At 37.3% G+C, this 69,793-nt stretch overlaps 2 protein-coding genes across 2 annotated transcripts; both read right to left on the bottom strand.

Annotated features, from left to right (window-relative positions):
- Nucleotides 1-18,082: 18,082 nt before the first annotated feature.
- On the bottom strand, nucleotides 18,083-58,705 carry crppa (CDP-L-ribitol pyrophosphorylase A). The gene is made up of 10 exons (XM_032557591.1): nucleotides 58,305-58,705; nucleotides 55,230-55,503; nucleotides 51,729-51,878; nucleotides 47,358-47,462; nucleotides 46,571-46,616; nucleotides 43,188-43,285; nucleotides 37,730-37,807; nucleotides 37,542-37,634; nucleotides 34,447-34,578; nucleotides 18,083-18,526 (listed from the first exon to the last, which is right to left on the bottom strand). Exons 1-10 carry the CDS (start codon nucleotides 58,553-58,555, stop codon nucleotides 18,422-18,424), a joined length of 1,332 nt encoding a protein of 443 aa, XP_032413482.1. The 5' UTR covers nucleotides 58,556-58,705; the 3' UTR covers nucleotides 18,083-18,421.
- Nucleotides 58,706-60,088: 1,383 nt separating this feature from the next.
- sostdc1a (sclerostin domain containing 1a) lies at nucleotides 60,089-63,513 on the bottom strand. The gene is made up of 2 exons (XM_032557594.1): nucleotides 63,203-63,513; nucleotides 60,089-61,561 (listed from the first exon to the last, which is right to left on the bottom strand). The coding sequence occupies exons 1-2, from the start codon at nucleotides 63,408-63,410 to the stop codon at nucleotides 61,116-61,118; spliced, it is 654 nt and encodes a 217-aa protein (XP_032413485.1). The 5' UTR covers nucleotides 63,411-63,513; the 3' UTR covers nucleotides 60,089-61,115.
- Nucleotides 63,514-69,793: the final 6,280 nt, after the last annotated feature.

The raw sequence follows: 69,793 nt of genomic DNA, 5'->3' as shown, positions 1-69,793 counted from the left end.
TTATAAAAGGCCTTGGAGACATAAAACAAAGCGATTGGTTTTGACGTTTGGGAACAATTTAGCTCATTTGGGGTTTCTGAAAAAGGGAACCAGTTCTGAACCGATCCTGTGCTTTATGGCCTCCTTCCCTCTCTGCTCTAGGTCGCTGGATTTATTTCTGCGTCCGCGCAGCAGGACATAAATCATCCTTGGACTCTTTCTTCTCTGCCCTCTCTTTTCTTTTCTTTCTCCCTCTGAAGCGAGGGATGTGGCTGTCTGCAGCCCAGAGTCCAGCTCTCTCCCCTCCGGAAGAATTAGGCCCGCAGACATTACCACATTGTATTTTGCGGCGCATAGTTTTTCAAATTGGGGGAACCAGTCCTGGCTCCACCACAGTCCCAGTCCTGCGGGCCCCTGGGGCCTCTTTCCCTCACTCTCTAATTAGATTAGCCGGGTCCCCAATCTGGCAACGAAGGGCTCCAATCTGGCTATACAGCTACCTTTGCGGCAAAGCAATATCTGGTCTTAAGAGGAGGAAATGACCTAAATGTCGGTCAGTATGGTATTCTGTTACACCCAATGGTGTGCTGACAAAACAGCTTGAGTAATGAAGACGTTAGAAGAGCAACGAGGGAGAAAGGAGAAGAAAAAGGATTTACAGCTGAGCTCTTTGAAATGTGCTGGGCCAACTGAAGGCTTGTGGTCAGGGCAGCCATTTTGGGAGGAGAGCTGGCAGCTGAAGGGGCCATCACGAGTCGGGTCAGTTCCAAAACAGCCAATTAGGCACTCATGCCCTGTGGCAAATCAATAAATTTCATCCGTGCATGTCGCTACTTGGATGTGGACGGTTCATGTGCCGCAAAATAAGACAAAGAAGATCATTTGGTCATTAAAAACACCCCAAAACAATTATACCTGACATCCCGTTGTGTCTGCTGTTACGCAAGTGTTTCAGCATCTTCAAGTGCCTGAGCAGAGGCCCGTTAAACATCACAGCAGCGTCCAGAAGGAAGTCGCGAGGCCAACAGATGACGCCGACTTTAAAGCCAGGCGTTTGAGAAATTTAGGAGCCTGAGAGTCTTGCACGACACAGTATATCTGTCAGTACCAATGCTTAAGCCACTGCCAAAAAGATGATTAAGATGTGTAAAGAAAACACAAAGTGAGTCTATGCGTAAAAGAAGTGTATTAAAAAAAAAGTTGCTAAAAGATTATGAGGACAGTCAAATGGTACGGTGCTTCCTGCAGAGAAACACATGTGCGGACAAGGCGAGCGCAGCCATGCACTAAATTCCACAAGCAGCCATCTTGATGGGACGTGACAGTATAAAACACGGGAGGACGTCTGGAGATTTCACTGACAGGAAGTGAGCGCTGTGAATGATTTGGCCTCATAAATCATTTCTCGGGGAGCGATGCGGGACGCTTCCAAAAACCCGCAGTCCCTTCTTCGTTTTTTCTTTTTTTTTTGATGGAGTTGATTCCTCAAAGGGTGCTGCTGAGAGCGCATCGCAGCTCCCACGCTATGACACAAATCAAGATGTTATGGCAGCCTGCGATGACTAATTTGCTGTTGTTATGTTTGAGGGTTATTTTTTTTTGTTTTTTGCAGAAAATAGTTGCAATCCTTCACTTGGGTCCAGAGGGAGCAAAAGATCAGAACTCAGGACTGAAGGGTGGAGGTAGTGGGAGTCTAAGGGATGTGTTCATGGGAAAGATCGATTGGGAATTCGTCTCTGTGGAATATTTTGTGAATGTTTGTGTGAGACAGGCAGAGCATCTGACTTTAGGAGAATATTTAGTTTTGAGATGAGTTCTCTTGAGTTACAGAAACTGACCAAGCAAGAACAAAATCACAGAAGGTGTATAAAGAAAATCTGTTAGTGAATAGATGAAACAACATTTATGAATATAATATAGATGACTGGATGGATGAAGATGAATAGAGTGCAACAGTGAGAGCTTCAACTGGTAATCAACTAGTTTATCAATGTTTTTCCAGATAACTATGATTGTTTTTATCTTCTCTGCCATCTTTTTTTTGCCTTTGCAAAATTTTAACTCTGCAGTTCTTCTGCAAATTGAAATAATTTCTGAATTAGGAATTCAGAGGTCCTGTGCTTTCTTTTTTAATCAGGTCTAATTATCAAACTTAAAATACTGAAGTAAAACCTAAAATTGATTATTGCTTCTTGATTATAGTCTTTTGACTTGAGACAATCTACATCCATCCATCATCTTCCACCATGAAATGATTTAAATAATAAAACTTCTATGATTATTTATCTCTTATGATTAATTAAAATATTTTAATTAGGTACATATTTAGATGCATGTATGTGCAGGAAGTGAAAATGGTTAAAATGATAAAAGATTTATATGAGGAATTTGATTTCAAAGCTTTTGTTTACTTTGTACTTTTTGTTATTGAATACTACTGCCACTTTGTTACTGTATTTAGTGGAAAGGTGTTATATAAATAAACTTCACATTCCTAATTACTGAATGCTAATGTATGAGCATAAAATCAGCATATAACTTATGAAAAGTACTTGAAGTTGTATGAAAGTGTAAAAGGAATCATGTCTCATTACATATGTCGTTTTATGCAGAGACACACACATAAATTTTGATGTTCATAAACAAATTGTATTCATGAACGTGTCAAACTCCATCCCTATGAGGCCCGTGTAACGCAACATTTAGATATTCCTCTGCTTCAACACATCGAAATCAAATAACTAGCTTGGTGATTTTATTTTTTTCCCCTTTTTTGTTGTTTTCCATAGATAAACTCACATACTTCTCCTCCGCTACTGCAGTGAGTGAGGCGGAAAACAGGCACAAGGGGAGCACAAGTGCAGCAGCAACATCCATACAAAGTGTCCATTCTGGAAGAAACAAAATTAATGCTTTTATTTGGAGTAATCATTTGAATGATCTGCAAGCTTCTTATTACTGAGCATCTGTAAATTTATTATATTAATGCAGTATATAAATAATTAGAACCACCCTAGCTCAGTTTGTTCAAAAACTGAATAGACATACTATTATTCAATTCTCTCCATCGCACCCAAACTCCTTTAACCCTAAAATAGATGGTACATGTATGAAAGTAATGCCAGAAGCCTAGAGTGTGTTTATTTATGTGGAAAATATTTAATCATTCTTAACTTTCTATTCCTCCTAAAGAGCAGGCCATGCATCTTTTGGTAATGGAGATGTGGAACCTGCTTCCTCGTACTGCATAAGATGATTGCTATGTAACAAAAATAACCTAACAACAGAAAAATCTTTTTAAAATTATTTTAGTCAAATCTAAATTTAAGAACTGCACTTTTATCAGAAAACATTCACACTTCAAGTTTTAGCTGTTCAAATATGAAAACCTAAATACACATTGCATCAACATGACCTGAAAACAAAAAAAACATCCATGTTGGCTCTGCTTTCTCATTTCTAGTTAATAGTCTATTGTTTTCTTTATACAAATTTTTTTACATTTCCTCTTCAGCTGACATTATTTTTAACCAGAGAATGCTATTTTTTGTAATAACTGCACAGTGTAATTTTTCTTAGGTTATAAATTTGTCCTTACTGCAAACCTTAACTTACTGCTGTGAGATGTGAACTTCCCCCCTGTGAAACAATAAAGCATATTTCTACATTTTATATTCGAAAACTAACCTATGATAAAGCTAGAGCCGCAGTAGGTAACGTCTATAAAAACTGCATTTTTTTTTGTTTATTTGCAGAAACTGTCACCATGTCCTGACAGAAAGAACATTGTGTCAGAGCTCAGCAGTGCTTTTCCTGCTAATGTGACTCTGTGTTTCTTCTAGGAATGCCATGACTAATTCTGCTGAACATCGTGACAAATGTCACGACTAAAACTCAAACTGAAGATGCGTTGTTTTGGTTTTAGGAAATGCAACGGATAATAATTGGTTTGTGTTTTTTCACATTATCCTTTAAAGTTCCAGTAAATCTCTGCACCACAACGTATTTCCAAAAAGACAAAGAAAAACATGGTTTTGTCAATGCTAAGGGGAAATAATGTGACAGCCCCTCCATACATCACACTGTGTCAGCAAAGTGGGTTTTTACATAACTTTCAATATTTGTCAGTAGTCGAGTTTTCATTACAAATGTGCGCAAATCTTTGTTTATATTCTGCTACTGTTGAAAAAATATAATTTTGCAATTGCGGTGTTTCCATTTAATAAGAAATGGCATTAAAATCACATGTGAATAAATGTGTTTACAAGATATGTTGTTAGAAATCGTGGCAGCGACAGATATAAACAGTTGCAAATTTCTGCCATCAGAGACATAGAGCAACAAGCCCCCTATATTTGGGAGCGGCTACATTTGCGGCATTTTGGGAAAATTGTCATTGGCGATTTTACAAAACCGCTTCGGATTCAAGAATGATACACAAAGTTGAATGATACACAAAGTTTGTTAGAGGTCTCGTGGAACCAGCTGCACATTTTGAGACTTTTCTCAAAGTCACATTGTCCAAAGGAAAACAAAAATAAACCATCATCCTCCTGCTACTTCCTGTTGTTGTCTTCGTGGTTTTTCTCAGTAGTAACATCCAGCTGTTGATCATGTAACTCATATGATGCGAAAGAAGTGTTTCAATTGTGTTTCCATTAAGCAAATTTATTTTCATAATTCCAATTTGTGGAAATCTGTGTGGAAGTTTGGAGCAACACCTATAAAACTTCACTTCAGCCATTGTGAACATTGCAGTAAAGAGCCATCCGAATAGTTCACAAGGTTGATTTTTATTGCCATACCAACAATTTATTAATAGTCAAACTCCCGGACCTGTATAACGCTTGTAACAAACTATTAACTAAAAATATTTAAAAATTGTTTACCGACAGAGTGGGGGGGATATGACCTCAACGTCAGAACTTTAAGTGTTCAAACAACCATGAAAAAACTGTGCATCTCAGTCAGTGGTATGAAGATTTGGAATAAACTCAGCAAGGAGTTTAAGCAAAATCCAAGTATGAGTTTTTAAAAAAAAAAAAAAAAGTCTCAAAATGTTTGTTGTTAAAAGGTCCAGGGATGAAAAGAGGTGATAAATATTGCCGGGAATTAAAGTACTTTGGATGGCTTGGGCATTTGTGTGTAGGCGTGTTGGCGTGTGTGTGTTTATGTGTTTATGTACATGTATGGGTGAGTATGTATTATTTACATTTGGTTCAGGAACTATTTTTTGATTTAGAAGGGATATGAAAAATTGGAAGATTATTCATGAACAAACTTCCAGAAAACTACAAAACAGCCGAAACACTAAGTTCCTTTAAATCTGGACTAAAAACACACCTGTTTAGAGTTGCCTGTGAAACATTAATCAACAATCAGATGTGTAACGACAAAATGTAATGCTTCAGTTGTTGACTGTGTGTTCTGACTTTGTATTTCTATGTTTTTATGATGTAAAACACTTTGAAATTCCTTGTTGCTGAAATGTGCTATACAAATAAAATTTGATTTGATGTTGTAAAATGTAGGACAGGAAATGGGTATGACTACATAAGCCAAACTTTCATCATACTCCTTTATCAAACTCACAGTCATCAAACTACTGGTTTATTTGCATGCATTTGAGTAAGAATATGTGGTAATAGGATATTGTATTTACACTTAAAAATACAATACTACAAAATAGGAAAGTTCCACTTTTCTTATGTTTTGTTGATGAAATGTGTGAAATGAGAAAAACATTGATCATCATCATCATCATCAATTTGTGTAATTTTATGGTTAATGGAAATGCAGCTAGTGTGGAGCTTTTTTGTTTGCTTAAAATGCAATTAAATTTTAGTTGTTTTATTTGGCATATCTGTCTGTTTTGATGCATTTCTGTTAACTTCTTCCTGTTTATTTAAACTTGGAGAAAAATCCCTCTAAATTAGAATTAAGCAAACAAATCTAGATGAAATGAGTTGTGGAAGCTTGAAGATGATCCCTGAATAAAAGCTCTTGTCGGACGTCTCTACAGCAGCGTGTACTGCTCTTCTGTGGGAGTAATCTCTGGATGAACGTCCTGTCTCGCTCCCTGGAGGTGGGCCTGATTGAACGGCGTCTGAGGAGTTGGGGGGAGGAAAGAGCGTGCAGGTGATGGAGACCGAGAGGAGACGCTGAACCCTGCTGGTGTCTGTGGGTCTGAGTGGCGAAGAAAGCAGAAACATGGCTGTCAGCATGATGGAGACTCTGCAGACGCGGGGGCGTAACGAGTCAAACTCACAGCTGCTTCTAACTAACTCGCCTCTCACTCAGCTTCAAACTCAATTCACTGAACTTTTACTGGCACTGAAGCAAAAAGAAATGTTTTGTAATTCAACGCAGAACATCTTGTGCTAAATCTTATTTAAGTCTTCTATCAGCAAGTGTTTCAGTAGCCGATCCATCGAGCATCTGTTGCTTTCTGTTTCATTGTTCTTCCTTTTATTTGTCTTTTGTTGTCTCTTTTCCCATGTTTTATGTAAGGCCTGTTGTTTCTCTTTCAGTCTGAGTATTGTTTTTTCTGCTTCTTTTTTTTATCTCAATCTTTTTTTCTTTTGTCCTCCTTCCATTATTATTTCAGTTTTTACCCCAACTGTACCCTTTTTTTGTTTTCCCATGTCTGCTTATATTTTACTCATTGCACTACTTAAGCATATTTTACACAACTAAGGCAAAGTATTGATCCAAGAAATTACTCAAGTGAGAATAAAAGCTGTTTTTTAAATGGTACTCAGGTATTGACTAATTTATCGCATCATGTAATCTCAGACAGAAATATAGTTATGTGTGAATTCTAGTTTTTTAAAATAAAGGAGGTAAAGCAAATACATAATTAAAAAATAACAATAAGATCACTACTTATTGTAGTTTCCATTACAATCTATGATGTTACTGTACTTTAACACAAAAGGCTAATCAAATTTAAAATAAGTTTTAAACAATGATGCTTGAGTACAAACAAGTAAGGCTGATGCATTTTTTAATTAAATGCATCTGCATTTGTTTATCTTTTAGGAAAATTACTCACATAGAGTAGAGAAGCCCAAAAAAAATTATAAAAAATAAAAGCAGCCATACTTTGTGAAAATATTACTCTATTAAATGGGAAAAAGTACAATGCAGTAGAATTACTCTTTAAAGTACTTCCCCCCCCAAAAAAGTTACTACAATACAGTAAATGTAACTAGCTGTCCTGCATTATAATTTCTTTGTTATTCTTATACGCTCCTGTTTTGTCTTCTTCCCTTCAAATGTTTTCTCTTATTTTTCAGTGTTTTCTCCTTATATGATTTTTCCTTTAATTTATTAAAACGCTCCACTTTGATACTTCTTTCCTTGCTTATTCCCTCACCCTATCATTTTTGAGCTCATTATTTTCCATCTTTGTGATTTTCTACTTTTCTTAAATTCTGTTTTTTTCTTCTCCTTTGACTTCCCGGGATTTTGTCTTTTCTTCTAGAATTTTATTATTTCTCTTTGCTGAGATCTTCTGTGTTTACTTTTACTGCTATTTCAGCATTTTGCATCCATCTTGTCCTTCCATCTCTTAGCTTAGCCCGCCTCATATCTGCCTCTTATTTCCAGACAAAACCTTGTTTTATGCAGTGAGTGGTTTTCGCGTCATCTCAGTTTTGACATTCCCCATCTTCGCCTTTCTGGAAGTTCTCGTTTATAAAAACAAATCAGGAAGAAAAACCCACAGAAACCCACGCTCTGTCTCATCCAGGGGTGATGAGTCATTGGCTCCTTTCCTCCACTGACCCAGTGGCCACCTTCAAACACAAATAACCAACGCTGATGTGCGATCTTGTCCTCCCACTAAAGTAATTGTAGATAATTGTTGGTCCTAATTTGGACCAATTACTAAACTCTGACACAAAATCAGCCCCGTCGGCATTTAAAAAGTAGACAATGTTTAGATCTGAGTCCTGCTCATACCACGCCTGTAGAGAATATCTAAACACGAGCCTCGGATTACAGATTAAAGGTTTTTACCTTGATGCAAATGTTTCAGTGGACAGTGCATCAACACTGTCTACTTACATTGTCTTTTTACTCCAAATAATTATCTAAATGATTATAGGATACGTTCCCGTGATGCTGGGTTATAATTTTTTTGCTGAACAATTTGTTGAAGCAACAATAGCAGTAATCAGAGTCTGAGGTCTTCTTGTTATGTCTCTACAACCTTGGCACACCTGTGTTGGAGTATTTCCTCCCATTCGTCTCTTCAGATACTCTGAAGCGCACTAGACAAACATTTTAAGTATTTCCAGATATGTTTTATTGGATTTCAGTCAAGGATTTTTTTGTCGAGAATACTTTGCTATTTTGACTGTTTGATGACTTTACGAGTCATTCAGTTCCTAATGCAGAAAACCATCCACAATGTGTAATGCTGCCCTAACAGAAGTAAACAGTAGTAAAGATACAAACTTAAGAACATACAGATTCTCAAATAGACTGTGAACTAACAAAGAAGCAAGAAATTAGGACATAAGATCCAACAAATATAACAAAAACTGCAACTCGGCAGTTTAAAAACACGTTAAATATTCAAGTACAGGAAGTTTTACAGGAATTGTAAAACTAATGAAATTAACTGAATATGAAAAGCAAAGACAGACAAATCCTTCTGACTTTTCTGACTAGCAAGCAAATATGAAAACTAAATAGAATATCGAAATATAAAAAGAAAATAAATATAAAGTATGGATATCGACTCGAGTCGAGCAAATCTCAATCTCGTTGTAATCTGTTGATGACAATGACAAATAAATCTTATCTTATCTCTTATCTTATCTTATATGCAACAGGGTTTTATTTTAACAATATTATAGATGTGAAGTTTGTAAAAATTGGTTTTGTTAATCTTCAAATTAATTTTGTTTAGTCAAAAAGTTATTTTCTTCCTGACATTTATTGCTAAGTAAGTTCTGCTATGCTGCTTTTGACGGTTAGTGGTTACCATAGCAACCAGTAACCGACAGCTCCTGTCTGTAACTGTGCATCAAGTATTACATTTAAACATATATTTTAGACAATTGTAATTATCTACAGTGTTTCATGTGTACTTTTGTCATGTTTTGGATAGATTTCTCCTTTTTTTTACTGTTATCATAATGTTGCGCATTTTAGCTGCTTTCTTTTACAACTGTTAGCTGCTGTCAACTGTCCATTGGGAGCCTTTACTCTAGTTATTTGTTGCATTTTATTTAATGCATACCACTTGCTTTTCTCTCTCATTAGAGTAAATACAATGAACGTGAGTTGGTCTGTTCTGAAGTCAAGCTGCTATTGGACCTGAGATGAACAAAGAAGGGTCGTAACTTAATCATTCAAGCTCGGAAGTGAGAGACAGGAGTATTGAACAGAGCGACTGAAATTGTTTTCCAACGTTGTGTTTACAAGTTTATTCATGGCTTCTACTTGTTCGAGTCAAGTATTTGTCTGTGAACACCTGGTTGGGGCTCATAGACGGCGGTATTTACAACAGTTGGAAATACTTAGCTTAGAAACCGACCCATACTTCCTCCACCGCGAGGTGTTTATAAAATTACCGACTTTACCTGAATTCACACCGCATGATATCAATATGTCATGAACAACGTTTCCCCTTTAACCGGAGCAGCATTAAAAACCTACAAAAGACCAGATGCTAACCAGTTTTTTCCATACATGCTAGGCTACATGACGGTGTCATTGTCTCCATGGTTACTAACGTTAGACGTTCTCCATAATGCAATGTTTGACATCTTTTTAGTTATACTTACTTGCTAACAAAGCATATGAGCGATAATTTTCTTACCTTGTAAAAATTGTTTGTTGCAAATCCACCATTAAATCGAGGGCTGTCAGTCATTATGATTGACGGCTGCTAATCCTTGGTCTTTGCATCTTTCCTCACTAAAAGTTATAAAATAAAATGACAAGTTTGGTTTGCATTCTTGTACTTTTCATCAGACGACCGCGCAGCACCCTAGTTTTACAGAGGTTAGATTTCTGTTTTCTGACAGGCTCTATCAGAGCACGTTGGTTGTTTTGACGTCCATCATGGCGGAGCAGGAAGAGTTCTGAAGAGTGACGTCATGTGCAAAGGGTCAGTATCAGACAGAGAATATAAATAAATAAAAAAGTAATAAAGTGAGGTGATTGCAGCTGGAGTTCAGTAGTCTGACAACTGCAGGTAGGAGCTGTTTCTGAGCCTGGTGGTCTTTAAATAAAGCAAAAAGACCAAAATCCTTTAAACTCTAAATCAACTTTAAACTCTAACTTTAAAACCTGCTGATGTCAAAACACACCTGAGTCCTACTGATCAGAAACATTGCCTCTTTGGCAAGAAAATCCCTAATTCCATCCTGAATTACATTCTTCTGCAAAGAGCTGTGGCAGATTACTACTCAACAACGCACTGTTGAGGCACAACACCGCTGCGGGCCCCGGGGCCTCCCTCAGTTCAGACAGTGCCAACTTCAGACCAAACGAATCTCCACTTCCAGCAGGTTGCTTCAGACGAGGCTGTCAGCGACGGATCTCCAGTCCTGCTGAGCCTCATTTTTTTAAGGCGAGCCTCGTCTGTCCGCACAGCACTGGCGTCTCAGAAGGGGAGAAATGTGGACCTCATTTGGACCCAGGGAGCATCAGCAACAGCTTGGACTGACGGGAGGAATATGCGGGGGTGGGAACGAGGCCGGAAAAGACAACGCAATAAAAAAAACAAGTACAATACAGTACAATGTGCCAATTTCTGCTGTTATGAGGAAATCCAACACCAACAGGCGAGACGGGCTGAAAGATGTTCCCCCGCTGTGTCGATTCCTGTCATCAGTTTTTAATGCTGCAGCTTTGGGTTTCCAGGAGCAGCATCAGAAACACTCACAGTGTGTTTTTCCTTCAAGTGATGTGGTGAAGAACTTATGATGATGATGAAAGCGCTTAAGGGTGTATGTGTAATTTGCTGCTTTAGAAATTAAATAGATGAGAATGAGACTGGTGTGCTAAGCACCAAATTTTAGTTGACCAAAGTGTCATTTTACAAATGATACTATAAACTTAAAGGGAAGCAGTCAGAGAACCTCTTAGAGGCTGCAGAAAATGGGTGGAGGTCCATCTTCCCTAAACATACAGCCAGAGACACAATGGGCTGGTTTAGATCAAAACATGTTCACCAATTAGAACCCAACAAAGTCCAGACCTAAATCCACGATTTAATCCTGGACTTAAATCGTGGATTTAAATGTTTCAATTTGATGAAATTGAACATCAAATTGAAAATGATGTTCAATTTCAATTTGAAATTGATGTTCACAGATACTTTCTATCCAATTTGACTGAGCTTGGGTTATTCAACAGAGGGAAATGTACAAAAATGTCAACATTTAGGCGTGTATGGTTCATGGAGACATATCCAAGAAGACTTCATCTGTAAATATAGTGGTAATATTTATTACTGTGGCCGTAATATGCATTTTTCAGGCACATAGAGACTTTTTATAATGCAATCAAGTTACCATCAGTTGTTATAAAAATGCTGTATACATCAAACATAACTTAAAAGAAATTTGAATTTGCAATTTGAAGCCTTGAAATTAGGGCTCTGTCTCTTTAAGAAGCTCTCCCTTCAGCACTACAATGTTCCTCCACTATGCTGTTTACAACAGTTCTTAGGAGCAGCGGACTGAGAAGTAGTTTGTATGCAGGCGCAAAGTGTTTGCTAATTACTGCTGCCGCTAGTCTGGAGGAGCTGAGTGGGAATTCTCTGAGGCAGAAACTCAAGTTTTACATAATACTCGCTCTTTAAGACAAAAGGATGCCACATGTTTCAGGTTACTTGAAAAGCATTTTGCAATCACCTTATGCACTATAATGTGTTGGTTTATCATAAAATGAGATACAATGTAGAGTGTAGATATATTGTGATAAAATGAGAAAAAGGTTAAGTAACCATAGTTGGTATTGTCCATCCACCTATTGGAGGTTGTATATCACCCCAGCCAACTCAATATGAAATACGCTGCGATTTTTTAGACATTGATATCATCAAAATACAACACCAAACTTTAGAATATTCACAACACATATTAGTGCAGTGAAAGGAAAATACATGATTTACAAACTTTTTTTTTTTACAAATAAATTGATTGTTAATTAAATTGATTGTTAATTTGTATAATTTGTTTCCATATGTGTACAGTCTCCACCTGAGTTGTGTAATTAATGTTATATGCGTAATGTTTTTCTCAAAAATCCCTAGTTTAATTTAATTTAGTCTAATCCATTTATTTAATTTTTGTATTCTCTTACTCTTGTTTGTGCTGCCCTCTACTGGCAAAATTTATGTCTCACCTGTCTTTTTTTTAATTTGCAAAATAATACATCAAAGGCAAACAGAAATCAACAGCTTATAACTGCTCAGGTTTTTTTTTGTTTTTTTTTTTACAGCATTCTGGGATCCAAATAATGAAATATTGGCAACTTCTCTTAACATTTTTGGTTTAAATCGAGATGCACCAGGTGGGGTTGAGTGATGCACTGGCAGCTGAGTCAACAGGATTTGGTTGCAGAGAAGCAGTATTATCTTGAAACGGCAAAAACATTTCAGAAAGCAGAGAAAACAGCTGCAGAGTCTCTCAGTCTGAGTCAAAGGGTGTGCATAGTTAGTAACATGAGCCTTTCAAATGTAGTTTCCTAAAATCCAACATCACATAAGATTTTTCTTCACTAGAGAGCACTATGCTGTAGAGCAGCTAAGTTTTTTGTAAAAGCATTTCAGATTTCTGTAAATATTTCCCTTTTTCTTCCGTTGTACAATTCGACTGGTTGGCAATTTCCACCAGAGAGCGGTGTTGTCAACAAACCTCCTATTCAGGGACAGTCAGCAAAAAAACAACCCTGAAGTCCTGCAAATTTAGAAATAAAATCCAACAGCTGTCCCAGTGAACACTAGTCTAAATAAATGTACTCCTTGCCACAGTGTCTTACAGATGTTTAATTTTAATCCAGGCACATCAGGAGATATTTTGGGGTTGCAGTGACCTAACAAGGCCAAATTTATGAACATTTTCCCTCCTGTATTATTGCCAACATTATTGCACTTGGCATCTTGGCATCACAACTCCTCATTTTTTCAGCCAGCTGCTCCGATTTTCCCCCTCTGTTTGTTTTCTGGTCTCTAGGGAAAAAGTACTTTTTTTTTTCTTGTGGTTTCTCTTTTTGAGCCCCAAGTCTGACAAAAGCAGGCATGAAACTTTGTCTAAGATTCACGTCTGGGATTCTTTCAGCTAAGATTAACCTAAATTTAGGTTCAAGGCATCTCAAAATGTCTTGTGTGGGGGAAAAAACAGTGAGACGGTTTGGGATGAGCTCAACGTTACGGATCGAAGGAAGACCTGCAGAGAATGAAACGGCGAGATCTGGTGTTGGTCTCGGTCTGCATTAAGAACGGCAGCATTGCCAGAAGCACAGCAGCCATAATTTCTCACTTGGGTTAGCAGCTTGGCTACGTCAGAGTCCGTTACAGCAACTATGAAGAGCAGAGTTAAACCATCTGTTGCCAGAGTTACAAATTATACAACAATCTGAAATTATATTCAATTTAATAATAGAGCAGCAGGACACTTATTAAAACATCATAACAGCACCAGATGTTAGTGAGAGGCTCAAGAAAATTCTAGATTTTTATGTTAGAAAAACCTAAGCTTACTATTTCAGATCATTTTTAGGACTTTCTTCTATTTATTTGTGACCAATATTTTAATTTTTACATCTTGCATCTAAGAAAACAACTGTTAGAAGTTAACCAACCTGAGTCCGAAAGGATCAATTAAATTGTAATGTTTAGTCTCATAAATTACAGTTTTTCCTCACATAACCGCAATACATTTTTAAAATGGTTTTCAGCAAGTCTTCTCTTAGCAGAAACTACATCCAAAATGTCCGCCACACCTCAAAGAACTACAAAAAAGCCAAGTTGAGGCGGTACCTACCCAGTCATATCCAGTCTATCCAACAGGTGTCACCAAATACAAAGAAATTAAAAATGTTCACATACGCAGCAGGTCGGTTCAGTTTCAGCTTTCAATGGAGCTGAGGACACAAAATGCCAGAATGGAAAGTCAAATTTCAAATCACAGACACTGTCCAGGCCCGAAATCTGGGTATAGTGATGGACTCAGACCTGAACTTTCAAAGACATAAAGACAGTTATAAAGTCGGCCTTCTGTCGCCTGTAGAACATCTCTCCAATTACACTTGATTGACTGATCCAACAAAATTATTATTTTGTTTAAAAAAGAAAGAATTGGACAACCATGTATAATATTTAATCCACAGTTCTCAATTATGCATTCAGATAAAATAAAGTAAAAAACAAACATAAAATTATGTACGGAAAAGTTCAACTTGTATGAATGTCTTGACGAATCTAGTCAGCGCCTTTAACATGAACCTACTGCCTGCTAAATTCGAAGATCGCTTGTTTTTCATGTTTTTACAACACGCTTTGAGACTGTATTCCCACATGCAGTCATTTTATGTCCATTTGTACCAGTGAAATATCTCTGAATTATACATCATGGCAGTTTCAATAATTTCTAACACTATGCTGGAAGCTGTTGGTCTGTAAAAGTGAAGTACCAGAGGTTCACGGATCAACAGAGGAAAAAGTTGTGTGTGTAAATATGTCATAACCTGGAAGAGAGTTTGAGCTTGAAGATGAGCTGTGGCAAGAAATCAGTCAACAAAATGTTGCAGAGCACACCAGGGTAACACAAAAGTAATAAAAAGTATTATTAATGAGCCCCGTTATGCTAAAAAAGAAGGATGTAGGAACAGTACGAAGCATTCAAAGTGTTGCTTTGGCCTTTGGTCTCCAGATCCCCGTCTGATCAAGCGTCTTTGGTATGTGGTGGAAAAACAGGTCAGAGCCATGAAGGCCCCCATCGCAGAACTTACAGGATTTGCTGACAAAACCCTAGTCTGATGGAGGTCTGCTGGAGTCCAGGGCTCGATGCCTCACAGGTGTTTTGGCTGCAGATCGGGGACCTACATGCTAACTGGCAGCTGGTTTTAATATTTTGGGTGATTACTGTAAACATGCGAGATGTTGGTTTACCCTCATTGGGTTTCAATGGGATTTAGAAGAAAACTAAATTGAGACGAGCTGAAATGTAGCAAAATCCACAAAAACTTCTGGGTCCTCATGGACGCCAAGCCAAAGACCCCGTTTACACAACAACACTTTCTGGTGAAAATGGAAGAGTTTTGTTGTGTTTGTACATTTACATGAAGCCACCGAATGTTTTCTCAGACGCACATAGTGCGAATCGACGTGCTTTCAAGTAGAACTTTTTTTTTTTTTACACACATGCGCACTTAGTTTCAAAGAACCTAGCACCAACTAGTGGCGTGGCGAGAGCATTACACCTTGTCGATGTGTACTCTTACTGCGTAAACAAAGATTGTAATTAGAACGTCTTCATGTAAATGTGTTAACAGGAATGAAACAAAAATAAAATTTTCGTTAGATCATTGTCATGTAAACAGGGCCAAAGTCTCCTATGTGAATATTGCTAACAAGTTAGCATACAAAACCATTGAAAATGAGCAGTTATAGGGCCTCTTGTCACTTTAAATCCAAATAAGTTGTTGCTGGCCTCTCCCCTCCCAGCTTGACGTTTACACATGAAAATGTGAGAAAAGATTTGCAATTATACAACTGTACATCTTTGAAAAGTAGAAATAGGGCCTCCTGCACAACCAACAAGAATGCAGCAAGTGGTTTCTGGATGGTAACTCAATGACTAAACACGTTTCTTTTCCAGCAGTCATTCTAAAGTTCAGGAAAACCAGCTGACCAAATGTCCAGGAGCTCAGCTTAGGTTGCTAGGTGACAAGTGGAAGGCCGCTGGAGTTGCTAGGCAACTGGTAAATTTAGAAGGTTTTTGAAAGGGTTCATTTTCCAAATGCCAAAAAAAAACAACCAATTAACTTATTGCCAAAAAAATAGAGCTGGGTGGTTTTTTGTGTGCGCTTTTTCCCCTGTTTTTAGAAGCAGTAGAAAACCAAATAGAAATACAAAAACATGTAAAATATAAATTTGTACACACATCAACGAAACCTCCAGCAGAACAAGACTCAGTTTTGGGTTTGCCGTGACCGGCCGGGGGTGGAGAGGACAGGAAGGAGACTGAGGCAAAAACAGATGCTGCTGGCAACAAATACCTGCCGAGAGAAAGAAGAAACACAAAGCAGCAATAATGGTAGGCCTATGCATTAACACCAAGAATAAAAGGGAGACGTGATGAAAAGGCGCTCAGTGCATCCGGCCCTGCAGCAGCTACGCCTATAGCAGCTTTTCTAAAGGCATGACTCACACCAGCCGCCCCCAACTTCAAGCTTTATCAAGGAGGAAAGACTTAAACCTCAGCTTTAAAGTAGATAGTGTCAACCTCCCTGACTGACTCCCGAATGAAAAACAAAAACATTTTTTATAATATTTGTGTTTTTCTTCAGAGCTGCTTTTAACTTTTTGTTGTTCCTTTTTGCAGAAGAAAGCCAGTGAGGTCCAGTTCTTTTGTGTTTTATTGGTTTTAGTTTTAACATTATTAAACATTTAGACCCATGTGTACGACGGCGAATTAGAGCCACTCCAAGAAAATAAAAATAAAACAATTATGAGAATAAAGTTATAATATTTCAAGAATATACTCGTGCAAGAATAAAGTCCAGATAATACCAGAATAAAGTCATAATATTGCAATTTTATTCCGGTAATATTATGACTTTATTCTCATAATTTTTTTTATCTTCTCACATGACTCGTGTCACAAAGAGTTTGGACACAATAAAATAAGCACTGAAAGTCAAAATTTAAAAACTGTGTCAGTAATTAATTGTGCTGCTTGCTGGTTCGTCGGATACTGAATTAACAAACTCCCAGAAGCAGAACGAGTCTCAGAAACTAAACACAGAAAATACAATCTGAAATCTGCAGAATTATGTTAATACATCTCATTTTAAGCTGTGTGACAGTCCAGCTTTATCCAATGGAGCTTTTTACATAAACTAGATCAAATTCCTCCAACTTGCATCCATGATTATTTTCCCTGTGAATGAACAATCAGGCTTCAGGTAGGTCCATATAATAGAAGAATAAAACAATGACTTCTCTGCCAGAGCTCGACATATTTGCCATTTGTCAGTACCAAACGGTTCTGTTTCTCTCCAGAACGCATTAAAAACACATCAGAGCCACGTCGCTGCATCGAGTGATAACAAGCGCCTTCATCACAATGAACACCCTGCAGTTGATTTCAACTCTGACTCCATGCACACCAGTCGGTGCTAACACCCAAATCAGCTGCTGGAAATATTAAACTCTATGAAGAAGCAAACTAATGTCTTATTTTATCTCAAAAAGAGTCACGATAAAAATAAAATCATGTTAGTGTCTGATTTGCTCCTGGCTCACATTTTTTAAACAATACTAAAGGTAAAAATTTTTACAGAAGTCTGTTTCAAATCTTTGAGGTGCATCACATTATGTTAACAGATTATTTTAGAGCTTGATTTTTTGCCAGTAATAGAATTAAAAATAGCTAATTACACCAGAATCTTCTCAATGATTATGTGAGAGCAGTAACATAATATTTCTGTATATAAAAACTGAAAATGCAGCACTGTTTCAAGTCTAGTAGTTCTTACATTTATGTATTTTTTAATATTGAAGTCCCTGGTAATTGGTTCACATTCACACAGAACAAGACATATCCTCGGATTCAGCAAAAGCTCATGAATATCTTATTAAGTTTGTAAAAAATTGAGAACCAACAAAACGACAACAATTAAAGTAACAGAAAGAAGAAAAGGTAACTAACAGGAATTTTAAAACTCACAGTCATAATTTCCTTTGTGAGGTCATTAAGGATCTCTCTGGAGCCAAATATGCCTTTAGCTTTAGCAGAAGAGAGACATAACTGCACAACTTTCAAACTTTGATTTCTAAGGAAGTAGAAGATGATGTTCTGATAAATTTTTCAAATCCATTGATTAAGAAAAATAAAGAAATATTTCAGAATTACTGTAAATAATATATTTTTTATGATATTTTCTCTTTGGAGTTGGACCAAAAGCAGGTCCAACTGCATGAAATCACATTTCAGTAAAAACTGCAATGCATCAGTTCAGAGTTATGCAACAGAGAAAGCATCTTAACAACAGCTCAGAGAAGCATTGTGGGAAATGTAGGACTCAGTTTATCACAGTTTGCTGTAAAAGTCAAGATTTATTTCAAAATGCACATTAGAAATACAACTTCCTTTAAGCCTGCTGCAGGATTGGAGACTTTAACAGACAGCAGAAATAATCCATCTTCAGTCTTCATGAGCGATGATTGTTTTGTTGATGTCACCTCTGTTCACGCCTGCAGGAGCTGTCCCACAAAGGCGGGGTTCCTGTCCCGAATCAAGGCTGATGCGATGTCAGCGACCCGTGAAGCCGACCTGTCCCACTGCTCTGAGTCCTGCAGAGACACGAGGAAAGACCAGGACAGAAAGGTCAAGACTCAAAGGCAGCAATCTGCTGTTCCAATCCAGGACTGAAAGATTAAAGCTTTCCTTTTTAGCAGCTGCGTTTCCAAGTGGCAGTTTTTCAAGTATATCGAAATGGATGTACTTTGTAAAACTGCAATGGAAACATTTTTTTTTTTACATCATTTGATCAACAACCGGATGTTACTACTGGCAGAAACAACAAAGAAGACGACAGAAAGCAGTAGTAGGAGTATGGATGATGGTTTGTTTTTGTGTATTGTTTTTTTTTGGACAATGTGCAGCTGGTTCCATCAGAGCTCTCACAGCATCGCGCAGTTCATAAAACATTGTGTGTCATTGCAACGTGTTGAATCCATTGCTCTTTAGTAAAATCACCTACTACAATTTCCCCAAAATGACGCAAACGTAGCCGCTCTCAGATTTAAAGAGGTTTGTCGCTCCAACACCTGAATAAGAAGCCGACGTCTCCTCTGATGGCTAATAGATGATGTGCGCTAGCACCATGGTTGAAATATGAATATAATGTAACTGTTTATGATCGTCACTGCTGTGATTTTAATGACTTGTCGCGTAAACAAGTTTATTCAGGTTTTCATTTAATGTCTTATTCAATGGAAACATTGCAGTTGTAAAATTGTGTTTTTCCAACATCAGTGGCAAAGATTTGCACACATTTTGTAAAAGAAATGCAGCTACTGACAGTTTCCACCAAGTCTGTCCTCCGTCTGAGTCTTTAAAGCAACAGGAAACAACAGACCTGTTACGTAGGAGAGTGTATAGAGCCCAAAAGTCTTCAGAGGAACACAAATTTCTGGGGGGTTTTGTCTTAAAATTTTCTGTATTTGACATGTTACAGTTAATTTTTTTATCAAGTCTGAGCAGAATCGAGAACAACAGGAAGCCTTCCAGTTTCTTAAGAGTTTTCAGTTCAGGATCTCAGTTTGTTAGGTTTAGTTTTTCCACCTACTTTTGGAGATCTGACTACTGCATCTCAGCGAAGTTAGGATCCAACAACCAAAAGTTTAAAATTTACAAAATATTCAGAAAACAGTGCGAAATGACACAAAAGAACTAAAATCAGTACGTAAAGCCCATTTGTCTTCAGCAATGCCACCAGTAGAAGTGATGTTTTATATTCATATCCATATTTCCTGTAAGAGGTCCTAAAATTAGCAGTTAGTTTTTGAAATCTTTATGTTTCTCCTGCCTGCAGAGGTAATCTTCTTTAATTTACACAAGGAAGTAATTTTGCAAAAGAGAGAGGAAAAAAATGCCACATAATTAAAAGAAATTTCACTTTCCTTTTTACCCTGAACTCCTCAGGGGCTTCTGAACCGGTACGACCCACTTTGAAATTTATAGTGCATGATATTAGACAGATCTGCTGCAAACCACACATTAAGACAAACAAGACCTCACATTTGATGTTCTTAGAAGGGCTCCAGTGTTGTGGTTGTTTTGCTTTTGTGATTCCTCTCTTCTGTAACGTTTTTTTCTCTTCACTGTAGACCGGCTGCATGATGCACTTTTAATAGTTTTCACTCTCCTGACTTCATTCCTCCGTCTGCAGCGACTCTGCTTTGATTTAGTGTTTAGATGAGGCCCAGGGGAGATGTCTGTTTTCCTTTTTTTTAAAGAAACCGCAGAAAAGAGTTTGACTTCGTCTTAGCCGTTCTGCACCGAGACATGCTACAAGCTCCGACTGGATTATTCATAAATATCCTCTGGACTTTTAAGCTTTTGATGCAGAAAATAATAAAAATATTTACTGCACTTTGTAAAGATGAGAAACTGTGAAGCTGACTGGAAAACACAGAACAGGCAAACGAGGATATTTTTTTGCTTTGCACTACAGAGGAAACATTTTTACGCATTTTATCTATTAAATCAAACAACACAACATTAGATTTTACAGCAACAGGCCCACAGCATCACAGACCCTCCACCATACCCAACAGTGGCACTTTTCTTTACTTCACATTAGACTCCATTTAGAGTATTTGTTACCAAAAAGTTCAATTTAATCTAATCTGAGCTAAAAGTCCAATGAAATTAAAAAAAATTAATTACATTTTAATCAAGCTGATATTTTCAAGCAGCATATTTCCTGATCTATTTAATTAGATTTGTTTTTTTACAGCACCTTAAACTGTTTAATAATGTCCCAGCCACAAACTTTAATGCTTCACCTGACCTTTTATGTCTTCCTTCTTTCTTTATTGTTAAGTACAAACCAAAACAGAACACTAATAGCTCAGGTCATTTCAATAACCTGAGCTAATTTGAAATGCACGACCCAAAATGGGCCGTTAATAAGATAAAACAATTTAAAATACATTAAAACAACATAGAAACACAAAATGTCAACATAACAATGTGTAAATCTGATAAACCAACACAAAGTACTAAATGATTTAGAATGAGAAAATATATATAGACACGTAGAAATTGTAAAAGTTTGACCGGCATGTGAAACGTCTAAATAAAATCGTCTGCAAGTTTCATTTGCATGTAGGAGAAGTTTGAGTGCAGGAATTGGATTTAAATGGGATGGTGAGGAGTATTTGTGTCAGCAGCAATAATCTGAAAGCAAACATTTAGATTTTATAGGCTCTTAAATGTTTGGAAGAAAAGAAAACCTCCAAGAAATGTCAGTTAATTATCTCCCTGGGTGATACTTTTCTGCACTGAATAAATGCATAAAAATATAAAAAATATATTTATTCAACCATCTTTAAAAGAGGCATTAATGGTACAATACACATTCAGCCTAAAGTTCAAACAAGATTATGCAAAGTTCATGAGTGAAACACTGACATGGGTTTTTACTAAAGACTTTAACACAGTTTGGCTGCTTGGAAGGAAACTATAAAATGGTGCACTATATAATATTTAGCAATTTATCTTAGCACATCAAGCACAACCTCAAAATAACAGAGAAAAATTTCTATCCAGATCTAGAAATAACATTTTCTTTAGTCTTTTATTGACTTCATTACTTACTTTCACAGCAGCAGAGCAAAAAGAAAGCTCAACTTCAGATCACCAAATTCTACTTCATTCATTAGACACAGAAGATGACAAAAAAATAAGTATGTCTTTCACTTTCTCTGAATTTATTTATATTTTCAGAGAATATCTTTGAAGAAGCAGAAGAAATGCACTGGAAAAATTTCGTTTTTTTTGTCTGTGGTTTAATCACTGCTACAAGGAGGACGATGTAAATCTGGTTGCATCTTTTCATCGTTTGTCAGATCAAAGCATTTTTTCAGACGTTATGTAAAAGCAGACACATCTTCTTCACACAGAACGTGTTTAAAATCTCCAGATCATAAGACGGCTGCCACCCAGGCGCATTGACAACGACCATGGGAAAAAAAAGGGATTGTTCTGTTCTCGTCCCGCATATTGAACACAGCTACAGCAATTAAGCTACAGCTAATGTCTACATTGTAGAGCTCTGTGGTCAGATACAAAGGGGCGAAAAAAAGCCCTGAACTTTGCACAAATTTCTTAAAAATAAGCAAATCACAAAGGCTGATCGGAGGATCAAAGTTGAAGGCCTGTCTGGACTCCAGCAGTGAATCATTCCCAGCTTCAGAAATGTGGCTTTTGAAATATGAATCTTTCTTCATAAACATCATATTCAATCAACTAGTTGCTTGCACAGTGGAACAAAAATAAGACTTTAGTTTTTCATTGACTCGTGGCACAGCTTAAAGTAGTCGCGGGTACCGCTCTGGCTTAAAATGTGGTTGAATAAAACAAAAAAACCCCCGAAATGGATAGAGTTACTTTACAGCAAAAGACTTTTGAGCACTCAAAGATGTTTGCGTGTTCATCTGTTCTTTGATTTAAATCTATGTAACTATTTTTTTTTTTTTTTTTACCCCTCCAGGGGGTCTTTTGTGGGCTCTAGTGTCCCTTATATGATAGTAGGCTGAGAGGAAACGGGGAAGGAGAGGGGGGAAGACATGCGGCAAATGTCGTCGGGTCCGGGAGTCGAACCCGCGACAGCCGCGTCGAGGACTCAAGGCCTCCAAATACGGGTCGCGCTAACCCCTACGCCACCACGGCACGCCCAAATCTATGTAACTTTAAAGCAATTACCTACAGTGGAGCAATGGTATTTAGCCACATCGGCTAGAATCTACAAATACCTCCTGTGAAATGCTTCCGACTGTCTATTTTAGTAGTTCAAACACTAAATATACTCTAATCTGCATTAATATGCACAACAGAAACTGTCTTACCACTACTGCTAACACTAGCATCCAATCAACAACAAGGAAAATGAATGGTGCTCTTGGATTGGCTGCTTTGTAAATGCCAACCAATAGTGTGTTAAGCTGTCTTGTTGATACGTTTTTCAGGTTCCCTATCTACATTTTGTTATTTTAGATGTGTTCGACAAAATAATCCACAAACAGGCAAATTTTCCGCAAAATATTTGGAGCTACATTCCACAGAAAAATCCACGAATAAGCAGGGGATTCATCCCAAAACATTTTGGAGGCAAATAGTAACACTGTACCTCTGTTGGCTATAAACTACTTTAAGACGGAGTTCCCAGTTTCTTCAGAGCGAGAGCAAAACAAGATTCAAAATCAGTAAAGTGGATAGGTCTATCTTATATGCGGAGTTTCTGAGAAGGTTTGAGAGAGTTGGGATCATGAGTTTTTGAAGTTTCAGCAACATGAGCAGAATTAAAACAGGAGAAAAGCATGTTTGTGTGAGCAGGACTGCATCTGAAAGCAGAAAAATGAGAGCAAATCAGAACTGCTTTATGTGTGAGTGGAGTGTTTTGAGTGAGAGCAGCACATTGGCGTTTTGTAGTTGAAGGAATCAGTGCCACACTATGGACTAGAACTGGTTTGAGATACCAGTTACTTCCAAAAATCTGTGAGCAGAGAAAAGACGTTTGTGTGAGAAGAGATGAGAGGGAAGCAGAGCATATTTTAGCTCAAGTGTTGATTGTTTAGAGCAAAAAAATTTTAGTTTTCTGTGTTTCTGTCTCTAAGTTAACATCCATGATTGGATGTGTCAGACACCAAACATTTGAAACGAGAACCCACGTACCAACAACGCTAAACATATGTAATCTGACCCTGGAGGATTTGCATGTCTTCATCCTCATGTCCCAGAAGCATGGATAAGAAGGTCAAGACTGAATCTCTGTGTCTGCTGCAGTGTTGTGACAAAAGAGTCCCGGTGTGGGACATCTGGTTTCATGAAATAAAACCTCAAGGAAGCTTTTAGATAAAACCAACAAGCAAATTAATCAGATTGATAGCTCTATTTTACATAATTGGCTGGATTTTGTTACTAACAATGTGGATTTAATTTTCACATGTTCCAAAAAAACTGCTCTTCAGGAGTGTTTTCTCTTTATTTTTAGAGCCTGTTTTTACAAGTTTCACTTTACCATTATTGGACATAAGGGATCCCTACTTTCCACTTCATAATGATTAACAGCCACAAATCCACACTTTGAGCATTACCCTGCCAGACAGATCATAATTTATATGCAATAGTGGAAGAACTATCATTAGCAGTGAGGATCGCATTAAATGGGAGAAAGTGACACACTTTTTTCCCAAAATTTATTGCAGAGCAGCTGTTACTTCCATTGCTGATTTGGCCAATCTCTTGGTGGCCTGGTGGAGTTTATGTATTTTCTTTTGCAGCAGAAAAGTCCTGTCCCATAAATTAACAGATAGCATTGTTAGAACATCTAAACAGTGCTGTATATAATCTGATCAAGCAGCAACTAAAAGCAAAAAAAAAATAAAATAAAATGACTCCCATGTGTTGGAATGCGCAAACACACAAAGGCCATCTCTGCGGTTACAAACGTATGGAAAGGAATTTCAATTATTAGCCTGTAGTTTTGCTAACTGTTGAAAGGGGAAAAAGTCTGACGAGACGTGACGCCACAGCCCTTTGAAATAAAAAGCAGAGGGAGAACGCAGGAGGAGCCCAACGGGGGGACCACACAATAAGCAAAGAAAGTCTCTCACTCTTTACTCCTAAATGCCGCAGTTGCAATCAACCTTCCCATCTAAGACGAGCCTGCAGCAGATCTTCTGCCCCACAAGAAGGGGCCAACTTTGAAGCTGAAAAGTCCTAAATTTAGTACCTTTAATTGTGACAATTTGCACGTCAACTCTTTAATAGCAAAACCTGGCACGACGCCTGATCCAGGCACGCTGGAAAAGGCTGCTAGAGTCACACCAGCTACCATAAGTGACGCAGCCAAGAGCATTAGGAGTTTTTACTGCCTCATTTCATCATCCTAATATTTTACTGTCAAAGAACTAATAGTTTTTTCATCCACTTGAGGGCAGTCTCATTGCCAGGACTGAAGCCAGACGGCGTTCTCCACTCAGGGAGTATTAAAAGAAAGAGCAACCACCTGCCTTGAACCTTTCTGAACATTACTCTTGCATCTGTCCTTTCACAGATGCAGTCGTTTCTCTGAAAAATTCTCCCCACATGACTTGAGAGCTCCTGAAGCCCAGCGATACAATACTGGTAAAAACACCCATTGCATTAGTCTGCGCAAAGATAGTGTTTCAGGGATTGTGACAGCTCATCCTTGAGTGGGTTTTGTGGTCGTTGGGCTCTCTTCCTCTTCTCTGTGTTTACTGACGACAGGCAGTAGCTAGGGGGCTGAACTGAGAACAGAGACCCCAGGTTCAATTACTGGTCAGAGAGAGCCCTGACTTTTACACGGCTGGCGAGGCTCAGATGACATTTTGTAAACACTGATATGTTTGGTTTGGAGGTACTGGAGTCAGCAAGGATCATTTTCATTATGTATGTAATTTAATGAACAGGGGGTTGATTTATTTAGACCTTGATAAACTGATTTCTTGACAGAGAAGTAGTGAATGAACACCTAAACTTTAAATAAGGTTTGAGTAGGAAGGTTTTTATGTAATTATTGTTAATGAGGGAGTGACAATACACCCAACTTAGCAAGACTATTCACAAGACTAAAACAAGACTATTCACATTAGAGCAATAAAAGCAAGGTGAGATTTTGCCAATGCTTTAAGCAAATCAAGACTTTTTGACTAAAAAAAAGAGAAAAAAATGAGTGTTTATTTGTCTACAAAGTTGGTTTTGTTTGAGGAGGTGTGAGTGCACAATCAAACTCTGATGCCGACCAAGAAGCGAACTTTGGTTCGCCTGAATACCTCAGTTCGGTTGAAGTGAACTCTGGTGCAGTTCAAATACATATGTGAATGTCAAGCTTACCAGAGGCTACTCTAAAAGCAGAAAGGAGACTGTAGCGCAGGGCATTCTGGGTAAATACAACCGAAACAAAACATGCGAGCAGGAGAAATGGCTTGTGGACTTTTGCCAAAGACAAAAGAGAAATACTACAACCGCAAAGATCTGATGCTGCGCCATTTTTGTTTACATTGCGTGAAGAAGGAAGTGGCACTCAGTGTCTTCTTCATGTTGATTCCTTCAGTGGTTCTTGGTGCAGCGCCACCACAGGTGAGGAGGGGGAACAGGTTTTTATTAATGAGTTTGGATTGTTTGACAGCGCAGTGTGAAAGCGAATCGCAGCAGCTGAAAATGCAACAAATGTTGCAATTTTGGTCCCCAACCGAACCGGACTGTGAAAACACCTGATAGTCAACAAACTTTGCAAATGGAAATATTCTTGTTTTAATAAAATTTAGTACCTGTATTTATTTCCTCACTCTGGCAGTTAAATACTTTAGCAGCAAATAAAGCTGATTCTGATTTATTTATGCACATTAATATAGCTAATATAGCTTATTAATACTACACACTTAGTGCACATAATGTCTGAAGATTATAGAGCAGGTCTGTAACATAGTTTTACAAAATAAAGAAGTCACACATCTTGTCTATGAGGTTTTTCTTGTCTTCACTTGTAAATTGAAGTTGAAAGCATTTGACTATTTACTCCTCTACTGTCAGAGCACTGAGCTATAAACACAGGAGTTGGACCGAGCCAAGCTGAGAGACAGACAGCTGAAGCTGACATGAGATGACAGAAACATAACCATGAAGTGTCTCAGTGGAATGCGTTTTATTGAATTTTGCCAAAGTATTTGGATCGGCTGCCTCAGAGTCTGCCTCGCTTCATCTGAAAATTACTGTAATGTAGGAAAATGCAGACTACTGTCGTGCAGCATCCTCAGATTTTCCAAAGGTCCAAAGAGCCCAGCAGATTTAGCTTCTGCATTTTTTTACCTGCTTTCCAAATCCCTCGGAGAACAAATGCTGCCACACAGCCCCTTCATGGTACAGTGATTTAGCTCTTTCAGTGCGGGTTTCCAAAATATCCTGTCTGGATCGGACAAACAAAAGTCACGTCTAACAGGTCCTCTCTTTCTGTTTACCCAGGACACTGAGCAGGTCTGTATTTCCACTGGATCCCCTCAGTGAGAAGTTTTTTAAACAAGCTCTGATGAGCGACGACTCTGTTTGAATTCACATCACTGAAAGACGAACCTCAAAACAGAGAGCCGAACAATGGGACCTTACATCCAGAGGTATGAAAGCATGAAGGCACGGGTTGGGTACACAACCACACACAGTCTCAGCGGATGCCTCGTTTACTTATCACACTGTATCCCTTACCCAGGGAAGCCAGGAGCGCTCCACCTCACGGGGCATCGGAGGTCAGCTGCAGGTGCAGGAGTATTTTTACAAAAAACTACATTTGTTAAAGCCTGATTTTTCAGCGGCACACATTCTGGATTAGTGTCCTCAGTTCCACCCCTGATGCAAGCAGGAGATTGTCATCACTGTGAGCTGAACACACAAACAGAGGTGCAACACTGTGTTTTTGTACTGTTGTCAAAATACCAGCATGCCACAGACTAAACAGCAGAGGGGGAACAGATAGCATTTTTTCCCTAGACAATGTGCGCAATCTCAGAAATCCAGGGCTAAGACATTTAAAAAGTTAAATGAAGGGTTAATGCAGATTTTTAACATAAAATGTAGAAATAATTTAGTAATTCATTCAATTGTCAAACTAAAAATAGACCACTTGCTGAAAGAACATAATCAGAGAAGTAATTAAGACAAAACTTTACAAAAAGATACATACATATTTGTATCTGATTTTTTAAAAAATCCTCTTTGTGTCAAATTCAGTGGAGTAATTTTAGATTCACTTGGATCAAAATCTGTACCAAAAAAATCTCCTGTAAACATCTTTTGCAATACAATTATTAAATGAACAAGTAGCAGTATGAAGACCAAATGACACAGCAGACGGGTCGCGGATGAAATTATGAAGAGGCTTAAATCATGATTTCCTTCCTTCTTATAACCCCCTCAAGAAAAAAAAAGAAAATAAAAAAATAGGGCATTGTAGTCCTGTCCTATAAAAAACTGAATTGTGCAAGATCCTTTTTATATTTTGAATCTAAAATGTTCTTTTTCTTCAAAAATCTGATTTTGTTTGTTTTAAGAAAATTTTCCAAGTTCAGTTTGTAACTGAACGGATAAAAAAAGAAAAAAAAAGAAAAAGACATTTAGCCTTCATGGCCTAAATCCATGGTCTACATGCAGAAAATATTCTGAACAAACAATCCCTGCAGCGAAACAGGGTGGTGGAGGTATCATGCTGTGGGGATGTTTTTCTTCAGCAGGGACAGGGAAGATGGATGGAGCTAAAAACAAGTTGTTAATGTTCATTTAGCTCTTTGTTGTTTACTAATTAGGCAAACAGGATTATCTTTAGGTGTAAAAGGAGTCTGAATACATATGCAGGCTATAATCTTTTTATTCTAAAACATTTGAAAACGCATGTATCCTTTTCTGTTACAAAAACCTGCAGTATTCCAACCCTCAAGGACACCGTTGCTCTACAGCATCTCCTCTGATAAGGCAAATTGTGCTTTAATTTGTAACATCTAAACATTTCTCTTAGTTTTTAAGATCATTTTGAGTTGCACAAAAACTGCAGCAGCAGAGCTAAAAGGTAGAAGCAAAGGGATTCACTAACCTAAATGAAACTTGAGGTCGATGATCTGTGGGTGGCCAAAAACATTCAGAGACCAAGTGGCATAACTGATTTACATGCATGCTCACACACAGCCTCCGTGATTGACTGTTTACAAACTGATTGTTAGGAGCGGCGAGCATTAATCTTCCCGGAGCTCACGCCATCTGTTTGACATACAAATCCCCGCTTGGGGAGGCATCTCCTGGTCGTCTGAGTGAAGTCTCCTCAGCCCAAACAGGGAGCGCCTTCTGGTCTTTCTAATCTAAGAAATCAAAGCTGAATAAACACCGCTCTGGTATGTCTAATTCCTCGAAGCCAACTCCAGCGGTCAAGTTTCACACATACCACCCCGCATCTGGAGCCTTCTCAGCAGGGAAGATAAACGTTGATACCAAGCTCGTCACAGCGGTGAAGGTTTCTCCATGATTCTGACTGCAGAGTTCTACAGATGCATGGAGGTGAACGATGCTTGTGTTTCAGTCTGCGTGGAGAAGCAGGTTCCCACAGGAGCTGCGTCTCCATTACTAATATGAGCAAAATTCTGGCATTACAGTCCGCTAATGTTGAAAAAAAAAAGCAATTTAGCAATTCTGTGGTTAATGAATAAGTCATTAAAAATTATGCTGCCTCCTACCACTTCCTGTCGTCTTCTTTGTCTTTTCTGCCAGTAGTAACATCTGGTTGTTGGGTGATACAGATTTCAGAATTATATCATAATATTTTGTGGTAATATTATGATTACGACAAAAACAATGATAAAAAATCTATTACTTAATTTTGAAGTAACTGTCCGGTTGTGACTGCAAAGCACAGCAGACAAATTCTGCTCTGGGCTGTAACGATTCCTCGAATGATTCAAGTTCCTCGATTATCAAAACTCCTCGAGGCAAATTACCTGCCTTGAAGCTTCGTTAAATTATGTTTTATTATTTAGCGCACCGTGTTCCGGCTGGATGATTATTTGTGTTGCGCAACATTCTCACTTCCACCTATGAGTTATTCGATTACTCGAGTAATCGTCAGAATAACCGATATAATACTTGATTACTAAAATAATCGTTTACAACAGCCCTACTCTGAAAAATCATTCCCATTTCAAATAGGATTCTTTAGGATGCCAGTTACTTAAAGAATTTGGATTTATATAATTAAATTGCACATAAAGGCTTCATTTAATCATATTTTTAAATTTACTGATATTTATTGATGCTTTCATTGGAAAAACAATGGTAAAAATAACATTTTAGTCGGATTTTTTTCATTAACAATTATTGAGACAATGATAAATCGTTACAAGAAATGGTAAAAGATATGGTAAATGCCCAGAAATGCAGTAATTCAGTCACCGACATGTGCGGCTCATTCAGTGGAATAGCTGGAGAAAATGTTGGAGTGTGTAAAAACCACAGTCTTCCTCAGTGCGGGTACAACTCTAGGAGTGTCACAGCAGCATCTTCGGCAGGTCGTGTATGGTTTCACTTGTCTCCTTTCAGGCCTCGATCCAAACAGGTAGAGGAGAATAGGCCTTTCTCTCCCTCTCCTTTACCTTCCTCTCCCTTTCTTCGTAATCTCTTCTCAGGTTCAGAAATCCCGGTCCGGGCTCTTTGAGGAGGAGGAAATATGGGGTTGGGAAAACATCAGGGCTCTCTCACTGCAGGGATTACAACACCCATATATCACGGTGACAACTCCCTTTTCAGCAGAAGACAAGTCACCAAGACCCTGTGGAGGAACAGATCTTATGACACTTACTTCCTGTCACAGGCGCAGACACTGATAGTTTTTACCGTCAGCGTTTTCACAACATCACCTCAGAGTACGAGGATCCGGTGTCTTGAGTGTTTCCCTGCCAACGTCTATAGACTTTCACGCATCTGATGTTTGGCTTGTGGGCATTTTCAGAGACGCAACAACAAATGGAGAAAGCTCAAGAGAAGGGCTTTGATCACAGGTAGTTCAAGAGGGACTGCTGTTAGATCCGCATGACGCAATAATCTCTTTCTCCTCTTACAGGCTAACATTGGCAGCTTGCTGTTGGACACAGTGCGTCCATAATCCCATCGATCTAAAGCAAACAAAAATGGCGGAGAAAAAAAGAAAACAATTTCCCCAACTCTTGAGAGAAATGGATTTTACAGAATAGCTCAACTGTTCGAACAAAAAAAAACAAACTAAAATAAACTGTTTTCAAGACAAGCGGGCATTGGCAGTGAAAGACAACGGAGAGGTGAGGAAGTGAGTGAGAACTGTTTATTCATCAATGTGACTACTATTAATTGCACTTCGAATATTGAGAGTAAATACTATTGTTGTTAAAACAAGAAACCCAGGTAAGACAGCTCCAAACGTCATCTCTACAGCTGTAACTCTGCCACGTGTGTGTAAATAAAGTACCTAATACTCGGGCATACTTAAGCTCCCCGTTTCAGTTCCATCAACAAATTCTTCTCTATGTACACGGAGGCCAAGGCTCTACATCACCTTTGTCAAGTTATCTTCCTGGCATACATCTTTTTTCACTTGATGGCAGAGAATGTCCATAAAATTATTGTGGAGGAGGTAGGAATGATGACGATCAGAGGTGGAGACCAATCTGGCTCTACAAATGTTCTGAAAAGAAAGTCCCTCGCCACTGATCGATTTCGTCCGGCTTTTTTTATATCAGACAATCATAAATGGCAAAGCTTGTTGCTCCAAACACCAAGTTAACCTTTGTCAAATCACTTTCGGTATGAAAGCAGCACAACAAGCTATAAAGAAGTACATTTACAGATACAACAGTGTATCAAAAAATTAACTTCCCTTGAGCAGATGTCTGGTACGCAGCATCATTAAGTATTTGCAGCTTGCTCTGAAATCCAAAAGAAAATATGTGTTGACACTTCCAGTAGAAAAACCAGATCGGGCTTTGCCAAGAACAGAAAATGTAATCCAGATTTTGTTGTCAAGTCTAACTCACAACGCATTAATTCTCAAGAGATCGAACAGAAGAATGACTTTCTGAGTCCCTTCAAGGCTCACAGATTGAGGAATTGATTAACTACTAATAACAGATTTCTGGGGTGATTTTAACAGATTTCTAAAAACATTAACCCGGATCTAATAAAGGCATCTGGGAGACGTTATCCTCATTACAACAAAAGGATAGCAGTGATTTATATTAGCCTGTTTTCTGTTCCACTATCTCAGGCTGAAGCATTTTATCATGGTGAAACACACGTCATCTCTTTCCAATCTTGTTTTATCATTTTCTCTGTCCTGTCAGAGAAGGGGAATGGGTTGACAAATTATCAGCATTAGTCTCCATAATTCTGAGGAAAACCACAATGTCCAACATCTGACACCAAAATCAAACTCATATGTGGGACAGCAGCGTTTTGCTCGCCTAACCAGCGAGGAAAAACGTCTCCTTTTAATTAGAACCAATACACCTCACCGTCTCGCCAACCACAAACAAATCCAGGCAGCTTTCAACTCACCATTTAAAGGTCATATATTGTCATATTTCAGAAAACCAAAAATTTTGAAAGCCGGAACATGCATGTATGTAAAAGAAAAAACAATTTAAGTCCAAATTTTAAAACCCACAGTTCTAATATTTCTTTGGTAGATCACAAGGATTTCTGTAGAAACCAACTTTTATTAGTACCAACAGGGATTAAGTATACATAAATCACAATCAGATTTTCCACAGGTTTTTACTAGGGCTGAAACATTTAATCAAATTAATCGAGAATAATTTGACATATCGAATTTGTCATCAATTACATAAGTAATTGATTAATAGTTAATTGGAGCATACAGACTCAAAAACACGCAATCTTCTCAAACAACAACATACTCAGAGCAATAAGCCAAAACTGTAGATATAATGTATTCAAATGTTGTAAAAAAAAAATCATATTAAGCATCTTTTACTGTCCATTTTCCAGTCCAAAAAATAATCAACATTTTAGCAGACAATATATAAATATATATATATTTTACTACAGATACATTCTTTGCTACAAATAATCAAGCATTCATTAATGGAATCCTATGTTGTTGAAATTCAGGCAATACCACTTGTATTTTCTAAAAAGTAATTGAATTATTTCAAATTTTGTGTAAAAAGGCTTAAGTGGTTAAATGAAAAATCTGCCGACTAATCGTCAGAATAATTGATAGAATAATCGATTAATAAAATAATCATTAGTTGAAGCCCTAGTTTTTAAGTATTTTTAAAACATTCTTCCTTGACACAACAAGAATCCTGCAATAAAGGAAGGAACAACGCGACTTTGGAGGATGTAGGCAAGGTTGGTGGAATCAACTAACTAGCGAACTCTTTGGTTACCTAGCAACTCACTCATTCTTTGGTTACCTAGCAACCACTTGTTGAGTAACTCGCGCAGGAGCAGTTATAAGAGTTTGCCACTGTACCTCATAAAAATGATTAAAACCAAAAACCAATCGATGATTATTGATAGACTGATATGAAACGTTTATATTGTGATACGTTTTTCAGCCCTACATTATATTAGCTCTGTTTTTACGTTTTAAGTGTGCACTGTCAGAAAAAAAAACATTACTAATATTTGCGGATTACCAACTGCTTTTTGCAAATGTCCTTTCCTTCAACATTTAGCAATAACTAGCTGCGTCTGAGCCAAAATCAGCGACAGCAGACTTATTGTCTCATAATTGGCCACATGTCTAGCATTAGCTAATGCACATCCAAACAACAAAGCTGGCCAGAATGGGAAAAGAAATTACGCCTATTTGAGAACTGCCTGATTTTCTGCCAGTCTGTTGAGTCTTAAAGCTACAAGCCCCAAAGGCTTCTTCCTCCTCACTATAAACATAATAAATCATCAGATAAATCAAATTTGACTGGAGGAGTTTGTTATCACTACTTTTGTTTTGGATTTGATGCCGGTTATGTTTCGCTTTCCAAACACAACATCGTCCCTCTGCAGCATCTTTCAGCTAACTTCGTAGCTGATTTGTAGCCCTTTTTTTTTTTTCTTGTCCAATGATCTTCACTAAAATAAATCGAAAGTGTTGTAAAAGTTATCATACATAACCTTTAATAGTTTTTTTAAGTAAAGAAGGTTTGAATAAACCCGGCCTGCTAAAACATCTCCTCGCCTGAGGCTTTGACGCTTTAAGCACTGATTTGTAAAGTCATGCAGCTGCCAGGAAAGCCTCATTTGTCATAAGACTGCAATCAGCCATGAACATAAATCTTGATGAATGTCAAATGTAAGGCCAAAGTAGTCATGAATATTCAACATTTGTCTTGGGTTTCCTGCACAAATCTGTCTTAAAAAAGCTAATTTTTTATTTGATAGCTCTGGTAGCCTGAAACCAGACTCTTCTCCCACTGAAAGATGAATATCTCTAAATTTATGTAATCCTGTAATTACTGAGTCGTAACTCATGGATTTTAAGTCAGCCACATCCACTTTAATGATCTCAGTGCAAGTTTGGCTGACTTTGCAGAGGATTCCCATGACACAAGGTTCAAACAAAGTGCCTTGGCCAACATGACGCTTTACACCTAAAGCACCTTTCTGTCCGTTTTATCTCTCTGGCTTTCAGTTCAGACGTACAGCGTCGGAAAGGAAGAACGCTGATATCCTGTTCTTTGATTCACACAGATTGCCCGACATCTTTTCCCACTTGCACACAAAAGGTGGCGAGCAGAACTTTGCTCATACAGACGATAAAGACAGCAACCTTGCCTGAAGCCAAGACATTTGAACAAAACACTTTAAAAGACGTTTCCCATCTTGTTTTGTTTGGCCTCTCCCTAAATGTGCATTCCTCAGGAAGTCTGAGCGCTCCTAATGAAACGAAACAAAAGAAAAAAAGGGAAGTGTGAAAAGACAAAGCCCTTACCTCAGGCTGATGAAGCCGGATGCCGTAGAGAAGAATATTTCGGGGCCTAGCTGTTGAGGCCAGGTCTATCAGAGCAGCAGACTCCGTCGTTCTCCTGCTGGTAGATGGCTCCTCTGTGACACTCAAATGCATCTATTTAAAAAAAAAAGTATTTAAAAAACAGGGGCAGGTTATTTTGCTTTATTTTATTTCCAAAATAATCCCAGAGACACATGTTATCCTTAAGAAGTCTCAGCTAATTAGGAGAAACAATTCAAAGCTGTTAGTTTATTTTCTTTAAAAAAAATAATTATTTCAATCTATTTTAATATCAATCTCACATTTTAAAACAGATTATTGAGCAAATTAGAAGGATTTTATTCACTGAGTCACGCAGGGCCAAAACTCCACACAAATCTGTCCCAATATTAAAAATATAGGGAACAAAAGATACTGAAGACTGAAAAAAAAGCATTTTTCAGACCAGAATAAATGAACAGAGATGCGTCCAAAATCAGGTGAAAACGACGAATTTAAATGACTGATGGGTCTTTTAAGTTTGGATGTAATGATTCATATTAACCATGTGTTTTTCAACTTCAATCATGTTTGATAATAGACTATCATGTTAGCATTGTGCTCTAGCATTAGCAGAACTAATGTTTAACCCTGGTGCTTTAGGGTTAGAACTATTAACTTTTTAGCTAGAAGTACTCAACACTTTTCATTTGTTGATATTTTTGTGAAGGCTACAGTAGAAGCTAACAGAATGTCTTGTTAAAAAAAAATCCCTGGTTTTAATAATCCAGGTATTGTTCTGGTGGAAATGCAAATTTCAGTGTATAATGAATATATATACATTATATATATATATATATTCCTTTATTTAATCAGGTAAACCCCATTGAGATCTAGATCTCATTTTCAAGAGGGACCTGAGCAAAAAATTTGCAATACATAGCAACCTGGTTACAAGATAAAAACAATTAATACATATGCACAAGTATAAAACAATAAAAACAATTTAAAAACAATGACACTGTTTCATAGAATCTTGTTGCCTATCTTTAAGAACTGCTCAAAATAAGTCCAGTGAAATCATTTCCGACATCTTAAGTTCAGACTGCAACTGATTCCACGCTGTGGGGGCCAACACACTGAATGCCTGCTTCCCTTTTTCAGTTCGAAAGCGTGGGACATGCAGAAGAATAATGTTATTGGAGCGAAGAGAACGAGAACTGACAGTTCTATGTAGGAGAGTGAATAAATATGCTGGGGTTAGACAGAGTAAAGATTTATACATCAGGATCATTAAATGATTGTTTCTCCGTACACTTAAAGGAGGCCATTCAGCTTTTGCGTACAAATCACAATGATGTGTCAGACGTCTACTACCGGTTATAAATCTTAAAGCGCAATGATACACAGTATTTAATGATTGAAGACATTTGGTCGAAGCATCATTAAATACTGTGTATCATTGCGCTTTAAGATTTATAACCGGTAGTAGACGTCTGACACATCATTGTGATTTGATAAAGCCAGTAATAAATCCAAACTATTGCATCAAATCACAGGTGATATTCTGCCAAAGTTGTTTGATGTACAAGTTGACCATGCTGAAAAGTAAATATTTTAAAAGCATAATTAAAGAATTAATATTACATTCAAGGCCATAAAAATTTCTCACTGAAAGTGCAGCTCTTCTCACTGTCAGGTAAAAACCATGAATAACCTATTTTCTGTTGGTTAAGTTCTTTAATTGGAAGGTTTCTGGCTTATTCCTCACCTTCCTTTCTCCCTTATTGAGTTATTTTATCAATTTCCATGTGAAAACAAACTTGTCACTGATTTCTATTTTATTTCTGAAGGCCTGAATGTGAAGCAGCTAAATAGCTTCATAGGACTTAATCTGATCTCCCTCCAATAGAAGCAGTTTCATATTCCTGCTTGCATTCATCTACATGCAATAAAAGAGAATTTTTATTAATAAAACTCATGATTGATATCTCAACCTCCCAACCCAATATTTGTCATTGGAACAGAGCGTCCAGCTCGTTTATTTGTGTCCTGACTTTGTTTGCAGCCACATCAGCTCAAGGCCCAGCTGTACTTATAATGACCAAATTCTCAGAATGTCTTATTGTCTCTGCTTTCAACCCAAGACAAACAAGAGCTGTTTATGCAAATAAACTTTTCACATATAAACTAAAGGAAAACAACCTCGAAATGAATAAACAAACCGCAGACGGCTCAGTTTGCCTTTAAGGTTAAGGACAGAATGTATTTGGTCTTGCTGTGACAGACAGCGGTGGATGCCCTACTAATGAAGCCATCAGTGACTAAATCTCCAATAAAAATAACACTCTGTGACATTTACACTCATTTCATTAGAGTGGTTTTATGTAATGTGTTTTTGAGCACATGTTCCAAAGCTGGGAACAAGTTTCCAAGATTTTGGTCATCTGGGGAGAAAAGTTAAAAAGTTTAGACTGCCTTCATTAGATGAAGAGATGAAGTTTTCTCCCCCTGAAACTGCAGAGGCGTTGCTGTGGGTTTTGTTCCTTTGCTGTATCAATGAGTGGTTCAGATGACAAAATGTGAAAAAAGTCATTATTTTAAAATATCTGAATCACTTGGGCTCACTGTTAAACTATATTAATAACATATATTATTAACAACACTCTGTAGCCACAGCAACAGAGCCTGATTGCACTCTGTAGCCTGATTTTACACCCAGACCTGCAGAATAATACAAATAACACTTTTATACAACCTTCCTATCAACAGAAAGTAGGCAGGAAGACCTCAAAAAGCAACATATTCAATCAAGAAAAAATTAGAGAAAAACATACTGACATCAGTCTTGAAAGGATTACCAAGTAATTTCTCGTCAATTTCTCCTAAACTTAAAGGGAACCTATTATTCAAAATTCACTTTTTGTACATAACACTTCCATTTGAGTCTCAGAAGACTGAAGGTTTATAGTCATTGTGTTCTGGAGGATAAAGGTTCAGGTTGGCAAGAAGGAAATGTCTTACCAGATCAGAACAATTAGTTTTAAAACACATATCGAAGCCTCGACATGGCTGTAGAGTCCTGGCTGTTAACTCACCCAGATGATCACTGCTGGGTTGAGAAGAGCTCGATTTTCTGCCTCTAACGCCAAAATTATGGCCTCCACTTCTGAAGGGCAAAATGGATCGACCTGGAGATCGACGAAAGCAATTATTAAAGAAGACGGGTACAGGTAGTTGTTGCTTGGATGTGTTTTAACTTTATTAGATTGAAAGGGAAACTCACAGAAACCTTAATGAAGTTCCAGTCTTCCAGCAGATGCCTGGCGTTGCCTCCCATCAGATCTGGCGTGACGTTCAGCTCCTGCAGGGATATTTCAAACCTTCAAATGACGACTGGTGCATTCGAGGTCAAGACAAAAAAACTGACTTCAGTGCTTTAGGAACCTTCTGGTTCTCGTCCCTTTCACTCCTTTGGTTACAACCACCTGCTTTCCTGCCGTTTATAATTACATGTTCACAGAAATTAAAAGCCAGAATGCTCTATAAGGCTTGTACTCGTTCTTTTAGTCAAGGTGGCAAAAGCAAGAAAAAAATGTTCACCCTGGCAGAACATTTTATACTTCACAAAAATTAAAGTGCAGAACTCTTGGGAAGTTTCATAGGTTCTTCCTGCTGCAGCATTTGTGTTTAATAATTGAAAGACACAATTGATGTGTCCGGAACAAGCTGCAAGAAAAAGACTGATGCCACTTTGTTCTTGTAGACCTCCCAGAGAGAGGAGACGTATCTGTTCTTGTGGAATATATACTGGTCTTTATGGAACATCTGCAGTAATAGAAAAAAAGGTTTTGTAGTTATACAATGCAAATGATGTGTTTTGCAAATTCTCCAGCATTACCGTTTTATGCTAACAGTTCACAATGTGCCCAGTACTTTAACGGATATTCAATGCATAGAAAATTATCAACTTATGACATTTATTTTATTGAAAATAAAAACATTTACAGTGTTTTTTTTCTTGATGATCCAGTAAATACACTATAATCATCAGTCACACGCAGGTGATTTTGTAAATTAAAAAAAAAAGAGCAGTGGGGGACTGTGATTAGAGGGATTAGTGGACTGATTGCAATAAAAGAGAAGCAGATGTGCTTGACATCATTGGATTCCTTTATTTGAAATGATTATTTAGAAAAGAAAGTGTCAACAAGATCTAACAAAAAACCTTTTGCAGTTGAAAAGTATAAAGCCGACTTCTTGAAAACATCTATTAATGTCTGAATGTGGTTGAAAAATTGCTCAGGTTAATAAAATAAGTTACCAGGGCCTAACAGTCTCTTCCCAATTCAAGGACAGGGGACATCGCAACAAATGAAGAATAGTATGAAAGTATTCTGCAAGAGAAACTCCTCCTAACTTTCCAGGGAAACATGATGAGCAACAATGTCTCAGGAAAAGTAATAAAAGCAGAACAAAGATCTGAACATTCAAATTTTGACCCAGAAGCAAACAAACAGATCAACTTCAGAAGACGAAGAAACACATTAAGTATCAACTCTTCTGATAAATTAGCTGTATTTGATAATAAAGGCCTTTAAATCCATTTGTGTCCGCAGAAACATTTCACTATGACTGTAGTTAGTAGTCATTATTGCTCTTTTCGCCTCCTGCTGTGTCAGAAAACATTACTTCTTGGGCAAAATTAAAAAGCAAAACCTACATGCAAGCCAAGTTAAATTACATTACGGTGAAAATTGAGTAAAATCACGATACATCCAAGAACTATAAAAACTTTTATGCCAAAACAGCCCCAACATGGAGGTACTGATGTTTCCAATGAGTTCTGGCCTTGGTGACATAAAGCAACCAGATCACCCAATGAATTCATTTACCAATCATCTCTTCTGTTTTGCATCTAATTACGCTCTAAAACTGAAATGTCATGCTTGCATAAAATAAACACCATAATAGACATCCAGAAGCTGTCTTTGGCACTGAAACACAGTTTGTTCTACCCAAACGAAGTAATGGAAAGCAATTGAAAATCTGTAATGGTTATGGGAAACATGTGTTGGGGGCTAGTGGAGATAGATAACAGCTCACTGTCTATGGAGAAAAATCAGTTCAGTCCAACGTGTAAAAGATTTGCAAGCTTTGAACAGAGAAACTGGCATGATTTAAACCAGGATGGCAGTGAAATCCTTTAGTAGACGTGTTTGTTTAAGATCACGCTTGGAGAGAAACCGCTAAGCTCTCAACACTGCAGGAACTTAGAAGTTGCAGTAAGTTTTAAATTTAAAATGAAACCTGAAACCATAACATATTTCTACTGTAATATTGCTTTGGAAGTACAGGGGGACGGTACTGATCTAAGGAGATGAGAAAAACAACTAGCGTGAGCTTGAAATTGAAATGATGAATGATTTGTTCATCAGTTGAACAAGAACTCATTAAAGCTAGACAAATTAAAGTGCAACGTACCAATACAGATAATTAATAAGCATGAAAATAATTGAACTGGAAGGTGTTGCAATGACAAACAGAGACAGTAAGAGATGTGAGTTGTGGCTTCAAAGAAAGATTTAAGGTATTGCCAGAATTGACTGGAGCACCAAGTAGTCAAAACAGTGAGTGAAGGTTGGATGCCTGTAGAAATGTGATACAGAATTACTAAATTGTAAAATATTTCTTTTATTGTTTCAGTCTTTTTTTAAGAGTAAAATATGATTGATGTCTCTTTATTATGTGACAAAAACAAGGTTGAAAGATTGTTTTAAAGACCTCACCATGTTTACCGTAACAATCCTGTTTGTAGTCCATTACATGTTGCTGATAACACTCCTCTGAATCTAAAGAAATCCCAAATCATTTTATTCCATAGTCTTCCTCTCTCTGCTAGCATGCGCCGCCAATTTCTCCACCTGCACACAAACCCAAACTGCTTATTCCTGTGTTAGATCCACGAAATGGCGCTGGGACAAAAGTAATTTTTCATCTTCCGCCTCCTGTACTTGTCTTTCATCCCCTCCATTATTCTTCCTCCTTTTCCAAACCCAGTGAAAAGGATGGATCTGGTTCCTTACAGGCACACCGGAAAGCCTCGGCCCCACAGGCCACCTGAGCACAGCTGGGAATCTCTCCAGACAGCCGATCCAAAGGAGCCGACAGAGGCTCCAATACATCACCGAGGCTCTGTTCAGCGCCGCACAGTGAGAGGTGCGCGCTCTGGCACCGGATCATGGAGAACTTGGAGCGGGTTTAAAGGAGGATGAACTCTTTAGATCACTGCAGAACATTAAAATTAAAATGTGGAGTGTTCTGCCACCAATCTCTACTGTCAGCGGTTACACCCAGGGAAGATAAATACAGATGTGCAAGATAAAGGAGACATGTCTCCAAATATGAAGACTGGCTTAGGGTGTTGTGAACATGTGGTGAAATACACTAGAAATCTAAGGAGAGTTGTTTGGGAAACCATAACAAAAAGCGGTCAAATGTTCTGTCTTTAGCTTCCAAATCCCGTCACAAAGCAAACAGCTTCAAGAGTTTTGGGATTTTTGACGAAGCTGACGATGATGAACTGCTGTGTCAAGTCTTCTTCAGTGCATTCCACAGATTCTCAATGGAGTTCAGGTCTAGACTCTAAATTTTCACATCCTGACAGACTGGCGACAACCAACCAGACACTGTGACTGAAGATAAAGTACCCAAAACAGACGAGATATAATTAATCATCTCAAATGACTGGAAGATCAACAAAGATTACAAGAAGCTAAAGAATTACCAAGGAAGAAAAGTGGAGCTCAGATTCTAGCTTGGTGCTTCCAGAGTTTAGATCCTTGTATTAGAAAAGAGGTTGGTGCAAATAACAAAAAATATATTTGAATTTTGTTTTAAGTAGCACAGTTTTGATGACATAGCAACTTGATGCCAAACAACTGCGCTGCAAAAACACAAAATCTTACAAAGTATTTTTGTCTAGTTTCTAGTGCAAATATCTTAGCAAACCTGAAATAAGACTAAACCAACTTACAAGTAGCTTTTTAGTTGACTTTTAATTCCTTGATATTCCTCCTGGATTATGGCAGGAAAATCTCACCAAGTGAGCAGAGAGTTTTGAAAGCAAAGATTTGCTCCGAGCAGAGACTAAGTGTGAGCGCAAGGAGAAGTTTTGAGTGCCATCATTCCAAGTTTTGAGAAGAAAGACATGAAGTTCTGCTTTGAGACTGAAAATGTGGGCTCTTGTTCCTCCATACTCAACCAATTAATCAAATTTTGAATAGCAAATTAAACTGTAAAATGCATTTTATTCTTTTCATTTTTTATTTTGTATTCAGTAACCAAAGAGATTTATTTTTTGTAATATTTTGCAAGTTGAATAACATGAGAAAAACAATATTCTGTTTATTCAGGCAGTATTTTATACAGCTAATGTAAAACAATGTTTTTATTTTTATTTTAGCATATTATAAAATAAAATTAGCCCTTAATGTTATTGAAAGATGTTAACCCTCTAGACAACAAGAGAAAACTAATTTTTGTAAGAAAATGTCCGCTTACCCATAAGATCAATCAACTTTAGATTAACTCAGTAATTGATAACTTGCTTCCTTAGGCGATATCTCTTTTATATTGGGAAAATCTACCGGTAGGTATTGATAAAGTCACATTGACCTTTAAATTCTTGAGGTTTTTAACATATTTTCTGCATCACAGCCATCTGAATCTGTCAGCAGCTGTTCATCAGGGATCAGTTTCATGTTCTCATTACGGTTGCAGAACGTGTTACCTTTCATATATTTCACAAGAAGCAGTTTCTATTTTTATACCTGGAGGGCTTTCATCCTTTTACTGTAAAAGTCCTGGTCCAACAGAGCTGAATCAAATGCCTGAGTTACATCCTCCTAATGATCAAAATCTTTGATGTAACTGTGCTGAAAAGATATTCATCTAAAGGTAGCTGGGCTCCAGGCTCTGAGATTGAAGCTTGAGAGCCCTGAGTTGGAGGTTTCTGATTTTCAAACTTGATCAACGGAAATCCCGCAGTTCTTGAGGTGCAGAAAAGTGTTTCACATATCAAAGGTTTATGTGGTCTGTGCAGCCATATCTAATATGAAAAACTGTCAGTCTTTACTTTTTTGCATTCGGGCGCTGTTTTAGATTACCCAAGAAAAAGGACTGTGAGTACAAAACAGATGTTAAAGAAAGGCAGAGGGATGAACATTGACCATTTGTCTAGTCTTTTACAAGGGAGATAATATTAAGGAGGAGGTAAGAATTCATCAATAAACACCCAGTTAACCAGGGAAACTCCCAGAGTTCACTCTTTCTGTCTGAATCAGAGAGAGATGGAGTTTGGGAAGAAATGAGGAGGACAATGGAGTGTGGACATTTTCGACAGGCTATGATACACGACTGACTGTAAATACCAACTCCCACCACTAGGCCACCCACATGGAGCTCACATGAAGTTTTGACAGGGAAAGTTTAATGAATATGAGAAGAGACAAAGAGGAACAGTGTAGAATAAAAAGCACCTGTTCTTTTTGAAAATCAGTCAGCAGCAGTAGTTAAAGCTCTTTAAAAAACAAAAGTACCAAGGAGGACTGGCAGCAGGTTTTAATATTCTGGAACAAAACTTCTTATTTCATCAAATGAAGATTTCAAAGCAATTTCGAGAACAAAACATTAAACATTGTAACTGTAATTATGGAAAGCTGGTATTCTGCAGCAGTACTCACCATATTCAGAGCTCCAAAAGCTTTTTGGAGAACATTGGCCAGAGCCACAGCAGCTTCCAATCCCCCGGTTATAAGGCAAGCTGACTGCGACAAAGTCTCTGAAAACAAAGAAATCAATGAGTTGTTTCAAGAGAATTAAGGCTTTGTGATTGCATTTAACAGTCTCTCTGATATCTACCACTTTCTCCTCTGCTTTTTTTAATTGGAAAGAAGTTCGTAAAGTTTGCAACAAGCTATGTCCTGTTTTACCACAGTCTTGCATCCTAATTCAGCTTTGTTACCAAAATCTCCAACAATCAAGAGTTCAACGTATAAAAGATTATATAGTTATACACCGATATTATTTTTATTCTCAGATATATTTTCCCTTTGCATTAAAATCCCATCTGAAAAAGCTCGAGGGTGGTTAAAGTAGTTATAGTGCAATGTCCGCTTATCAAGATATTCAACTTTACATTTCTGTATCACCTGGATACTATTTTACAACAGTAAAATTTACTGTGAAAACAGTTTGTTTACGTAGGGAGATGTATTTTTAAAGTAACTGTTTAGGAGTTTAGCTACATTTCTCCTTTTTTAATCAGTTTCTGTAATCAGACACTAACTTTACTGCTTATTGTTTGTGGCTGCATCTAAAATCAGATGAAGCTCAACTTTCGGCTTTGAAAAGTTTACATTGAAAATGCATTCAAAAAGGAGAAAAAGAACAAAAGAAGACCTTTTGGCTTTTAAAAGTGATAAATAGCACTGATGAGATGTGATTATAAGTTGAAATGAAATTAGAATTGTAGTTACAGCTTTTCTTAAACTGCATATTAGCTGTATGCAATTAAAACAGGTTGAAATGCTCAAAAATAAATTAATCACTTTCTATTGCTGCAACTATATGTGTTTTATCTATTTAAAATTACTTTTTTAATTAATCCTCCTCAGAAAAACATTTATTATTTTGTGAATCTTTTGAGGAGATACGTTTCATTTGAAAAACCACATTTTTAAATTATTATCAGATTTAGACATTTTCTAATAACTAGTTAGCAGCTTGTATTGTTGTCAATGTGCCTCTGAGCTGCTGACTGATTTACACACTATGTGAATTACACTGAGGTGGCTGGCGGATATAACAACAATGATTCACCAGCTGGCACACAGCCAAACTAGCAGACATACCAAAAATACAATTACATGTCTTTAGAAAAAAACACAACAATTATCAAGGACAATCAGCTCATCGCAGACTCCAAAAAAAGAAAAAATTAGACCTCCTATTCAGATTTCTCGCTTGATAAAAGAACCAGTCGTTTATGCGAACGCACACCAACCGAAGCAATAAGCAGTTAGTCAAACTGACAGATATGAGAACTTCCTTCCACGTGTTTTTTTTTCTTCTTAAAAACACACAATGAATTCATTCACTTGGGAGGCTCTGGGAATTATCGCTGCACACCTCTTGTCACCATCAAACAGGTACTTGTTGGTCCAGGTGCTGGCAGAGTGAAATATGGGGCTGTGTTTATTTCCTCTCCTCTGATTGTGAAGGTGTCCCTTGTCCTAACTTGCTCTCCCCAGTATTCACCGTCTGCTTACACCCGCCCTCTTCATCTCAGGCCAAACAATGCTTAAAAAGAATTTCCCCCGTTAGAGAATGGTGACGGGTCATTTTGGTTTATTGTCACCTATTGACTGCTAACTACAGACCACACAAAAAGAAACAAAGCACCCCAGCTCTGCTCACTTCAGGGCATTTATTCTGTCAGCCATTCACGTACGAATGCATGCATACTGTACAATTCAACAACAGGAACAAAGATCTCTGAACGACACACACAGTACATCCGGAAAGTATCAACAGTGCTTCAATTTTTCCATATTTTATGTTACAGCCTTATTACAAACTGCAACACAAATACCTCATTATGACAATGTGGAAATTTTCTTGAGATTTTTTGCTAATTAATTCATTTTTTTTCAATCTCTTTTTTTGGTGGGCAGTTCTATCTATTTTCAGCTGTTTTAGGGTCTCTTGTCACATTAAATCCAAATAGGCTGCTACTGGCCACACCCCCCAACTTAACATTTACACTCACACATAAAAACGCCTGCAAACAGATGTGCAATTATACAACTGTACATCTTTGAAAAGCAGAATGAGAGCCTCCTGCAAAATCAACAATAATACAGCAAGTGGTTTCTGGATGGTAAGTCAACAACTAAAACCTGTCTTTTCCAGCAGCCATTGCACAACGCATACAGCAGGGAAACCATCTGACAAAGAGTGATGGCGCTCCATTTAGGTTGCTAGGTAACGGTGCTCAGCATGGCTAGGGTTGCTAGGTAACAGCGCAGAGCCAGTCAAATGTGCCTTGAAAATACTGAGGTTTGTTTTCCAGACACCAAAAAAACATCAATTTGTTAAAAACTGTCTGGGTGGATTTTTTTAATCCATTGGTCTGTTTTTAGAGGCATTTGGAAAGACACCCACTTGTCTATATAAGGTCCCAGAGTTAATATCAAGCTTGCAATAACCAAGCTTGGTATTGAAGGAATTGTCTTTAGACCACTGAGACAGGATTGTCTTGAGAGCCAAATGCAGAAACATTTCTGCGGTCCCAGTGACCTCAGTGGCCTCCATTATTTGTAAATGAAAGAAGCTTGAAACCACCAGGACACTTCCTATAACTGGTCGGCCAATCCTTAATAAAAGGTGCCTGACTCTAAAGCCACGAGACATAAGATTCTGGTGTGATGAGACAGATCGAAATCTCTGGTGTGTGTACCGGGAGTCATGTTTGGAGGAACCAGGGACGGTCAGCGAAGCATGGTGGTGCCAGCATCGTGTTATGGGGACTTTTTGGAGCATCAGGAATTGTCCGGACAGAGGGAAAGATGAATGCAGCAATGTTCAGAGACATCCTGACCTGTATAGAAACCTGCCCCAGGGCGCTCTTGACCTCAGACTCAGGCGACGATTCATTTGTCAGCAGGACAACAGATGATCAGAACCACTCTGAGAATGTCCTAGAGTGCCAAAGCCAGAGTCCAGACCTGAATGCAAGTGAACATTTCAGAAGAGATCTTCCATGCAACCTGATGGAGCTTGAGAAGAACTGCAAAGCTAATCTGGTGGCATCACTTTGAAAAAGATGAGGCTGTAATTGTATTAAAAGTATTAGGCAAATTTCTTTGTCTCCTCTTTTTTTTTGCAAAAATCCCCAAAGGTTTTCCACATTGTCATAATGAGGTATTTGGGTGCACAATTTTGTGGAAAGAGATCTTGAATGACACTGTAACAAATAATGTGGAAAAAGTGAAGCACGGTGAATACTTTCTGGGCGAACTTAACAGGCCGTGTAAAAAGAAAGGTTACGAGGACGGAAACTGACCTTTGATGATGGACTCTGCAGCAGCCAAATCCCGTTTATAGGTCACCTGATGGACAACAGTTGCTTAGTCAAAGTAGAAACAAAAGTAGTTTACTCACGCACATCCATGCAGAAATATTTTCAAATTATTTTCTCAGATTTTGAGATATTTGTCCTAAAACCCTCACAAGGGTGGAATGTTGCCTCTAAGCTACAGAAGCTTAAACCTGAGCTGATAAAGGCGATAAATCAAACAATTGTAAATCATTAAAATCCCCTTTTACTCCGATGAATGGTCCCACACACAGATTCAGATTCTTTAAGTACAAGTCAAGTATGGTTCAAGTGCTAAAGAATAAATATATTTTTAAATGATATCTGATTTGTTTTTGTTAAATTGAGATTGTTAAATTGAGAATTATTTCTATTCACCAAATGCCAAAATTAGAAGGGAGGTCTTTTTTTTTTTTTATAGAATTGCACATAGATTCACAGACGTTTTCAAACATTGTTTTTAGTTTTTGCAAAGATTGCCTTTTGGATCAAATTTTGTGGATTTTGTTTCATAATTTTCTCATCACAGTTTGCTGGAAATTTGCTCCAGACAGAACCGGTGTAACTGAGTCAGTTCCCGGGAAACTGGAAACTGTCATGTTTCAGCATATAAAGACGTTTTTACAAAGCATGGTCCGTGTTTCGACTTTTTCCAAAGTAAAAATTCAAAAACCTTTATTTCTGTTCATTAAACAGTGCAAAATCTTACTTAACGGATCAGTACCATCCCAAAGCAGGTCGTTTTTACGCTCACCTTCCACAAGGTTGGCGGACCATCGATGAGTTTGGCGTTGGTGCCACAGTACTGCAGAGCAAGATGGAGACACTCGGTACCGAACTCAAAGTCTGACTCGGTGCACTGCGGAGGGGTCATATGGACGGTGTAATTTATGACAGAGAAATTATTGTCAACAACAAAATATGTGTCTTAATTCTTATAAAGTACTTCTTTACAGGAGTAATGGTTCTAAAGTATGAGAAGAGCTTGGCAGAAAAGATAAAAACGGTTCACGGCAAAACCTAGACGGCAAATTTTGTAAGTGTTTGTAAATTCTTTGGCTTAATTAGACACCCTAATGTCCTAAGGATTGTTACAATGCTTGAGTTGCAGCATAAATCAACCTGAAAATGTTTGGTGAGTAAAACCTCTTTTTATCCACTAAAAAATTTGATTCAGCTTTAATAATACTTAACATCAAAATCTTCACAAACCTTTTAACCAATTTTTGAATTTTGTTGGTAAACTTTTAACTTTTCTGCTCTGTATGCTACATCGTAAACTTCACAATAATCTTTTCCATTTGATTTATTTGTCTCCAAAGTGATCAGTGGCAGGGCTCTCAAAGAAAATGCTCAGAACATGACGCTGCTGTCACCACATTTTTCACATCATAAAGCTCCATTTTCTTTGGCCGATGAATTCTTCTTGGCCTTAAAGCAGCAGCTCTCTTATCTTTCAGATTTAACACTGAAAATGTCCAAGACTGTTTTTAATTAAGGTCTTTTTAACCACATAATTTAAACGATATAGGATGATAATCTTAAGTGATGCTGTGGCTCCTTGTCTCTGTCATTCAGCAGAACAAATATGTGTGTACATTTAACCTGAAGTACATACTGTATATAAGCTACAAAAATACAGTAAAAAGTGAGGAAATTAAGTAATTACTTCATGTCACCGATGAATTCAGAGGTAACACTGCAATCACTAAAAACAGGAGTATTTGGTAGGATATTATGTTCCAAGCTTCTTGCAAGCAAGATCAGCATAACTCTGATCCTGAAGCTGATAAAAGTGGTGGTGAAAATGTGATGAAGGAAAATGAGAAAAAAAAAAGAAAGAGTCACAAAAAGTGATGTAATTGATATAATCAAATGTTTCAGCAAAAGAACTGCAAGTCCATGTTTTTCTGAACTTGTGCAGCTCTGCTTGTTTTCACTGTAATTTTCAACTTGGCTTCTCAGAAGGTTAAGTTTCCATAAATTTGGCCAAACTGCGTTTTCTACCAAATAGAGGAGTAGAGGGGCTACACAAACTTAATGTTTGGTCTCTGTGGGAGATTTTAGGCTCATTTAAAGATTTCTTAAACTTTTAAGATTTCTTTAAAAGTTACACTGCTATTCCTGCACCTGAACCACGATAACTTTAACATTTTTACAATGTGAAACTTTTAGATTAAATCTTCCACCTGGTTACTTCCTGGTCAGATCTTCCCAAAAAAAAAAAGTTAACCTTAATGTCAGGTTAACTAAAGGGTAAATAAAAATAAACAAATAAAAGAAATCCATTCCTAAATCCGAATGAGAATCTGTGGTAAGCTTTGAAAATAAAAATTCAGCATCTAGATATGGAAATTGAAACATATACCAAAAGACTCGCAGCTGTAATTGCAGTGAAACGTTAAGTATTGACGATTACAAATGCATCCTTCTAATTCACAATTATGCACTTTGGTTTTCATATACTGCAGAAAACCCAACTAAGATACACTGATGCCTGAAGTTTTAACGCGACTAAATATGAAGAAAGTATAATGGGTACTTGTACTTTTGCAAGGCATTGTGTGTACAACTCGATGAAGGAAGTATTTAATGCAGTTGTGTAAAAACTTTTTACCATGAGGGCCAAAGTCATTGAACTATATTTTTTATAACATTTTTAAAACAAACTATTGGTGCGTTTTTTAAATTTATTTAGTTTTTTTATTTTTTGTTTTAGCTGCTCAATAATAATCGAAACAATTTCAGTTATATTAAAATGAACAATTCGAAAGGTACTGGAGCCGCAAAAACTGCATGTTGTTTTACGTATAATATTTTAAAACAAGTGTTTGGTGTGTTGTTTTTTTATTATTATTTTAGCTGATCAATAATAATCTAAACAATAAAAATTTTATTCAAATGAAGGAAATGGTCAGATGTTTGTAGAAAATGGATGTGCAGATACAAAAACACTCACAGGTTTTACATTTTGTGCGTTGATTCTAAGATTTGTGTTTTATAATCTGGAATGTTTATAAAACACATTCCAGTAACTGGAACCAGTTAAGTAACTGGTTCCAGTTACTTAACTGGTTCCAGTTTAAGTAACTGGAACCAGTTTTAAGTAACTGGTTCCAGTTACTTAACTGGTTCCAGTTAAGTAACTGGAACCAGTTTAAGAAACTGGTTCCAGTTACTGGAATGTGTTTTATAAACACTTGCATTTATTTAGATAAATGCAAAAATCTCATAAAGAAATGGGAATCAGTTTTTGGTACCTAATGCTTTTTTTTTTTTAATTAGATGTTATTTATTTATTAAAAAGATTTTTGAAAAAGTGTCCATCTGCATCAACCAACCTGCACTTTGGACCCTGATTTAATGTATTGTGAGTCAGTGAGTAGGCTGGTATTTTGTTGAGTTTAAACTAATGTTCAATAATATTTGAGTGATAAAATAGATAATAAATGGTCCTTTTCCTTCAGCGTCTGTGTAACTGTAGAGGAGAAAAACATGGTCTCTGTGTTGAGGTAATTTAACCTTTAGCATTTTCTCTAAATACAAAAGCCCTCCCAAAATACTGGATAAAGTGTCCCTCCTTTTGTCTTTTCACCCCTCAGTTCTTCAGCTCTGAATGGATGTCAAGCTCCAAATCTGACGCGCTCTGAGATTTGTCATGAGTATGTCCTACAGTCTTAACCTGAGAGACACCTTAGACATTCGAATCTTTTTAAGGTGGAGAAGGAGCAGAGGGGCACGCAGTCAGAGCCGACAGTGTGTCTTTCTGCAACCTGACTATCTGTGACACTGCACCACCAGAGTGAGCTCATTTTCTTAAAAATGTTGAAGCCAATGGAGCTTTCAAAGCGATCTGCAGATCTGTGCGTGCCAGGAGTAAAAATAACTTCAGACAAATGGCGCTCCAGCTAAAGACATACTCCAGCTGTGAGCTAAAAGTTTGCTGCCTCTTTCAAAGCAGAAATCAAGGCTGAAATCGCAAACTCCAAATGTCTGAAAAATAAATACGGTCCACTTCTGCATCTTTAGTTTCAGTTTGATTGCCGAGGTCTAAGGACACAAAGCCTTTGCTTTCTGAGGGGATCCTGCACAAATCCATCTAAATTCTCTCTTCTATGCAGGTAGACATATAAAACTGCACTCAGCTGTTGAGACGAGCCAACCTAAAGGTTAAGGGTAATTTAAGGGTTTGTTATCTTTCAAAAGGGGATTTTTGTTCCATTTTTGTCCTGCAGATGAGTCTGTGGGTGCCCAAATGTTTAGTGTGTGATTTGTTTTCCAGGTGCATCAGAAAAAGAACTGGCCAGTGACATCGGAACAATATGAAAAATTGGGCCAATGTTGATATAAGACATTAATACTGCTCAGCATTTCCCCCAATGCATTATAAGCCTGGTGGGCCACCAGGCTTTATTTATTTTAATCTTTTTAAAATGTTTGCATTTTTCAAGACTTTATAGTTGTTGTTCAGGTGTTAATCTTCCAATCTTTGAGTAACACATAATTATCAAGTAATATTTTCAAATTTCCTGTCAACTTTAGACATTTTTTAACTCGAAAACACGACGGGCCGCTGGACGAATGACTGCACTAGCATCCAACCACCGGATTCTGGGGGAAACGTCGCTGCTGTTATGGTAGGATTTACCAATAATTTACTTTATCAAGTTTTTTATTCAATTAGTTATTAGAATACTCAATTACTAAAATAATTGTTTATAACAATCATACACTGCATGTAACTTCTGTTCACTCCGATGAAAAGTTACTATTGACATTAAGACAACAATGTTTTTTTAAGTAAGACTTGAACCAGTTCAGTACGCTACCAGAGTCTGACTCAGCTCTCCAGTCATTTCAGCAATATATCACAGTCAACAGTCAAATGTTGCCCTGAGCTCCAACAGAAGACAGTAAGAAGATTTTATTTTCTTGTAAAATTGGCTCTACACTGAAACTCTGTAGCTTTTGGCAAATTGAACTGTAATGTAACAATTTTCACGATCTGTCATAATGGTAATCATACAGAAAGGTTTGTCCCACAATTTCTACATTTCCAGATCAAGAAAAAGCTACTAAAAATAAAGAAGAATCAAACCCCAGTAACTTAGAAAGTCGCCCTCACCTTCTTGTAGGCCTCAGAGATGACATCATATGTGAACCCCTGAGGCATTTCGCTAGCCCTGTACTTGGCTCGCTCTAACGAATGATCCAGGTATCCCTCCGACGTTGTGGCGATCACAGTGGAAACAAGTGGTCTGATAGCTCCAGCTGCCTGTGTGGAAAAAGACATTAGGATCTGAAATTTATTATGAAACATTAAGTCAAGAATGCGTTTAGAGAGAAATAATGTTCACCAAAATATTTGTAAGAGGCAAAATTAGACACATGCAAGTTCCCTGCTATGTATAATACACAAAAACAAATCTGTGCCACGTAAATTTGGGTTGCTGAACCCAATTGTCAGCAGACAGGAACAGTAAGCAGTGAGTTTTGAGGTGATTGACTGGCGTTAGTAAACACTTTTACTAGATTATAACCAGTGATGGCATAGTTACTTTGAAAAAGTAACTTTAATCGAATTACTGATTACTCCTTGAAAAAGTAACTTAGTTAGATTACTGACTACTTGATTTGGAAAGTAACTAAGTAACATTAAGAGTAACTTTTTTAGTTACTTTCAGCAGCTGCTAACAACAACGCTGTGAAAATTACAATGATCTTTTTTTTTTTACCCCTCCAGGGGGTCTTTTGTGGGCTCTAGTGTCCCTTATATGAAAGTAGGCTGACAGGAAAGGGAGGGGGAAGACATGCGGCAAATGTCGCCTGGTCCGGGAATCGAACCAGCGACGGCCGAGTCAAGGACTCAAGGCCTTCAAACATGGGTCGCGCTATCCCCTACGCCACAACAGCACGCTCAATCACATTGATCTTTGCCAAAGCTTAATTGCAAGTTATTTTATAATAGTAACATCAACAATGTGTCTCCACTTATAAGGTTGAACTGAAGAGGAATTTTTTTAATGGTTACAACAGTACAAAAAAAACGTTAGTGATTCGTGTGTGTTTTTGTGTGTTCCAGTATTGTCTTGCATTGTATTGCGTTACTGACATCACTGATTATAACATGCAGTAGAAGCTGAAGCTTTATCATCTCTCTGCAAAAGCAAAAACTCTTACCAAATATTTTTGGTCTAGTTCCTAGTGCAAATATCTTAGCACACTTGAAATTAGACAAACTAAGTTAAAAGTAACTTTTCAGCAAGATTTAGCCACTTGTTTCAAATAAACAACTCCTAAATATTGATGAAAAAATACTTGTTCCATTGGCAGATAAATTAACCTATAACATAGGAATAATGTCTTGTTATAAGTGAAATAATCTGCCAATGGAACTAGTACTTTTTCATCAACATTAAGGAATTATTTACTTAAAACAAGCCTCTGTATCTTGCTCAAAAGTTATTTTTAAGTTAATTTTGTCTTATTTCAAATGTACTAAGACATTTGCACCAGAAGCTAAACCAAAAATACTTGGTAAGATTTTGTGCTTTTAGAAAAATAAAATAAGGCTCAGACGGAGTGAGAGTTCAAGTTGTAATTGGTTTAACGTTACATCACAACTACGATTAGTGCTGCCATTTATGGAGAAGCTGAAGAAAACACAGATGAGGAGATTTTAGCAACTCTATATTTTAAGTTTTCATTAGTTGGTTTAAAATTATCTTTTTGCTACAGGATTTTGACAAAACGCATCAACCAGGCTGTGATTCTTCACAACACATTGCTGCAAATCCTAGTAATAAAACCGGATTGCTCCAATGTGAGGGAACTGCACTTCCAATAAGTTTATGAAGGCTCTTAAATGCAGCTCAGAGGATCACTGAGATGTAGTTTCATAAAATTAAAATCCACAGAAGGGTGGTCTGATTGAAAACGCAAGAAAAAATATTAAAATAGTTACTAGATGACATAGTTGACTTACGGCACTAGTTATATAATGATTTATAACAAAATAGCAAATGTGCATGCCCTGCTTCTAATGAAACATATCTGGTCTAGCTTTGTGGATGCATGGTAGGTAAAGGGAAGGCAACTATGTTCAAAGGGTTCTACATGCTTTTGAGATAGAAATTAATCTGCTTCTTTTACCAAAGAAGGGCTCAAGAGGTTATTTGCTGCTGAGATAATAAGGACCAGACCGCCTGCTGTGGAAGTTCACCTCAAAGCTCAGACACATCAGAAATGCCGGGATCTGTGAATGTTCTTTTAATAACCTGTATGAGCTCCTTTCAACAGGATCCTGCATCATGTTGAGCTTTAACTATAAATCATCCATATATCTAAATGTTTTGTCATCATGAAATGATGCATTAATCTAGTTCAAATGAGCTAGAATCATGAAACCTGTTTGTTTTCTTTCAGCTCTTTCAGTCTGCTATGGAGTGGTTTTGTGATTGGTTTGTTTATGTTTACAAAAACAGGTAAAAGATTAGGCTCAAGTCCCAGGGTTTCTGCAGGTTTCACAAACTCAAATGAACACTTTTAAGACATTTTTAAGAAATTTAAGAAATGTGTCATGATAGGAATTTATAACAGAAAATCAGTAAATTGCCATAATGCTCCAGGTTGGTAATACAAAATTAGAACTTCGCCATCAGAGACGCAAAAACCTAGCTAGTTTCCTAGTTAGCTAGCAAGGGTGTACATATTAGCATCTGGTTACTGGTAGCCTCAAATGTCTTGAGTCGCAGAATGCAATGAAAATGTCTGTGTGCAATTCAAACTTGTGTCTGACCAAAAAGTCCAACAAGACAAAAGTGAAAAAAATAAATAGAACCTACAGCCAAAATTTAAGACCTGTGATTAATGTATCTAAGGCCAACTTACTTTTTAAAATGGATTTAAGACATTTTAAGACTTTAAAGATGTGCTTACACCCTGCTTTCCCATTTAATATCTGAATCTGGGACAGCTAATCACTGCAGATTTGTTTCCACTTGTTTCTGCGATTGACCCTTTCTGGTTTTCAGCTCAAGGCTCAATGGTAAATGAAGTTTGAGCTCTAGTCAGGATTTAATTTAGCTTACGCCGCTCTCTCCAAGCGTGAGGACGACAGAGTGGCTTTCAGGGTTGTTTCTCCATTTGAACAGGGATTACATTGAGTCTCTGCACTGTTTGTCCCTTGGAAAAATTTAATTTACTGACTTCATCGGTTTTCCATTTGCTGAGTCTTGAATACAGAACAATCATTTGACTAATAAATCCAAGCTTCCAATAAACACAGGGCATCTCAAATTAGGTCCATTCAGATGGATGGGTGGATGAAATCTTATTAAATTTTTTTATTTTCCTCCTAATTTAATCTGTATAGCGGTGGGGGACATGAACTTAAAGTTTTATCCTTTTTTCAGATTTCTACATGAATTATTTATGCACATTTATAATAATCCTGACAATATGAACAGTTCTAGGGGTTTTTAAACATCATTAAATGGAATTTATTGTGACAATGATAAATCAAAATCTTATCATGGTAATAAATTTTTTATAATAAGTCATCAGCAATACAATAAATACCCATCCCTAAGTCTGTATTTATTAAATTAGCTTTTTCTGCACTCACTCCTTGCTCCTTGGCAGCCATCGCTATCTTGTGCAGGAAGTCCTCGTCCACAAACGGGCGGACAGCGTCGTGTATGATGACCACCTTGGGTTTGTGGGCCGCCGGCCTCCGCTGCTCCCCCAGAGCTGCGACTCCATTGCAGATGGACCTGTGACGAGTTGAGCCGCCGGGTACCACTAGGACCTTCTTGTGCTGGAACCGTTGGATGATGTCCATCATCAAGCCAATGTTTTCCTTCGCAACAACAACCACAACGGTTTGGATCCATGACACCCTTCAAGAATGAAGCAAATGAAAAAGGATAGAAGTAGGCACAGTCAGAACAAATCCAGCTACACAGCAGCTGGATCTGAGTAACTGCAATTTCCTACAGCAGGGGTGTCCAAACTTTTTGTCATGTGGGACAAAAATCAATAAATCAGAAGAACTTGCGGGCCAGAAAAATTTGTTTTTTCCTTCTGAACAAAAAACTAAGCCACATTAATATAATTAAATAAATAAAGTAATCAGATTTTTTTTTATTCCTCACTAAAGGAAAAGCATCCAGTCTTCAATTTTTTAGGTCTGAACTAAAAAAAAATAGGTAAATTCTGAAAAATAATTTTTTTCTTTGAAAACACATCTTACATTTAGCAAATTCTAATAAATTAATGAAAATGTTGAGTAAAAGTCACAGGAGAGATGTGGAGCTTGCAGGAGAAAATAAAAATCCTGGTTATTTAAAGACAAACACTTTGAGTTTCACTTCTATTTCTTACAGTGTACACAGAACAAACTTACATTTCGTTTGGCTCAAGGGCAGTTTTACTCACCAGAAAATAAATTATAGAGTATTAAAGTGCTAAATTTGGAAAATAAATATTAAAAAGTCTGTAAAATGAGCCTGAAAAATGTACAAATGTATTACTTTCATTGTAGCCAGTATTTCCAATAGTAGGACAAATTTAAGTTATGACCATTTTGCACCAATTAAAAATAAAAAGGCTTAATTTAAATCAATCATTTGTGTCTGGGAGGTTCAAATTGTATCATTCCTAAATTGCTCAGTCAGGGGACGCAAAAAAATCAGTCCAAGGGTCGCAAATGGCCTGGACAAACTGTGCAGCCAAAATATGAACTCTAGGATGGATTGGTGGCCTCTGATCAGATACTGGATCTGATCTGTTCCATCATCTATAAACTATACTACATTCATATGAAAACTGAGTCACAAATAAAACTCTGCGGACACTTAGGGTTCAGATTGGGTTTTTTAACGCCATCATTTCACCGTGATCCTGACTTTTCTCCTCAGAAAACCTCTCCCTATGACCACTGAATCAATTTTATAATGCCTCTTTCCTTTAACTCGCTTAATGACAAGTAAGCAACAATCAACAGGTAAATAGGACTCATCTGATCAACAGCAGTTGTTGCTTTAATAGTTTTTATCACCAGGCAGGGATTGAGATGTAATGTAAACATCCTCTGTTTCATTTCCCCATCATGGAGCCTGAAATCTGTTGAAAATATGACCGCCTGTCTGCCAAAGACAAAAACTCAAATATTCCACCAGCAAACTGTAATAAAAAAAATAGCATTTCCAAAATAGAGTTGTTTTCTTACTTTAAATCAATCTACATTGGCTGTTTAATTTACAATGTTGATGTTTTTTAAATTACTTTAGGCGGAACCACTGCTAAATTTCCTTCAAACAACAACCCTTTGCTTTTGTTTCGTTTATAACACTATGTTCTGCTTTAATCAAGGTATTCTCCCACAGCAGTTATGTGATTAATAAAAGCCATCCAAAACAGGACACTTCAGCCAAGGCAGGATCAAAGCATCCTGAAACACACAAAACAAGCCACTTACGTTTCTTGTAAAAGGTAATCCTTGAATAAAACAAACTCCTTCCATGCAAACACACACCCTGGAGTACTTCCTGACAAGCCTAACAATGCCATGGTTAAACATGCCAGGATGTGAGGGGGAAAAAACTTCAAAGTCCGATCAGAAAATACTGGAAATTTCTCATAACACAGTCTATTTATGTTGAGATCGTTAATAATAAAAATCTGAGTGGGTTCTGGTAGAAAACTGCAATCTTGTAGCTGCTATTGTTATTACATTGAAGTATTTTCTGCACGTTTGTTATCTAACATCAAAATTATTTGTTATTTTTACTTGTTTTAAACCAGAATTGGCCACCTGTCTAGTAGTTTGCAACTCTGTTATTTTTTTATGTTTAAGCAGGCTTTAAAAATGATTGACTCCAAACTTTCAGCTCAAGGTTTCAACCAAATACACGCACTATTTTATATTCTGGTTGCTGTAGCAATTTTATCCTGACAACTCAAAATATCGGCTGGTCAACACATGCCTTTTTTTTAAACTCATTTTTTATTTTCTAACTTCTGAATGAAGGTATATGATACTGGTACTGCTCATTTGAGAAGACAGGTTGCTTTGTACTTGAATAAACAAATATAAGCTGTAATTCCCAAAACGTTGTCAGAAGAGTTTCTTTTCAAATAACTTCATACATTTTCTATCTTTAGGTGACTTCAGTTTAACACAACAATGATTCTTAACTTTGTTCTTGTCATCAAGAACACACTAAAGCCTGTTGGTGTCTGCAGAACCTACTTGCATCTATGGTGCATCTACCAATTGGAAAAACAGAATTTTAATAAATCTCAATCACCATAATCTTGATCATCAGTTCTCTGTGCTCATTAATTTTATTGCGATACCCAGACAAGATGGATGGAATGGACCTTTTTTTCCTGATACTTTCAGTGGCATTTTAATATATTCTCTCTGTATCACCAGTAGCTGCTGGGAAAAGAAAAGAAGATATTTTGATTTTGGAAAGACAAAGGATTTGTATATTTGGTCTGAATAATTTTCCTAATTCCTTATGGAATTAGGAAATTATGGATTCTGATTGATTTGTGAATGGTTGCAGAAAATAATAAAAGAAGTTTGAGATGTTGGGGGTGGAACATTTATTTAGCCCCTGTGCCCTACATCTAGTAAAACCATCCCTGTCAAAGAGGTAAGAAAGGGATTTATCGTAGTTTATTTTCCTACCTCTCAAAGGACTCTACAGTGTAGCTTATGAGCGGTCTACCCAGACACGGACAGAACTGTTTTGGTGTCTGCAGTCCGGTTCTCTCTCCGGTGCCGCCGGCCGGAAGAACCACCGACACCGGGAAGTCCACGCAGAGTCCCGCCTTAAGGTGGTCGCTCTTCCGGGCTTCGCCTGTTGGGAAAAGCCGGGGATAAGCGGGCCTGTCCTGTTCACTGTCATCACTCTGCATATAAACGGGACTGACCTCCATCTGTTTACGGTGGGAGGTGTAAAAGAGGCGTCAAAGGAGGTTTCTCCAAAAATCTGTTCATTCCTGACCGACGGGCAGGATGTCTGTCACTGAGGCGGCATGGATGGAGAAGCGGCGGATATAACCGCAACGTGAAGCTAACGCTGCAATGGTAGTACTTCCGCTCTATCCTTTCAAAATAAGGCAATGTGCATTTCAGATTAAAGGCCTGAATAACGGAGAATATTTAAGCATAGATTATATGAAACGATTACATTTATTTTAATTATTTGTGGATAATATTGGCAAATTGAATGTATTTGAATGTACGTTAGCAAAAAATGACCAAAGCAAAAGACAAAGACAGACAAACAAACAAACAAACAAGCTAAACTAAACTAACTGTAAAAAAAAAAAAAAAAAAGAAAAATTTTAGAAAATGTATGACAGTTAATCATTTTTGAGCTCTCTACCCATAGTTAATTCAGAAAAGTAACTATTGGGAAAGATTATTATTATTATTATTATTATTATTTTTTTTTTTTATTTTTTTTTTTTATGGCTAATTAAATTGATAAATGTATTGCAATTAGAGACTTTGATTCTGGGAATTTATATAGTGCCTGAAGTTACTTTACTTTACTTTACTTTACTTTACTTTACTTTGAAAATCTTATCCCGGTTTATCAATTCAACTTGACAGATATTTATCAGCAAATCTGCAGCTGTTCCCCCAGTGCACCAAATACAGTATCTCCAAATAGATATTTTAAGTAGCAAATTTCCAGTGGTTTTTGCAAGACAAAATCCAACAAAAATATATCAGAATTTGCTTAATGCACTAAGTTTTATTGTTTATGTTGACAGTAAATTTCTATTTTGAGTCAGAACATATTAAATATGATCAACCATAATTAAAACTATTTAAATCTCAAATGTACATCAGATTCCACACAAGCATTATTTAGCCACTTATTTTTTTACAGTCTCATTGATTTTATTGTTTGTACATTGATATAAAAAATAAAAATAAAATGGTAAACAGAGGTATTGCACAAAATAGAAAAACAGAGAACACCTTGGGTTGCTAAAACTCTTAAAACTTTTGCTAAAGCTTCTGTGTGGTCCAGCTACAGTATTTCAATCCGGTTAAATCAGCGATATTGCAACACATTGTTTCCATTTTTCAGTCATCTGTTGTAGATATGCTGCTGTGTGTTGAAACAATGTCCTGTTGATGACCCAGTGTGGGCTTCAGCTGTTGGACAGATAGCTTCACATTTGACTCTGGAATACTTTGATAAACAGAAGAGGACATGGTTGGCTTAATGACTGCAAGGCGTCCATGTTTTGCGGCTGGAAGACAAACCCATATCATCACCCATCTGTTTCAGGCCTGACAGCTGATATCTGGTGTTTGTGCTGATTTCCTGACTTTGATTTTAGCTAAACACGTTGCTGTGCATTGTGCTCATGCATTTTGTTTTTATCCATTGTTCCAGATGTTTTGTGGTTCATTCAGATTCAATCTTGTTGTCACTTTCTTTCTCCTGACAGTTTTTCTCTAAATATTCATCACTGTTGATGAATATGTTGAGGCCATAAAAGGCGTATATTAAGCTTTTTGAGTTTCTTAACTATTAACTTTAGAGTGAATGTCAAAATACACCAATTTGCCTATTAATCTCTTGCTCCATTTTTCCCTAATTTTTGAACAAAACACCAAGATACTTAAGCTCTCCCACTTAGCAAAGAACCTCACCAAGACAAGTGTCTTGAATGCTTTGCACTGAAACTCATTGTAGAAAGATGAATTTAAAGTTGTTTGGACATTAGAAATTTTTTCAGATTGATGGACAACCACAGTTGCTTCACTAGACCCATTGCTGATGTCTTTCCAAATAAATGGCATTGGCACTGAAGGAGGGGCTGCTTTTTTAAGACAATAATTGTACAAACTGTTGGTTGAAATCTTGATTAAATTGATTTCATCTAACAGTTTGTACAATGTGTTAGGGTGTAAGGTCTCATGTCTACATAAGGCTTTAAAGCTTTTAACAATATGAAACAACATGTGATCAATTGTTGGATTTATTTTGCACAAAGTAAAGACAAGAGTGAAGTTTTTGCAGATGCTAAACAAATGAATTCACCAGATATATTGCGACAAAAAATATATTACATCAAACATCATATTTCTTACAGAGTAAAATCTTATAAACACAGCCATATTTCAAAATGTGAGTATGGATTTCATATATGTACAGTTATTTACAGTTAATGTTTTAAAGACGTATGGGTGTTTTCCCACTAGTTTGATGCAGATCTCCATAGAATATGCATAGCCCATATGGGATAATGTGTTCTACTACATGGAACTCTCCAGACTGTACAATCCACTTTTGTTCACATTTTTTAAATCAAAAATCTTTGGGAATCCACTTTGAAGTCTCCAAATTAGCTACCTGACTTTGCATGAGTCAGATGAAAATCACAGAAAGATAATCCACAACTTCCAAAGGTCAAAAGGAGAAACCTCCCGAGGATTATTTTTAGAGTCAATCTGAAGATGTTGCAGATTTTAGGATTCGGTCTCATGCCAGTTCTCCCTCAGCCGGGTCTTGCCCAGCCTCTTCTTGCTCTGGGATTTGTGTCTGTGGAGGATTGACGGCTGCAGCACGGATTGGTCCTCGAACTTGCCGCCGGACTCGTTGTGTTGCCTCGAGAACCTCTTGCACTTGCAGGAGGTCACCACGGTGATCTTGTACGTTCTCGTGGTGCCGTCCTGGCACTGCAGCTGGATGCGCTGGGTGCGGGTTTTGTCATTGACGCAGCGCCAGTCGTGGCTGCTGCTCCGGCGGGCCCAGAACTTCCTGCCGCGGGACGTGCCGATCCAGTTCTCTAGCATCCGAGCTGGGAGACACTCGCCTGCGCACACCAGCTCCTTGATGGGGTTGACGCTGGTGCAGTGGCCGTCTGAGATGTACTTTGTAGACCTCAACTCTCTGCACCCAATCTGACTCCGATCTGTGGGCGAACAGATAGGACCATTTTTACAGCTATAGATATTTTTAAACAATTCAAGCATTCCCCCTTTAGGATTTCTGACTCCAGTTTTCTCCCATTACTTTGGCTGGGAATCCATTTGAAGCTTCTGGCAAGAAACATGAAGACAAGGATGCAAGACAGTAGCATCTTGACCTTTCTTCCTTAAATTATAATTACAGCATGGTGACAAAAAGAGAAAATCATGGATTAGCAGGAGGAATGCACCTTTGCAGGCAGGCAGCTTTTACTCCTGCAGGCTATGAAAACTGTCCCCCCTGCCCTCCCCCCCATGGCTGTAACCCAATTCCTGCTCCATTCATGCATCTCCATACACCTCTGTGACAGCGTTGGATGAATGGAGCCAGGATGAGCTCCGTCTTCCTGTCTCTTACTTACACTCCCTCCACCCCCAAACATCCCCATCCATCAGGGTCTCATACCAGGAGAGCCGCAGGGCAACAACGGCGCAGGGAGAAAACCTCATCCATCTGGACTGCAGCCATCTCTAGTATACTAATACACTGACGTTTGTCTTTTTATGATTCCATTTATACAATGTGAAAATAGAAAACTAAAATCTGTAGTTTTCAAAACAAGATTCTTATTATTGTTCTTGTTTGTTATGCTAATTTTGCTTAATGTTTACCTTAATTTTACTGGTCTTCTGATTGAGATATGTTTAGATATTCAAACGTCTACTGGAACATGCTCATTTGTTTTTGGTTTTGCACAAAAGGTGCAAAAATAAATTTTGATTTAGTGAGAAAAAAAATAATCTTTTGGCACCAGCAACAGACACAGATACCTGCTGTATTACTCTGTAAAGCTGGGTTTTTTTAGGCTTAATTTTGACCTTTTATTCAAACAAAACATTGCTTCTTCCTCAGGATTTAAATAAATCAGTCAGAAATGCAGCATATATTTGATTTTTAATGTAATCTGATATGAATATCAATAGGTTTTTTTTTTAAAGTTACTGCAAATGTGATTGTTTTTGCAACTTTTTCTAGCATGCCTAATTATAACATTTGTCACATTGAATAACCGATATTTAAAGGAGTGATGGTGGCACTAATTCACTCATGTTAACAACAAAATCCAAATCAACAAAATAGTCGTTTTATATGTAAACGATTGTATTAAAACAAATTAGACAATCGGGGATATGATTTAAGAAGCTTTGGCCTCTTCATATGAACGTTTTGTTTTGTTTGATTATTATTATTGCTTTGTTTTCTTCCATTTTATCTTTTACATTTTTGAAAGAAAGATTTCATTTTATTACTGTTTCAGATGGAAAAGTGCACAAATATTGTGACATAACATGGCTGAAAGTGTTTGTACACCCTTCGAGGTATTTTGTATCAAGCTTTGATTAAATTCAATATTTCGTTTTTTGGCCACTACCGAAATATTAAATTTCGGTAGTGGCCAAAAACTGTAGTTAAGTGAGAGTAGCACTACTTCAACATATTTTTACTCAAAAGTAATAAGCAACCAAGAGCTCAGAATTGTTATTCGCCGAATTTAGATTAATTAACAATGTGCATATAAATCAGGCATTATTACAGAATGTAGGAGTTGCAGTAAAAGAGCAGAGCATCCTTCCTGTCCACTCACCGCCTCGCTCCTGCGCAGCCGCACCGCCGCCCTGTCCTCGCCCTCCGGTGCGCGCGCTGTTCAGGGACGCGTTGCTGTGCAGCTCCACGGCCGGAGCGGGGCTCACGTGCGAGAACACCCGCTCCGTGGCGTCATTTTCCACGGCCTGGCAGCTCCTCAGGAGGGCGCAGAGCAGGAGGAGGGAGCGACACGACGCGTGGAGGAGCATGGCTGCTTCTCTTTGTAAAAAAAAATGACAAGCTGAGAGAAGCAGACAAGTGTCCTGATGCTGGATGAGCTGCTGAGTGCGAGGAGAGAGGTTTTAAATGCGACCCGGACCGCCTCGCGCTCTGGCAGCTGCTCAGGTATGTCTGCTTCTGGAGGATCTGATTGGTCGCCATGCATCACCGCTGGTCTCAAACCTCGCCCACTTGTTTTATTTTAGCCTTAAGAACCTGAAATTCACCCCGTATGCTGAAGAAGAGGGGTCTGTCTTCCACCATGAACATTTGTTGTTGTTTTGCACAAATAACCATGAATAGTTCAACTTAAAAACAAACAAATCTGTTAGTAAATACATTTAAAATTTGACATACTTTTTTGAACCAAGCCTTGATTCAGTTTATTCTTTCAGGCTTCTTTTATAGGAGTGTATCTGTAGCCCACATCTTGGCAGTGATGGGTAGAGTAGCTGAAAGTTGTACTCAAGTAATAGTAGTACTACTTCAACTTTTACTGAAGTAAAAGTAAAAGTAGCCATCCAAGAGATTACTCAAGTAAGAGTAAAACAGTTTGGTAAAAAAAAAAACTACTCTAAACAATTACATCATCAGATCAACCAAAATGTAAAGGTATGTGAAAATGTTTCTATTTTAACAACCAAAATGAAAATTATTTATTTATTTAAATAACATGATTATAAAATAACATAATAAGACACAAGAAAAAAAATGTATTTGTTTCAACTTACTTTAGCAAAGCCTTTCCAAAACTTTACGAAATTCTTCTACATCTTACATTTATATGTACATTTTAGGCCAAAACTAACTGTTGCTTATAACTGTTTATAATTGTATCCACCATTGCAAAAGCCTAAGTAAATAATGTCATGTAAATAATGCCAAATTTATTTTGAATTGTGAGAATTTTTAGGGTCCTTCAGGTAACTTCTACACTGGAAAATATCAACTGCAGACTATAAAATCAAGAAAAAAGGAACAAAATCAGACGGCATTTTATCATAATTTGGCTAGCTTCAACAGTTTAAAGAGCAGCACAGAAAATAACATTTGGAGAAGGTACAATCTTGCCATTCAATCTCTCTGCCTGTTTAAAGCACATCTATGCATTGAAATCCCTTAACAAAGCACAGAGGATTCTAGCTGATCAAAAGCATCCTCCTTTGCTGCCTTTGAACTGTTACCCTCAGGTAGAATGCATCGCCACCCATGTCTTTTCAAAAAATTGGACAAAACAGTCTTTCATTGCAAAAGCAATCCATTTGTTAAACAAACATTTGCAAGAAGACAGGTTTTAAATTTCTCTTTATGGTCTAGCAGGCCTATACATTAAAAATCTTTCATGTTTTCTTGTGCTGCGTCTTTTTGAGTTGATTTGTATTTATTGTTCCGTTTCCTTGCAGAAATGAAAAATTACTCTGGTGCATTACTGAGCGCAGTTTTAGTTGATCTGATTCTTGATGTGAGGACCGGCGTTCACTCTTGGCACTCCAATTTTACACAACTTTTTATTATGTGGTACCTTTCTACTTATGTTTTATCCTACCCTTGCATGTAACTTAGCTATGCTTATCGTGACTGCAGAGAAATATCAGAGGTTGTTTCAGTTCAATAGTTTCGATGACTATTGAAACTTTGCCTCTATTTCCACATTGAAACCTTGGGACCCATCTTTAAAAATGCTTTGAACTGCTTGTTTTAGTAGATATACACCAGATATACCTTAAAATGCATTAATGCGTACAGTGGAAACCATCTAAACACTTCCATATCTCTGCTTTTGGAGTTACAGCCAATCAGCATCAAGGAAAATAAATACTTCTGGATTGGCTGGCTTGCAAAAGCCAACCAATAGTGTATCAAGTAATGTTGCGTCTTGGCATTTTAACTTTCCAAGCTGCATTTATTCTCAAATATTTCAGATATTCTAAATAATATTATTCAGAAATAAGCAATAGAAAACACAGTAGTGTGACTACTGGTAGATATTTCACAAACACTCCTGTGAACCCCTGATGAAGTAGCGCTCTGGGCAAAGTGCCTTGGTGTCCAGGAGAAAAACTCTTGACTGATTTCTGTTTTTTCTTTTATATGCAACTTATTCAGTGTCATTAAACACACATAATATAGTTATTCTGCTAAGAAGAATGATCTGGATTAGATAAAACTCCTGCTTGTGTGATTTGATGCTGTGTTTAGAAGAACTAAACGCAGTCATTTTAACCTGGATATGCTAAAAGTTATTAATGTTTTGCTCACAGCACAGCTCTCTAAGTAAAGGGTTATCCCAGATGAAAAGAGCAAACAGATAAACCTTTTTTATTAAAAAACAACAGCAAAGGTTTTGATATAGATCAAAACGACTTTCCAAAAGTGTCCTAAGACTGTCTCTCTTTTTTTGGCAGCTGGTATAACAAATCCATTTCTTGGAAATTTGTTGTTTTTGTTCTATTTGAAGTGGTTTTGTTAAAATCTGCAGCTGTGATACTGAAACAAACACAGTCTTGTTTCTGGTGATTTCTGCTGTTTTCAAGATGTCATGAAAAATCCAAGAACAATCAAATACTTTTGGTCTTTATGTCTCTTTTGGCCTCAAAATGAATGCTATTTTAATAGCTTTTTATGTCAATGTTATTCCAAGACTGAAGGGCAATTCCACAACTTCTCTGATCAAAAAAGAATGAATTAAAATATGCTCTGACTAAAAGTACTGTTGTTTTACTGGAATAGTTGTTTGATAATTAGAGAATAAACTAAACAGTAATCACTGCATGACTCTAAATCTCCAGTCCATGACAGTATGCAAATATTTGGTTAATTTGACATCCTATGAGATTTTCATATTATTGGATTAGATTAAAGGAACAAGTTATCAAATGTAGAGCCATTTAGTGATTAAGACTGGAATAACTAAACGTTAAAGTGAGTAGAGAAAAAACAGATGCTGCTGAAAGACTTTCAAAAGGAAACTTACAATGGTTGAATAAAAAAAATTAACTTGGATAAGATAAGATATTTCATGAACATCTTATCATCTTAAATCCTGCTGAAGGGAAAGAGGACCGTTGGGTAAAAAAGGATAAAAGAAAGAAGAATAATAGGATTGCAGGAAGGACGGAACAAGGGGCAAAATTACAGAAAGGAGCAAAACATTAAAAGACAAAAACATTTACAGTGAAATGGGTGAGGGTGAAGAATTAAAATGCACAGGAAGAAAAGTTTTAACAAAAGAGATGAAAGGACACAGCTAATTATAATGTTTAAAAATAGAAAACAATAAAGACTATTGTGTTGTACTCTGCCACTTCCTAAGTCTTAGTTCCAACAACAATTATGCTTCAAAATATCGACTTAGTGAAGATCAAAGGTCTCACTTGACCTGAACAAAAATGGAAAACAATGTTTGAACAAAAGCTGTTTTACTGATGAAAAGAAGAAATTCTACCTGCAGGGTATTTTCTGTTTGTTGATGGATGTATGGATGGATTTCAGCCATATTTACCAGTCAATACAGCAAAGGACCGACAGTGTTGGTGGCACTTGCAGCCTGAAGGCCTGGGATCAGGGTTGCCAGATCTGACTGACAGTTTCCAACCCAAACACAACGTAAAACAAACAAGAAGCAAACAAACCAAAACCTCAACCTTTATTTAAACTCATGTTAATGTTATGTTCTTTTAAATCATGAAGTTTCCCTTGGATTTCTGTTTTACAACACCACTACATAATGACACTTGGTTAATCATCGATGTCATGTTCGAAAGAGTCTAGAGATTTCAAATAAAATCTTTAGACTTATTTTCTCTTGCAATAATTTCTATTTTGATCCATTGAAATGTTGGATGTTTATTTTATGGCCAAGCAAGTTAAAAAAGGACAGAATTTAGAAGAACCCATTTTGTGGTTTTTATTGAGAAAAACAAACACTAAACTGACGTAAGTGATGTGATTGAACAGGTCAGGAAAATAACCCTAAAAAGGAGAAGACAAGTGCAGTAATACTGCATTTTATTAAAAATTTTAGGCTTTTTTTTTCCTTTTTACAAAACAAATTTGGGGTCTGAAGCTCAAGAATTGGGCTTGGGATTCAAATCCTGGGGAAACCTGGGTGAGTTTCTCAATGTAAGGTTAATTACTTTAAAACCACTTTTCAAAAGTGTCCTCAGATCGGTTTTTTGGCAGTCAGTATAACAAATCCGTTTGTTGTAAATGTTTTGTTTTTGTTCTATTTGACCAACAAGTCCTGAATGGACATGCAAACGATGGATACATGTCGTCCTTTCATCCTTATCTCAATCTAAGATGGTCCTAAAATGCTGAGTTTAAGTATACTCAAGATCCAACCACCACTGTCTATGTTTTCTGAAATCATCTGGAAAATAATGCACCAACACTTATAAATACATTTTTACAAGTTTAGCTCCTGACATTCATTGCATTAGAATTTACTTTGTTGTTAAACTTCACACACAGCCTGTCAGTATCTCCTGTCTCTTTTATTCCTTTCCCAAACAGAGACGCCACAGGCCCATTCTGTCCACTTCCGAGAGAAAATAAAGGGCAGCACGGAAACCTCTTCCCAGAGGAATATTTACTCTTCAACGCCCCCTAAAGTTTCTCCTGGGAATAGACAAGGAGAATACCAGAAGGCAAACATGACCTGCGCCAGCTTTTAGAGCCTCTCACTAAAAGTAAAAGAAAAGTGAGAGGTGCCTCCCGTTTAGCTTCTGACCCTCACAGGAAGTGGAAGGTGGCCGGGTTAACTTGACATTGACAAGCAGAACGGCAGGAGCGTGTTTATTATCAGGAAAGACCCTCATGCTGTAATCAGAGGCGTGACAAGGCAGGAAGGGGGGATGACAAAAGGTGTGTTCAACACCTTGAAAAGAGCCGAGAGGGAAGGGTCACAGTGGCAACCCGGTTTGGAAATGTTCCCAAAAGCAGATGACAGGTTGTGTCTGACTCGCTGCTGTTATTTCCTGACTAAAGCTCCAGTCTGAAGTGACAAAATTTCGATTTATCTTTAAATCGAATCGGATTTTTTTGTGTGGCGTTATTTCCAAATGTATGAGGCTTTTTGTGATGTCCAGTTAGGACTGCAAACCACCTGAAAGTGACCTGCATGCGCAGTAGAGGGCGCAATAACGTCACACACAGAGAGCGTGCTCAGTGTTTTGCCAACCGTTATAAAGAACAAGCAGAAGTGCTCAGTGATGCTATATACATCTTACGATTTCGAAGTTGTTGTCCGACCGGAGCAGCACATTAACCATGGTTGTTTTTACTTGCGCGTCTCAGGACGCAGAATAGTTACGTTTGTCGAGTATAAATGACGTTCAGGTCGGCTGAACGCGATCTGGCCGTTCAGATTCGGCTCACATTTGAAACTTCGGGTTGCAGTGTGAACGCAGCCTATTGTTTCCTGTGTGGTATTTATGTGATTATTACTGTCACAAATCAATAAGCAGCTTTTGTTATTCTCAACTTTGTGAATCTTTCTGGTGCATTGGAGGATCGTGTTATTATTTTATGTTGAGGGCGATCTTACAGTTCACCCTCAACAATCAACGGCTTTATACAATAGTATTTTTCTTTCCTTAGTCATTTTTTTATACTTTTATTTTAGTATTACTGTAAGAAGGGCCAAAAATATTAACTGCCTTTTAACTCAAAGACAGACTTGGGCACATCCATTCATTATAGTTGTATTGTTGTATATACTGTATATATATATAAATACAACAAGAATTTTTTTTGTTTGTTTTGTTCCTGTGAATGGATCAGGGTACTACAATCTGTACAGTCAAAAACGCTATTTTTTGCCTCAGTCTAGCTAAAAAAAACTTGTTTAAAGCTGCTAATGAAATAAATAAATAAATAAAAGACAACCCATCATTTATATATATCTACTGTAAGAAGTTGACTGTTATTTTTAAACAACAGATATTTTATCTCTAATTTTAGGTTTTAAAATAATACCCCTGCCCTAAAAATAGTTTCAGCAAAAAGAGGATAGATACATTAGACGTTGATAGTTGTGAAATATGAAAAAAAAAGCACATTTCCAATCTAATGGCAGGAATAATGGATCTAAAAAAACAACAACTGGTACCTTGTTACTCTGTAGTGGAAATGCAACACAATTATTGAATGAAACAATTGAAAAATTGCTAAAATCTGCATTTATTATTATTATTATTATTATTATTTCATGATATAGACATAAAACCATGAAACATTAGTTGATTAGTGCCACTTCAGAAGGTCCAAAGAGTCACTTTGGGCCACAGAACTGCAGGTTTCAGACCGTGAATAGACTAAAATCACCTTCTAGACCAATAATGTAAAACAAAAGCAAACACTTTACATCCTT

Source organism: Xiphophorus hellerii, chromosome 3, assembly GCF_003331165.1.
Source record: "Xiphophorus hellerii strain 12219 chromosome 3, Xiphophorus_hellerii-4.1, whole genome shotgun sequence".
NCBI lineage: Eukaryota > Metazoa > Chordata > Actinopteri > Cyprinodontiformes > Poeciliidae > Xiphophorus > Xiphophorus hellerii.
Note: the sequence above shows the minus strand (reverse complement) of the source record. Positions and strands in the feature narration are given on the sequence as shown.

What these genes read in the sequence shown, in the direction of transcription:
- sostdc1a (XM_032557594.1), bottom strand. Translation starts at nt 63,410, where the DNA reads ATGCTCCTCCACGCGTCGTGTCGCTCCCTCCTCCTGCTCTGCGCCCTC. An exon ending in GGCTGCGCAGGAGCGAGGCG is followed by an intron (nt 61,562 to 63,202) that starts GTGAGTGGACAG and finishes GTTCGCCCACAG; the next exon opens with ATCGGAGTCAGATTGGGTGC.
- crppa (XM_032557591.1), bottom strand. Translation starts at nt 58,555, where the DNA reads ATGGAGGTCAGTCCCGTTTATATGCAGAGTGATGACAGTGAACAGGAC. An exon ending in TGCAGAGTCCATCATCAAAG is followed by an intron (nt 43,286 to 46,570) that starts GTCAGTTTCCGT and finishes CTTTGTTTTCAG; the next exon opens with AGACTTTGTCGCAGTCAGCT. An exon ending in ACCCAGCAGTGATCATCTGG is followed by an intron (nt 34,579 to 37,541) that starts GTGAGTTAACAG and finishes TTTTTTAAATAG; the next exon opens with ATGCATTTGAGTGTCACAGA.